The sequence below is a fragment of the Cajanus cajan genome, chromosome 9 (assembly GCF_000230855.2).
Source record: "Cajanus cajan strain Asha chromosome 9, NIPB_CcT2T_4, whole genome shotgun sequence".
Lineage (NCBI taxonomy): Eukaryota > Viridiplantae > Streptophyta > Magnoliopsida > Fabales > Fabaceae > Cajanus > Cajanus cajan.
In genome coordinates, this window is record NC_138525.1 from 18,121,066 (window position 1) to 18,193,154 (window position 72,089).

Here is a 72,089-nt window from a genome sequence, read left to right on the forward strand (position 1 = left end):
CCTACACAAATAGAACAACCAAAAAATCAAATAAAACAGATAGCCAGAGTAACAATGCGAAGTAGAAAAGTGCTAACGAAACCTTGATTCATACCTAAGAAGCAGCAACAATGTGCAAATGAGTAACAAAGAGTTCATTCCTCTGCAAAAGACAAAAAAATGATTCAGTAACAAAGGAGAGGGAGAGGGTTTAGAGAGAAAAAAATGAAAAGTGACGAAGAGTGAATGGGCGCGGTGTGCCTCGCGCTCTCTTATTCAAATTTGCGTCCTCTTTTACGTCGGACCCTACCAAGTCTGACATAAAAAAGTTCGCAAAAATTACAAAAATGCCACCGCGTTTTTTTTACGTCGGATTTTCGTATTTCTGACGTAAAAGGGGTGACGTAATATGCTAATTTTCCACTAGTGCCTGCATAATCGATTATGCTTGGCACATAATCGATTATGTGACACCCTTACTACCCCAACACATATATTGTAATAATAAAAACTTACAAATAAATTTTTCAATTTCGGTAAAAAGGGTTCACATAAAAATCTTCGAAATTATTCTTCAACAACCACAATAATAATATACAAAAATAAAACGCAAGAGTTTACAAATTGTTTTCAAAAATAACGTTTACAATTCCAAATCTATATAAAACCTATGTTCTAAATTCCTCTGCCCCGATGTCACAATATCAGAGCATCCCCACAATTCAACTGTTGGCATTCTAGATGCCACTCGAAGCCGGATCTTCCTCACCTAAAACATCCACAATTTATACGGTTAGAAAAGAAAATATCTATATGCAAAGCACATACAAACACACCACAATTGTAATCTCATCATAACTCGTTGCTTAATAAAATAATTACAAGCGTTCATATATATATTATAATTTATCAATCATTCATCATCTTCACATCTCAATTCACAACTACATCAATCCATCACAATCCACATAAATCTTACAATTAACACTATGTCAAGACCACGCCACAACTGACACAAGTGATACGGGTTAACTGCCTCACTCATCCCACACCATGTCAGGGGCACGCTCTTCCCTGAAGCATCACCTACCCAGGGTTCGTCTCATCCCTGGTCATTAGTGTGAGGAACCACAAGCACATTACAATCCACACAATCTCTTGCAATTAACCCTATGCCAGGGCTGCCATATGTGACATAAGTGATGCGTGTTAATTGCCTCACTCATCCCACACTATGCCAAAGGCAAGCTCGTCCTTGAAGCATCACTACTCAAGGTTCGTCTCATCTCTGGTCATTAGTGCGAGGTACCACAATCACAATCATAATCATATCCACACAACATCTCATTTCATCTCAATTCCATATTACATGCACAACAGATAAGTCTAACAAAATAAGGGTTTACACACCATTCGAGCAATTCACATCTAGATCATCAATTCTTATCAAATAATATACCAATAACATTCATAAATTAATATTATAAATAATGGAATTATCAATTTAATAAAACTTTAACATAAACAATAAAACCCCCAATTCTTTCAAAACCTAACTCACAGGCACTTTTCTACAGTTTCGTTCTCCCTCTCAGATCATCATTCTTATAAATTAAATATATATTTCTAATCCTCAACACATACAGAATCTAATGGTATCATTAATTCCTCAAACAGAAATATTTCAATTTTTCCAAAACCTAGCCTACAGGCACTTTTCTATAATTTCATTCTCTCTCCTAGAGCATCATTTTTACAAACAAAATATATATTTATTGTCCTAAATATATACAGAATCAAATAATGCCAATAATTCTTCAAACAGAAATATTTCTAAAATTGCTCATAATTCTAAGGGGTTCTTCCTCTACCCAATTCCCTCATGTAACTCTATATATAAATAATTCCCTTTTCCCCCGTACCTGGATATGAAGAAGCTGAATCTAGACTAGATCTGGTTGATCTCCCTCGTTGGGTTCCCCCCGGTCTGAAGCAGAAAGTAGAGGAAAGAAGAGAGAGCAGAAGAAAAGAATTCAGAATCAGAATGAGAGGTGTGCTTTTTGGGAGTGGCAAACAGCTCTATTTATAGGCTTTTTACGCCGGAACGGCCCGTTCCAAATCCGGAACGGCCCGTTCCGGACCTTTAAAACATGGCAAAAAATCACATCCAGAACAGCCCGTTCCAAAACCAGAACGGCTCGTTCTGGTGTGCATTAATTACCCACAACGGTCATGCCCCGTTCCAAGCCCGTTCTCAATTAGGGTTAATGGCATATTTAATAGTCCGGAACGGCTCGTTCCATCTTGAGAACGGCCCGTTCTGGGATATTAACTCACACACAACTTGGTAGTTTGGAACGGCCCGTTCCAATTCCGGAACGGCCCGTTCCGAGCTACTAAATCACATGCTTTTTGGTAGTTTGGAACGGCCCGTTCCAATTCCGGAACAGCCCGTTCCAAGCTACTAAATCACCCCTATCACCTTTATAAAATTACCAAAATACCCTTAAAAAAAATAAAATTGAAATAGAAAAATGGGGTGTTACAATTCTCCCCTCCTTTAAGAAATTTCGTCCTCGAAATTACCTGAAGCAAATAAAAATGGATATGACGCTTTCATCTTTTTCTCTAGCTCCCAAGTAGCACTTTCAGGTGTAGCTCCTCCCCAAATAACTTTCACTAAAGGAATTTCCTTACCCCTAAATTGCTTCACCATTCGATCCTCGACTCTCACCGGGGTAGCTTCCACAGTTAGGTTCTCCTTAACCTCAAGATGATCCGACTCAATCACATGCGAAGGATCATGGATGTATTTCCGAAGTTGGGAAATGTGGAAGACATCATGGAGATTTGACAGATTAGGAGGCAAAGCAATTTGGTAGGCCACACTACCGACTCTTTTTAGAATTTGGAAAGGACCAATAAATCGAGGAGTAAGTTTTCTGGATTTCAATGCCCTGCCAACCCCAGTCCACAGAGTGACTTTCAAGAACACATGGTCACCTTCTTGAAATTCCAAGTCCTTCCTTCTCCTGTCAGCATAACTTTTCTGTCTACTCTGAGCTGTCCTCATCCTCTCTTGTATCAATCTAACCTTATCAGTGGTTTGTTGCACAATCTCAGGTCCTAAGATAACATTATCACCAGGTTCGCACCAACACAAAGGGGTCCTACATCTCCTACCATACAAGGCTTCATAAGGTGCCATACCTATACTAGAGTGGTAACTATTATTATAGGTAAACTCTATCAAAGGTAAAAGACTATCCTAACTACCCCTTTGGTCCAACACACAGGCTCTAAGAAAATCCTCTAAAGATTGAATAGTCCTCTCAGTCTGACCATCAGTTTGAGAGTGGTAAGCTAAACTAAGTCTAAGTTGGGTCCCCAAAGCTCGTTGTAGGCTCTCCCAAAACCTAGAGGTGAATCTAGGGTCTCTGTCTGAAACTATGCTAGATGGTATCCCATGCAATCTCACAATCTCATCAATATACAGTCCAGCCAATCTCTCTAGAGAATACCTAATGTTAATAGGTAAGAAATGTGCACTCTTAGTCAACCTATCAACTATAACCCAAATGGAATCATGTCCTCTCCTAGTCCTAGGCAAAGCAACTACAAAATCCATAGAAATGCTATCCCACTTCCACTCGGGTATACTCAAAGGCTGAAGTAGTCCTGAAGGTTTCTGATGTTCTATCTTAGCCTTCTGACACACTAAACAGGCACTCACAAATTCAGTTATATCTTTCTTCATCCTAGGCCACCAAAATATCTTCCTAAGGTCTTGATATATCTTAGTTGCTCCTGGGTGAAAACTAAGCTTGCTCCTATGACCTTCCTCTAAGATCAAACGTCTAAGAGTAGGGTCACTAGGCACGCACACTCGGTCTTTAAATCTTAACACTCCATCTACACCCAAGGTAAATTCTCCTCCAACACCTTGTCCTATAGCATCATGTCTAGCCACTAGAAATGAATCCACTAACTGTGCTTCTCCAATTTCCCTCAACAACTCACTAGTCACCCGAGTCATACCTAGTCTCACACTACTAGGGGTCACTTCACAAGTCAAACTCAAGTCTCTAAATTGAGCCAAAAGATCCATCTCCCTAATCATAAGAGAAGACAAATGCAAAGATTTCCTACTCAATGCATCAGCCACCACATTAGCTTTACCCGGATGATAACTAAGATTAAAATCATAATCCTTAAGGAACTCTAACCATCTCCTTTGCCTCATATTTAATTCCTTTTGGTCAAATAAATACGTAAGACTCTTATGATCACTAAACACCTCAAATTTTGAACCATATAAATAATGTCTCCAAATCTTAAGTGTGAATACCACAGTTGCTAATTCGAGATCATGGGTGGGGTAATTCTTCTCATGTATTTTCAATTGCCTAGATGCATAAGATACGACCTTTCCCTCTTGCATTAACACTCCACCCAAACCCATCTTAGAAGCGTCACAATAAACCACAAAAGTCTTACTAAGGTCAGGCAACACTAAAACAGGTGCACTAGTCAACTTCTCCTTAAGGGCTTGGAAACTACTCTCACATTTACTATCCCATACAAACACAACTCCTTTCCTGGTTAAACTTGTCAAGGGTAATGCTAACTTAGAGAATCCCTCTATGAATCTTCTATAGTATCCAGCCAATCCAAGGAAACTCCTAATCTCACTAACTGACTTAGGTGTCTCCCATTTAAGCACCGCCTCAACTTTAGATGGATCTACTGCTATACCCCCACTTGAAATCACATATCCTAAGAAACTCACCTCTTCTAGCCAAAAGTCACACTTAGACAACTTGGCATAAAGTTGTCTCTCCCTCAGAGTTTGAAGTACTACCTTTAAGTGTTCCTTATGCTCCTCTTTAGTCTCAGAATAAACTAGTATGTCATCTATGAAGACAACTACAAATTTATCCAAATACGGATGAAAAATTCGGTTCATGTAATCCATAAAAATTGCAGGAGCATTTGTCACACCAAAAGGCATTACTAGATACTCATAGGGTCCATAACGAGTCCTAAATGCTGTCTTAGATACATCCTCACTCTTAACTCTAATATGATGGTACCCCGATCTAAGATCAATTTTACTAAATACACAAGCACCCACCAATTGGTCCATAAGATCATCTATCCTAGGCAATGGATATTTATTCTTAATGGTCACCTTGTTCAACTGGCGATAATCTACACACAATCTCATACTACCATCCTTCTTCTTAACTAATAGCACGGGTGCTCCCCAAGGTGATACACTAGGCCTCACAAACCCCTTCTCCAACAAGTCTTCTATTTGTTTCTTAAGCTCCACTAACTCTACGGGTGACATCCTATAAGGTGCAATAGAAATAGGTCCCGTACCTGGTATTAAGTCTATGGAAAATTCTACTTCTCTTCTAGGTGGTAAGCTAGACATATCATCAGAGAAGACATCCGAAAAGTCACACACAACAGGTAGTTCATTCACCAAAACATTACTCTCAGAATTCAAAGAAGCTAACAACATGTACACTTGGACATCTTCTTGTAAAAATACCTAAACTTGGTTGGCAGTCAAATAATCCTTACTCACTTTTTCAACAGGCTCACCAAAAATAATAGATTTATCAGCACAATTCAAAAGGACATGATTGGAAGATAACCAGTCCATACCCAGAATAACATCTAGCTGACTTAGAGGCAAACAAATTAAGTCAACCATGAAATCTCTACCATCAATAATCAAAGGACACTTTAAACAGACATCAGAAGTAGACACTGAACCACTAGTTGGTGTCTCTACTATTAATTCAAAAGATAAGGAAGATATAGGTAATTTTAATTTGGACACACACGCATGTGATATAAAAGAGTGAGTCGCACCAGAGTCATACAAAACAATTAGAGGAGTTCCATTGATGAAACACATACCCTGGATTAAGTCTTTGGATTGAGTAGCTTCAGCACCACTCAAGGCAAACACCCTTCCTGTCGCTCTAGGTTTAATAGCGCTTCCTCCAACCTCTGATGTTCCTTTCTTGTTATTGGGGCATTCATTAGCTTTGTGTCCCTTCTGTTGACAGTTGTAACATGTTATTGCTCTTGGTATCCGACACTCAATTGCCCTATGCCCTGGCTTCCCACAGTTGAAGCAGTTGTTGTGTGGAACAGAACTCACACTCCCTCCTCTAGACATTTGGCTAGCTTGGCTCCTTTGTTGCACAGAATCTTGATTATTCACTTTAGAGCTCGTATTCCCGGCAGACTTGGTGTAAGGTTTACCCTTACTAGATGACCCAAACTTATTATTCCTCATAGGTCCTCCACTCCTATAATGAGTTACCCTAGCACAGTTGTCCTCATCATATACTCGGCACTTGTTTACTAATTCGTGATAGTGAGTGATCCCTTGATAATTGAAAACTTGTTTAATCTCTGGGCGAAGACCACTCACAAACTTCACACATTTGTCCTCCTCATTGTTCACACCATCATACATGGGACAAAATCTGACCAAGTCTTCAAACTTAGTCACATACTCAGCCACAGAATCATCTCCTTGCTTCAATTCAAGGAATTCCACCTGTTTCTTATGTCTCACATCTCGGGGAAAGTATTTCTCCAAGAATAGCCGCTTGAAATTCTCCTAGTTCACTTGGGTACCCGCAGCTATCATTCTTTGTAAAGTACCTTGCCACCAGATGCCAGCCTCTCCAGAAAGCATGAAGGCAACCAAAGTCACCTTCTGTATCAAAGGACATCCCATAGCTTGGAATATCTTTTCAACTTCAAAAATTCATTCAGTAGCTCCATCAGGATTATAACCCCCACGAAAGCTTGGTGGATTATTTCGCTAGAATCTCTCCAGCCAATCTACCTCTGGTTGCTGGTTCATATTACCAAGAGCCTGAGCCATCGCTTGAAGAGCATCAACGATTGCACGATCGTTCCTACCTCCTGCCATTACTTTTCTGGTCACCAGAAAAGTTACCAATTATACTATAAGTAAACAACCAACTTAATCAATCATAGCACTAACATATCAACAAATTCCACATTCAATTCATTCCATAAATTATCAACCAAACAAGCATAGTAGACTCATAACTCACGGCCGATTGGATCGACCTGCTTTGATACCACTAAATGTGACACCCTTACTACCCCAACACATATATTGTAATAATAAAAACTTACAAATAAATTTTTTAATTTCGGTAAAAAGGGTTCACATAAAAATCTTCGAAATTATTCTTCAACAACAACAATAATAATATAAAAAAATGAAACGCAAGAGTTTACAAATTGTTTTCAAAAATAACGTTTACACAATTCCAAATCTATATAAAACCTATGTTCTAAATTCCTCTGCCCCGATGTCACAATATCAGAGCATCCCCACAATTCAACTGTTGGCATTCTAGATGCCACTCGAAGCCGGATCTTCCTCACCTAAAACATCCACAATTTATACGGTGAGAAAAGAAAATATCTATATGCAAAGCACATACAAACACACCACAATTGTAATCTCATCATAACTCGTTGCTTAATAAAATAATTACAAGCGTTCATATATATATATTATAATTTATCAATCATTCATCATCTTCACATCTCAATTCACAACTACATCAATCCATCACAATCCACATAAATCTTACAATTAACACTATGTCAAGACCACGCCACAACTGACACAAGTGATACGGGTTAACTACCTCACTCATCCCACACCATGCCAGGGGCACGCTCGTCCCTGAAGCATCACCTACCCAGGGTTCGTCTCATCCCTGGTCATTAGTGTGAGGAACCACAAGCACATTACAATCCACACAATCTCTTGCAATTAACCCTATGCCAGGGCTGCCATATGTGACATAAGTGATGCGTGTTAATTGCCTCACTCATCCCACACTATGCCAAGGGCACGCTCGTCCTTGAAGCATCACTACTCAAGGTTCGTCTCATCCCTGGTCATTAGTGTGAGGTACCACAATCACAATCATAATCATATCCACACAACATCTCATTTCATCTCAATTCCATATTACATGCACAACAGATAAGTCTAACAAAATAAGGGTTTACACACCATTCGAGCAATTCACATCTAGATCATCAATTCTTATCAAATAATATACCAATAACATTCATAAATTAATATTATAAATAATGGAATTATCAATTTAATAAAACTTTAACATAAACAATAAAACCCCCAATTCTTTCAAAACCTAACTCACAGGCACTTTTCTACAGTTTCGTTCTCCCTCTCAGATCATCATTCTTATAAATTAAATATATATTTCTAATCCTCAACACATACAGAATCTAATGGTATCATTAATTCCTCAAACAGAAATATTTCAATTTTTCCAAAACCTAGCCTACAGACACTTTTCTATAATTTCATTCTCTCTCCTAGAGCATCATTTTTACAAACAAAATATATATTTATTGTCCTAAATATATGCAGAATCAAATAATGCCAATAATTCTTCAAACAGAAATATTTCTAAAATTGCTCATAATTCTAAGGGGTTCTTCCTCTACCCAATTCCCTCATGTAACTCTATATATAAATAATTCCCTTTTCCCCCGTACCTGGATATGAAGAAGCTGAATCTAGACTAGATCTGGTTGATCTCCCTCGTTGGGTTCCCCCCGGTCTGAAGCAGAAAGTAGAGGAAAGAAGAGAGAGCAGAAGAAAAGAATTTAGAATCAGAATGAGAGGTGTGCCTTTTGGGAGTGGCAAACAGCTCTATTTATAGGCTTTTTACGCCGGAACGGCCCGTTCCAAATCCGGAACGGCCCATTCCAAATCCGGAACGGCCCGTTCCGGACCTTTAAAACATGGCAAAAAATCACATCCAGAACGGCCCGTTTCAAAACCAGAACGGCCCGTTCTGGTGTGCATTAATTACCCACAACGGTCACGCCCCGTTCTCAATTAGGGTTAATGGCATATTTAATAGTCCGGAACGGCCCGTTCCATCTTGAGAACAGCCCGTTCTAGGATATTAACTCACACACAACTTGGTAGTTTGGAACGGCCCGTTCCAATTCCGGAACAGCCCGTTCCAAGCTACTAAATCACCCCTATCACCTTTATAAAATTACCAAAATACCCTTAAAAAAAATAAAATTGAAATAGAAAAATGGGGTATTACAGATTATGCCTCACCCATAATCGATTATGGAAGGCCATAATCGATTATGTAGCCAACCATAATCGATTATGCTCCTTCATATATATCAAATGACATCAAACTAACCTTCAATGGAGGAGCTCCTTCCACAATCACTCACCACCAACACCCACCAGCCACCACCCGCCACCACCACCCACGCACCAGCCACCACCAGCCACGCACCAGCCCGTGAAGAACGTGAGCAACACCAACCGAAATTACTCAACCGAAATTCTGTCCAGAATACCACAAAGAGAGCTTCCTCTTATATTATTATTTCAAATTCAACGACAAAGCTCCTTCAATAATCCCAGTCAACAATGGCAGAGATTCTTGCCAGTATGCATGCATGAGACAAGGACGGTCCGTGAAATGGCAGGTATTCCTCTGCTGCATGGCACATGCATGGGAGGGGCATTTTTAGGATTTTCACAAATCCTACGTGTCTTTCACCTCCTTTCTTCCCTTTTGTGCGAGGAGAGCAACAGTGCTTCTCCTCGCTTTTCTTCGCCTTTCCTTCGTTCCAAATTAGGGGAAACAAACGGATACTTTCCACGCCTTTCTTTGCTCGTGAACAGTACTTTCCCGGAAACAAACACTACCTTAATCTAACGGTTGGATTTAAAAAAATTCACATTTAATATAAAGTTATTGAGCGGTGTAATACTTAGTAAAATTAAGTTACAGCGGTGTTATTATAACCTTCCTCTCTCTCTCTCTCTCTCTCTCTCTTTCTCTCCCTATCTCTCTCGAGAGTGGAGGAATCAAATAACTTTCAAAATAACTCTTGGTAAAGTTCTTCTACTCAATAACTCATGGTGTGTGTTGAATTTCATCGATCCAACAGTTAAATTAAATGTTATTAAATTTTACTAATAATTAATATAGAAAAAATTGATTAGCTTTGGAAGAAATTATCTGCTCATTAACAAAATAATTGAAACATTAATTATTTTAAATTATTAAACTAAAATCTTATTAACAATTTACTATATGATCTTAATATTTTTGTATAACTAATATCTGGTTTTAAATTTGATGTGAAAATATTATGATATAATTAGATAATATTTTAAGTTAGTATTTTAATAATGGTTGATAATTAGAAAATAAAGCAAGGATAAATGCATTTTTTAAATTTTATATCTTTGATTTAAGATAAATAAATATATTAAATTATTTAAAAATTTATTTAAAATGTTAAAATTTAATTTATAAGTATGAAATAAATAAATATTTATAATTTTTTAAATTATATTATCATTATAAATTATAAAAATAAATAATTTAAATTATAATTTTAAATAGAAATAAGTAGATTGTTAATTATAAAAGTAAACATATATAAATAAAGATTAATTAAATATATTATTATTATTATTATTATTATTATTCGTAATACAATTATTATATATTATTATATTTTTATAGCAATCTAACGGTTGAATTTACAAAATTCACATTTAATATAAAATTATTGAGCGGTTTGTAACACTTAGTAAAAGTTACAACGGTGTTAATATAACCCTCCTCTCTCTCTAAGAGAAAGAGAGATAGAGAGAGAAAGAGAGAGAGTGGAGGAATCAAATAATTTAAGAAATAACTCTTGGTAAAGTTATTCCGCTCAATAACTCATGGTGCAGGTTAAATTTCATCGATCTAATTGTTAAATTAAAAGTTATTAAATTTTACTAATAATTAATATAGAAAAAATTAATTAGCTTTGGAATAAATTATCTGCTAATTAATAATATAATTGAAACATTAATTATTTTAAATTATTTAACTAAAATTTTATTGACAATTTACTATCTGATCTTAATATTTTTGTATAACTAATATCTGGTTTTAAATTTGATGTGAAAATATTATGATATAATTCTATAAGATTTTAAGTTAGTATTTTATTAATGGTTGATAATTAGAAAATAAAATAAGGATAAATGCATTTTTTGAATTTTATATCTTTGATTTAAGATAAATAAATATATTAAATTTTTTAATAATTTATTTAAAATGTTAAAATTTTAATTTATAAGTATGTAATAAATAGATATTTATATAATTCTATAAATTATATTATCATTTTAAATTATAAAAATAAATAATTTAAATTATAATTTTAAATAGAAATAAGTAGATTGTTAATTATAAAAGTAAGTATATATAAATAAAGATTAATTAAATATATTATTATTATTATTTGTAATATAATTATTATATATTATTATATTTTTATAGTAATCTGACGGTTGAATTTACAAAATTTAAATTTAATATAAAGTTATTATGCGGTGTGTAATACTTAGTAAAAGTTACACCGTTGTTAGTATAATCCTCCTTTCTCCCTCTGAGAGGGAGAGATAGAGAGAGAGTGGAGGAATCAAATAACTTACGAAATAATTCTTGATAAAGTAATTCTGCTCAATAACTCATGGTGTGTGTTGAATTTCATCGATCCAATTGTTAAATTAAAGTTGTTAAATTTTACTAATAATTAATATAGAAAAAATTAATTAGCTTTGGAGTAAATTATTTTATTATTAATAATATAATTAAAATATTAATTATTTTAAATTATTTAACTAAAATCTTATTGACAATTTATTATATGATCTTAATATTTTTGTATAACTAATATCTAATTTTAAATTTGATATGAAAATATTATGATATAATTAAATAAGATTTTAAGTTAGTATTTTATTAATGATTGATAATTAGAAAATAAAACAATGATAAATATATTTTTTGAATTTTATATCATTGATTTAAGATAAATAAATATATTAAATTATTTAATAATTTATTTAAAATGTTAAATTTAATTTATAGGTATGTAATAAATAAATATTTATAATTTTATAAATTATATTATCATTATAAATTATAAAAATAAATAATGTAAATTATAATTTTAAATAGAAATAAGTAGATTGTTAATTATAAAAGTAAATATATATATATATAAATAAATATTAATTAAATATATTATTATTATTATTATTATTCGTAATATAAAATTATTATATATTATTATTACAGTACAAGTATGAGATTGTATAGTTGAGGATGACTTAAATGAATTAATTTATACAAGTTATACTAAGAACATGCATATATATTTTGGTAACTTATTTCATAAGAATTTCACATTTAAGCGGGCTTGACTTGGAGTAATATAGGGATGAGTGACCTTCTGGGAAGTCTCCTAGAAATTGTGCAAGTAAGGATAAAACATGATAAAAAGTGAAATGTCGTGAAATAGAACCTTCTTGAGAGGCCAACATCTAGGGATGGCAACAGGGCGGGTCGGGTACGAGTTTCATGATACCTGTCCCGTCCCCGTGAGTTACACTCATCCCTGTTCTCGTCCCCATACCCGTCGGGTATAGATTTTCATCCCCATCCCCGTCCCCGTCGGGTATCGGGTTACCCGTACCCATCAATTTTTTTATTTTTTATTTTTTGTAAAAAAAATAATATTTTTAAATTATTTTTTATTATATTATAATTATAATTAGGTTATTTCTTTATCTCATATTATAATAAATAATTACACATAAAAAATATTAAATTTTTTAATATAATTAAATTAAAAGTAAGTATTAATTTAAAAATGAGAACGGGACGGGTACGGGTACGGGTACGGGGCGGGTATATACATATCCGTACCCGTACCCGTACCTGATTTAATATATCGAGTTTTACCCGTACCCGTTCCCGTACCCGGTCAAACCGGGTATTCCCCGTCAAAGTTGGGACGAGTTCGAGTATTACTCGTGGGTATGGGTATATTTGTCATCCCTACCACCATCCCTTTCAAATTTTAGCATTAATAAGAGGCACATATCCTTCACAAATTTGTGACGGATTAAATCCGTCACAAATTTGTGAGGGAATTAATCCGTCACAAATTTGTGAGGGAATCACAAATTCCGTCACAAATTTGTGACGGATTAAATCCATCACAAATTTGTGACGAAGTCACAAATTTGTGACGGAAACAAGTCCCTCACTAAGTTCGTCACAATTTGTGACAGAATTTTATTAATTTATGAACATTTAATATTAGAAATTAGTGACGGAACTTGTGATGCCTTAATTCCGTCATTGATTGCGACGGACTGAAATTATCCGTCACTAAATATTTTGTGACGCCAATTTTTGTGACGAAATCAGTTCCGTCACAAATTCTGTCACTAATTTGTTTTGTGACGAATTTTATACTGTTTTGTGACAGATTCATTCCATCTCTAATTTTAATTTTCTAGTAGTGAAAGGCGATCCCTTTTGTAATTTTTTGGTGAATAGTTCAAAAGGGACTGTATTTCTATATTCATTGGATACTTTTGATATCTCAAAAATTGATTATAGTTTTTAAAGTGTTGGATGATGTAGTGACATATGTAGGAGAAGAGAATGTAGTGCAAGTGGTTACTGATAATGCTGCAAATTATAAGGCAACTCGAGAATTGTTGATGCAAACTCGACAAAACTTGTATTGGACCCCATGTGTTGCCAATTAAATTGATTTGATATTTGAGGATTTGGAAAAGCATCTGAAGGTTCATGAGGTTACCATAAAGAAGGGAAAGAGGATCACTACCTACATATATGGAAGAACCATGCTCATTAGCATGCTAAGAATGTTTACAAAAGGCAAAGGCTTGATTAGGCCTAACCGGTATGACTAGATTTTTAATAGCTTATTTGACTTTATCTTGTCTCCATGAAATGAAAGCATCATTGATGAGCATGTTTAGCTCTAAAAATGGAAGACAAGTAAGTTTGAAACTTTACAAAAGGGTAGAAAAATTGAAATTCAGTTTTGGATAGTCAATTTTGGAAGAATGTTACCATATTCCTCAAAGTTGCTACCCTTCTTGTGGTAGTCCTTCAATTGGTGGATTCTGATATTAAACCTGCCATAAGTTTTATATATGAAGAGATAGATTGTGCAAAAGAAAATATTAAGAGCAACTTTAATAATATTAAATAAAGGTAAGATTTCTAAAGTTTGTCTCCTTTAAAATTTAATTATCTTATTTGTATAAGTATGTAATTATTTCATTTATTTGATTTTTTTTCTAATATGTAATATGTCTATATTTGGTATTTGTGTAACTATGAACCTATATGGGAAATTACTGATAAGAGGTGGGATAGTCAACTTCATAGGCCTTTGCATGCAGCTGAATATTATCTTAATCCTCAGTTACATTTATGAACCTAATTTTAGAAATGATGATTCTAAAGTGAAGCTTGGGCTGTTAGATTCTATGAAAATATTGGTTAAGGATCCTACAATAAGGAAAAATAATAATATACAATTTGTTGGGTTTCATTATGCTAGAAGGCTTTTTTCCTTGGATGATGCAAAGGAATGTAGGAAGGTAATGTTTCCTGTAGAATGGTGGGAGATGTTTAGGGATCATTGCTCAGAATTGAAAAGGTTTGTTATTCGCTTTTTGAGCTTGACTTGTAGTTCTTCTAGGAGTGAGTATAATTGGAGCTCATTTGAAATGGTAATTGAAGTCCATGACCTTTTTATGGTTTTTAATTCTCTTTGTTTAGTTTTAGTCTTTTGGACTTAGATTTGATGATCAATTGATCATTATATTTTGTATGTTATTTTCTAAGTTCATACAAAAAGGAGAAACTGCTTTCATCAAACAAAGATGAATGACTTGGTGTATGTGATGTACAACTTGAAGTTAAAAATTAAAGTAATAAGGAAATTTGTTACTCTTCCATTTGATGATATTCAATCAGATGATGAATGGATAACTGAAGAAGGAGACAATGTGTAACGACCCGCCAGGTCTCAGACTGTGTCTATAGCGTCCAAATACAAGTATAAAATAAAATCTCACTACTAAACAATTATATATATATTGAGGATACACAACTAAAAAAAATCTAATACTATATATAACTGAAAGTAGGGAAATAATATCCTATACAACAACTAGGTAGTCAAAAGCTACCAATCAACTAAATACAACGTCAGCCCTCCTCTTGAGTTCCAACCAAAAAGAAGCTCACCCAGTCTAACAGAGCACCTACTACTGATCTTCTCGCATACCAAGGTATGGTCATCACAGTCCCAACCACATAGGGAAAACACGCTAGGGTAAGCTCACAACAATAAACATAAAAAAAAATAGCATCAACATATAATAAACAGCAGTAGATCGAATTATACTTTCAACTTACAACTTAAAGCAACACAATATCTACAACAATAGATATACAATATCATCTACTAGCAACAACATTTTCAACACATCACACTTTATTCAAATTGGCCGCTTGTAAATCGGTATAGCTCGGCCTGGCCCCTATACCGTGGTCGCTTCATACATGTGTGCCTCGACCTTGCCCACACACGGCACCAACCAAGTTCTAGAGGAGAACAACACATCATCCACTCCAAGGGACAACTTTCCAAGGAGGGTTTTCAAACAAATTGGGCTCTCACAACACCACAACTATCTCAATCCGCACAATAGGATGAGCAACTTTAAAAACTTCTCCTCTAGTCCTAGTGATCAACAACTCATCACAACACAATCACATAGATTATTTATCAACTCATTCATACAACATTATATAAAACTTGAATGCAACAAACCATGCAACATCAACTAATGTGTCGTCACGCATATACAACTAGGAAATCTCCAACAATTGAGGTTGAGCAGTCTAGGTGGCATAAACCCTACCGAATCTAATGTTTGACCTATCTTAACCAGGTTAGGTATAGAACATCGTTAGAAACTCTGAAGAGAACCAGGTATAAACAATAATAGGCGATTTCTCAAGTGTGCCACTTAGACTCGGAGGTCCAGTACTACTGTCAGGACAGAAGGGTTTGGGTATGAGCCTACCAAGGCCTTGGCTAGCATCACACTACAAGAAAATTCGTTATTACAGACGACCAGAAACCGTGGGAAATGCCAAAAATCCGTGGGTAATAGTGCATTTCCGACGGATTACCAACGGACAACAATCCGTCGATAAATTGCTCGTCTGAAATATTTACCGACGGATTTTTATCCGTGGGTAACTTTTCGACGGATTTCCCCACGGATTTTTCTGTGGGTAATTACCCAAGATTTTCCCACGGATTTATCCGTGGGTAATTACCCACGGATTTACCCACGGGTATATTCGTGGGAAATTACTGAAAATTATAATTTTTTTTAATTTTAATAAATTTATTAATGTAACAACCCTCATATTTGGTCTCTCAAGGGTTCTATTTCACGATATTTCACTCTTTAACGTGTTTTATCCTTACTTGTGCAATTTCTGGGAAACTTTCCAGAAGGTCACCCATCCATGTACTACTCCTGGTCAAGCACGCTTAACTGTGAAGTTTTGATGAGTAAACTACCGAAATGTATATGTATGTTGTCAGTATAACTTGTACAAATTAATTCATTTAAGTCATCCTCAAATATACAATCTCATATTTGTACTATAATAATAATATATAATAATTTTATATTACAAATAATAATAATTAATAATAATAATATATTTAATTATTATTTATATGTACTTACTTTTATAATTAACATCTACTTATTTCTATTTAAAATTATAATTTAAATTATTTAATTTTAGAATTTATAATGATAATATAATTTATATAATTATAAATATTTTTTTATTACATACTTATAAATTAAATTTTAATATTTTAAATAAACTATTAATTAATTTAATATATTTATTTACCTTAAATCAAACATATAAAATTCAAAAAAGGTATTTATCCTTGCTTTTTTTTCTTCTAATTATCAACTATTAATAAAATACTAACTTAAAATCTTATCTAATTATATATAATATTCTCATATCAAATTTAAACCAGATATTAGTTATACTAAAATATTAAGATCATATAGTAAATTGTCAATAAGATTTTAGTTAAATAATTTACAATAATTAATGTTTCAATTATATTGTTAATTAGCAAATAATTTATTCCAAAACTAATTAATTTTTTATATTAATTATTAGTAAAATTTAATAACTTTTAATTTAACAATTGATTGGATCGATAAAATTCAACGCACACCATGAATTATTGAGCGGAATAACTTTACCAAGAGTTATTTTGTAAGTTATCTTAAATCAAACATATAAAATTCAAAAAAAAGTATTTATCCTTGTTTTATTTTTTAATTATCAACCATTAATAAAATACTAACTTAAAATCTTATCTAATAATATCATAATATTTTCATATCAAATTTAAAATCAGTTCTTACATTTTCGGCAAATATAAATTTGTCTGAAATATTTCATCAATAATATAGCTTTTCCTACAAAAATTTTCTCATCGAAAATATAAATTTTTCAACAGATTTAATTTTTTTTTATAAGAAATCATCTTCAATTAATATAACATTTTGTATATATGATTTAAGAGTAAAAGATTTTCAATTTAACGGTTGAATTTACAAAATTTACATTTAATATAAAGTTATACGTCATCTTGTAACTGATTTTTCTAAAAAATAATAGATAATCATACCTCTAACTGATATTTATTTTATATATTCTAATTTTATTTGAAATAATATGATTATATATTTAAATATTTTAATTTTAATAATTTTTTAAGTATATTTTTGTCTTTTCACTTAAAATATTTGAATTTCTATATTTTAATTTGAATTATTTTTTAAGTATATTTTTGTCTTTTTGTCTTAAATTTTTGAATTTCTATATTGTAATTTTAATAATTTTTTATTTCTATTATTTATTAATTCTTTTCTTTTTTAATGTTTTATAACATTATTAAAATTTTATATTTTTAATCTCTATAATTTTATCCTACTTTTTATTTTATAAATATAATTTAGATTATTCATTTTATAATTAAATTAATTTTTTAAAGTTTTTTATGAGTTTACATTCTAAGGATGTATTGAAACCCCCTCAATCTTTGATTATTAGATAGCAACAACATGAATATTCTGATTATTAGACATTATGTTATAATTCTACTGATCGTACTATATGTTATTTTTAAATTTGAACTCCTAAACTTTATTTGTTATGTATGACATACCCACCCCGCCCCCGCCCCCATACCCGCCCCCATCCCCGCCCCGCCCCGTTGCCATGCCTAATTCCAGTCTAGGATTTACAAGCTTATTTAGTAGTCTAGAACGGCCGTTCTAGGCTACTAAATCACCCTTCTTTTAGTAAATTGGAACGGCCTGTTCCAATTTTGGAACGCCCCGTTCCAGTCTACCAACTACGTTACACAATGTTGGTGAAAAAACTATTGATGATGAGCAACCTCAAGATGATGATGAAGGTGAAGGTGATGGTGGTGTGAATAATGTGTAACTGGGTGGAGGAAGTTCAAGTAATCCACCTTTGGATGATACATTTCATCTTGAAAATGTGATTTTTGATGATGATCTTAGTTATGAAGAAAATGATGTTGATGGAAATGATGATGGAGACCTTGGACTTGAATATGATATTATTAGAGGATTAGATATGATTTGAATATATTAGTCTTTTCTTAGTCATTTATTTGTTGTCATTTTATTTTTAAGAACTTGTGAGTTGTGTACTAAACTTAGCTACTTTATCGTTGCAATTTACTACTTTGCCTTAATATGAAGTTGAATGTTAGTTATTATGTTATTTCTAAGTATTTTAACATATTTTTTTTATATTAAGTAAACTTTTACGAGTTTTCAATTCAAGTTTACAGAGCCTCCACGAGGATTACATAAATTCTCAAGATTGACAACCTTGTTACCAAGTCTTCCTATAGTTATAAAACTAAGAAATCAAAAGAAAATACCATTTATGTTATATTTTAAGTCATTTTTTTTAATCTTTTAGACCGTTTCCTTTACTTTTTTTAAATATATTTTCATGTCATTTTTTGTTACTTTAATATATACAACTCATTTTATTTTAAATTTTAATTTGATTAAATTTGTTTTATTTTAGCTTGACCAAAAAATATTCACTTTATTTTAGCTATAAAATTTAATTGGTATTATAATTGTGACAAAAAATTGTATTTTCTTTACATAATATACTTTTTTATTAAAAAATTTAAAATTCTGTACATGTAGCAATGTGACAAATGTGACACCCTTCTACCCCATAATAGATAAGTAACAACAATAAGAATAATTCAATAAATATAACATCAAGAAGGGTCCACATATTTTAATAAAAACTCATAGGTTCACAAGTCTTGAAATAAATAGAAATAATAATAATAATAATAATAAAGTTTTACTCTTAAAAGAAAATTATCAAGGTCTCTAAAGAAAAATGAAAGGGATCCAGAATTTACAAATATAAGGTGAATATAAAACTCTTAAAAATAAGTCTCCTCAAACGACAAATAACAATTCATAACTAAAGCATCCTAAATTCATGCCCCAATGTCACATCCTATCAGAGCAGAACCCTTTCCCTTTAGAACTCAACACTATGAGTGCCTTCATCTTCACCTAAAAGAAAACCACATAAAAACAGGACGGTGAGAGATAGATAACATCATATATGAACATAGAGCTACCCAATTCCCACCCCACACCGTGCACCAAAATATCAACATTAAGTATAAACAACAAATACATCTCATATAATTACCAAACATCATTTTTTTTTAATCATACAAGCTTTCATACACATGCTCACTATATGCTCATACACATCTCCTCTCCTAAGAGTCTCAACTTGGCACTCCGCACAATGGGCGTACCTCGTCAATTCCCTTAGTTGTTGCCAATGCGGGCATACCGTTCTCACACCCTCCCAGGGCCGGTATGTTGCACGGTTAAACACCCAGCGGCCCGTGCAAAGGCAATCCACCCACCGTTAAACCCTCTATGGCCAGTGAGCTGCGCAGTTAAACACCCAACGGCCCACGCATGGAATGCCTCCCGTCATGGTCCCCCCTGTCTCAACCCCTCTCTGGGCCCAGGGTCCAATGCAATATAGCCACGTCTGGCTTCTCAAGCACCACATGCAACTCATAAGTCTCATGCAACTCATGCATCCCACGTAACTCATAATTAATGCATCTCCATTATATAACATCATCACATGTCAATAACAATCCATGCAATATCATCCTCACATGCTAGGTACCTATCATTAAGTTATCAACATCATAGACCACAAATTTCACATAATTCTTCACACACATCACAATATCTATGACATTCAGTTAATAATTTAACCATAACTCGAGATATACATATCCTTTCTAAGTGATCCCAACTCCATTAGAATCCTAACATCAATATATACAACTTTCATGAAGAACACAAATCCTAATAAAGTCGTTTAGGTTACCATTCAGGGCTCACAAAAATTGATGTTGTGGTTCGCACACAGATTGGAAGGCTCAAATTGCAACTCACATAAATTGATCAAATATTAATATTTTTACACGATTCTTGTGTCTAAATGGTAGCCCCAGATGTCTAGTTTCTAACAAAACAAACGGCACTCGATTTGGATAACTACACAGAAAGATATCACAAAATTACAAACGTATGTCGGGGTCCCGACGCCCAACGCCCAAAACTGGCACTGAGCGCCCAAATCTCTGACCAGACTCCCCTCTGTGAAATTAAACCTGCGTTTTACGAGTTCCAACAAGGTTTTTACCAATTTTCACTACTTCTACACCCCGTTGGTTCAGTTTAACTCCATTTATATTCTTCATACGTTCCAAATCAATCCATACACATCTCAAGCCTCAAAAATTGGTTTCCATTGGTTTTACAAAAAAAAAAATCTAAACTCTTCTTAACACATAAAATTCAAGTCATCAAATTTAAGGATAAAGAATTAACAAGAAAGCCCCAATGGAATTCAAAGACAATTCAAGAAATAAGTTCTTCCAAATGAATTAAGAATTTAGAACATCGATTGCACAGATAATAATTCAGAATTTTAAATAGAGTTCCTAGAGGGACTTAGGGATTGCCCTCACTACCCGAACACCCCTATATTCACATATGAAGAAACCCATCTCCCCCGTACCTGGATGAGCAGAAGATGAATGGTCTTGGTATGATCTAAGATCGTTCCTGAGTACTCTTCCTTAGAGCTCTTTGTTTCTCCTCTTTTTTTTCCCTAACCCTTCAGAACGCAAATGAGGCAGATAGGGTTAACACCACCTGACTCCTTTCTTAAAATTAATCCATTGGACTGGGTCAACCCAACCCATTTTCCTTCTCTTCTAACCCACTTCTAATTTTCCTCAAAATAATTAAATAAAATAAATACATGTATATTATAAAATATTTTTTCTCTATAATAATAATATATTTCTGACCCTAAATATAATAATATAATTTCAATAACAAAATATCATATAAAATCAACCTTCTCTTAAAACATATAAATATTTATTTAAAAATGCTAATAAAAATACTTATTTAATACGTACAAAATAATTGTCCAAAATAATAATTATTTAAAACGTACAAACTAATATTCCTCTATAATTATTAAAATAATTATGACCAAATACCATATAATAATAATAATAATAATAATAATAATAACCTTTTTGAAAATTGGGGTGTTACAACTACCCCAACACATATATAAATATAATCATATAAATAAATTAAAGAATAAAATTTTTAACATTGGTAAAAGGATTCACATAAAACCTTCATATTCATTTATCAATAACCAACATAATAATTGAAAATAAAACTTGAAAGTTTATAAATTGTTTTCAAAATCATATTTACAATTCCAAATTCATATAAAATCTATGTCCTAAAAATCCTCTGCCCTGATGTCACAATATCAGAGCATACCCACAATTCAACTGTTGACATTCTAGATGTCACTCGTAACCAGATCTTCCTCACCTAAAACATCCATAATTTATACGGTGAGAAAAGAAAATATCTACATGCAAAGTACATACAACCACATCATAATGAAATCATAATTCATATATATACAAGCATGTATCATAATTTATCAATCCATCACAATCCACACAATTTTACGATTAACAATATCATTTCCACATCCATAATTCAAGTTAATCTTACAATTAACACTATGCCAAGACCTCGCCGCATCTGACACAAGTAATACGGGTTAATTGCCTCACTCAACCCACACCATACTAGGGTTCGTATCATCCCTGATCATCCAGGAGTACGCTCGTCCCTGAAGCATCACCTACCCAGGGTTCGTATCATCTCTGATCATTCAGGAGTACGCTCGTCCCTAAAGCATGAGTGTGAGGAACCACAATCACATTAAAATCCATACAATCTCTTGCAATTAACCCTATGTCAGGGCTGCCATAATCGACATAAGTGGTGTGTGTTAACTGTCTTACTCATCCCACACCATGCTAGGGTCACGCCCTCCATGTAGCACCACTTACCCAGGGGCCGTGCCATCCCTAGTCATTAGTGTGAGGAAACACATCGCAATCACATTCTTAATCATGTTCATACAACATCTCATCTCATATCACGATTTCATATCACATACACAATTCCATATCACATACTCAACAGATAAGTCTAACAAAATAAGGGTTTACACATCCCTCAAGCAATTCACATCTAGATCATCAATTCTTATTAAATAATATAATAATAACATTCATAAATTAATATAATAAACAATAGAATTATCAATTTAATATAATTTTAACATAAATAGTAAAATCCCCAATTGTCCCAAAACCTAGCTCACAGGCACTTTTCTACAATTTCGTTCTCTTTCCCAGAACATCATTCTTACAAATTATTAGCATATTTATAATCCTCAACACATACAGAATCTAATGAGATCCTCAATTCCTCAAACAGAAATCATCCAATTTTCACAACCTAACTTACAGGCACTTTTCTATAATTTCGTTCTCTCTCCCAGAGCATCATTTTTACAAATTAAACATATATTCGTAGTCCTAAATATATATAGAATCACATAAGACAATTAATTCTCCAAACAGAAATAATTATAAAATTATTCATAACCCTAAGGGCTCTTCCTCTACCCAATTCCCTCATGTAACTCTACATATAAATAATCCCCTTTTCTCCCGTACCTGGATAAATAGGAACTAGGGCATAACCTCCTCCTTTCTTTCCTTAAACAAGGACCGAGACTAAAACTGGGCAGAACCTCATCCTCTGAGTTCCTCTTGGTCTTTAGAGAGAAGAAGAGGAAAGAAGAGCATAAGAGAGAAGGAAGAGAAGGTGTGTGAAAATGAGAGAAATGAGGGTCTATTTATAGGAATTCTGACTCACCTACCGCAACGGCCTGTACTGAAAGCGGAACGGCCCGTTCCAACTAAAATATTTTAAGCATTTTTCTTATTCCGGAACGGCCCGTTTCACTTTGGGAACGGCCCGTTCTAGAACAACCCAAATAGGCAAATTTTCTACTTTGGAACGGGTCGTTCTGCTACTTAAAAATGGGTTCATTTTCATCATTTGGAATGGCCCGTTCCAATTTTGGAACGGCCCGTTCCGGGCTACTGATCCACCCTAATTGAGCCCTTGGTCCAGTGAAAATTGGGCTATTACAACAAAAGAAGTAATAAAAAGACTAATAATTATTTTTTCTGAAAATAAAAAATATTAGCGACTGATTTGTGCAACAATAAAATTCACTCTCTACGATATATCTAGTAGTCTGCATTTTAAATATATATTTTTTAAAATAAATATTTATATTTAAGAACTGAAACATAAGTTGCTAATTTGGTACCCATTAATGACAGCGGCTAATATGGCAGCGATAGACCGATTTTACATACTGACCAAAGCATCCGTAGCAACTCGGCCATGGAGACCATTTCGGCCGCTAAAAGAGTAGTGACAAGGTTTTTTGCGGCTGACGTCCATTAATCGGTGTTTTGGTCGCCAAACCATTTAGCGACGGATTTTCTTAATTTAGCGACCGAATGTTCACTAAATTGTTTTTTAATTAATATTTTTCTGATTGGCTTTTCTTAATTTTTTTACTGTCTTGCTTTTAATTCTATGATTTTATTTAATTCCATATAAAATCACTATTCTAATATTGCATGATAATTTTGTGTTAATAGATTTGTATTTGGAAAAAGATTGATCTAGGTTAATCCTTATATTTTAAATTTACTTATTTTTTTAATATAGTAATTCAATGGTGCTATTATAGTGATAGGAGCAAAGGTAGTAGCAATAATAATAATAATAATAATAATAAAATTATAATAATGGTGGATGATAATAGTGTTTATCATTATATTATTAAAAATGATGGTAATAGAAATTATAATAATAGCAGTAGTAAAGATAAGGATTTTGCAATGTAGCAAAAATAACAAATATGACAATAATTGTGGGTAAATAAAGAAGTTGTGTTGTGAGAGGGGTTAAAGGGAGAAAAAAAATCTATATTACTACCTTTAATCCTAATTATAAACAATAAATTAAATTTTTCTTTAGTTATAAAAATAAGTAACCATCAACAATTTTTAAAGTTATTTAAAGACAAATTTCTTTTATACTCTTATAATTTATTGTTAATTATATTTTATATATTCACTTATATATATTAGATTATAAGTATTATCAATTTATCATTTAATATAACAATCACTTAAAAGCAATGGGTTCTTTAGAATAAATTTTGTTATGAAAATTAATTAAAAATAACTCATGTAAATATTCTTTTTATCTTAGTAATTTCACTACAAAAAATTATGTAGTTAGGTTTTTTTCTGGCGGTTTCAAAAAACCGCCACAAAATATTATATTTCTGGCAGTTATTTTAACCGCCGCAAAAGAACAATATTTTCAACGGTTTGAAACTGCCACAATATTTAAATCCTATTCCACATGCAACTAACTTAATTACAATATTTATTATTATTATTATTATTTTTTAAATAAATACAATCTAAACGGACGCTTCTCTTTACTCTCAAACTTAATTACAATATTTATTATTATTATTATTTGGCGTTGAAGCAGCAAAGTCGCCTCTCTCTCTTCTACCACCAACCCCTTCTTCCTCTTTCTCTAATCGGAAGCTGAATCACTTGAATCTCCAAACAACTTCCTCTTCTAACCATCATGGTGTTCTCTATCACTACTTCGACTCATGGCAATGTGATTAGGGTTAGGGTAACTCTTTGCGGCTGTTGATTGATCCTGTTGGTGTGTTCGTGTCGGAAGCTTTTGCTCAATTGATAATTTAGGGTTTCGGTTATCGACATGTCTGATCCTTTGAGGGCTCGCGTTACCATTACTCTTGGGCGTAGCGGTCAGGTAGTTTGCAATTTCGTCTAATTCGAAATCTGTATCGTTCTTGTTTCGCCTAGATTGTTGTTAATGCTCTCTATACAAGGAGCTTCTTTGTGTGTGTTTTCGCTACTTCGATTCTGTTCACTATTTTTTGGATTTGACTTGTTTCTACTTGCTTCGTCAAATGGTTTTCTCGAAAGATATCAATGAAAATGATGTTTACCCTTTTTTGAAGTTTTTTGTTTGTTTTCCGATAAGTATGTTGATACAGAATGCTTTTGTTTGTTGTTGACATCTAGTTCTACATTCGGCATGACTTTGTGCTTGTACTAAGTTTTTTTGTTGAATTTTTTTATTTGGAATAAAGGAATGCAGTTCAATTTTCAATTTCCCATCTTCTATTTAACACTTAAGTTTAGGTTGTGAAGAGGGATATATCTACTGTAGATTCTTCTTTCTCTTCTCTTCCGTTGACTGGTACTAAGCGGTCTGTGAGAGACAAAATTGGAAACAATGTGGATAGTTCTGGGTGGCATGGAAATGGACATGGCAGCAATAAACGGTATATCTGTGGTTCCTTTCTGTAATATCGTTTTGGATATACCACAAGTTTAATGGAAATTTAACTTATTGGCATGAGTGTTCCTATAGTCAGAAAGATAAATGAATACATAAATTGAAAATTCTTTCAGCATTCAATTTTATAGCAACAGCAATAACAGACAAATTATAATTTTCTTTGGGAGATTTAATACAATTACAAATTCATGATATTCCATTTTTGGATATGTTTTTGGGGGCTTGATATTTATAAATTCTGGGTGCTTATTGGTTAATCAGATCCTATATTTCAATACGTATGTGTGAACCATGGAAACTGCTTATTGTGATAGGTTAGAAGCTCTCTTTTTGATGGTAATCCCAGTTTCTTATTAAAGACAAGTGCTTGAGTACCTGGTTTAGCTAGATTTGTAGATTTGGTGATGTTAGTTTGCTTGGTATACTATGATAAATGTATAATTTGCACTGTCAATAATCAGAAAAACTAGAGTTTTTCCTGTGTTTGACTTAGAGTATAGTTCTGCTATTGGGCTATGGTGGAGACCTGCTATTGGGAACTTAACAATGCTTGGGTAGTAGCCAAAATTGTGGCTGAAATGTAGAGGATATGGGTTCTATGCCAACTAGAAATAGAAAGTCCATATTGTTCCTGTCATTTCTTTGATAAGCCATTTTTTTAGTTTACATCTATGATTCCACATCATATTTCAGAACCATTTTATGATGAGAAATTCTTAATTGCCATCAACAACTTTCTTGTGTCACACTTCTAGCCAGCTGCACATTTTCTAGCATTTTCCAGCTAAGGTCAGCCCTTCAGTGAACAGCCCCTGTTCTGACCTTCCTTTGTTGGCCTCTATGTGCACTGTGAAGGCCAGTTTCCTCGCTCTACTGTCTTTCTGTCTTCCACCCCCTTGTTCACGTACATTGTGACCTTGTGTGATAATTAGCATTGTTAGCTTAGGATTTTTTTTACAGAAGTATGAAATTTAAAATGATGATGACTCTTATTTTTCACAAACTTGTTAGTTATGCCTTAGACTAACAACACACACATACACATATAGTTTCTATTATATAACAATATAAGTACTTATTTAATTAAATAGTACTTTATATTCTTTATACTTGTTATTATATTAAATTCTGATTATCACTACTAAAAAGATGATATTCTACATCGCTATATCTACATCGGTTGTAATAAAACCGATGTAAATTTAAAACGCGGTGGCAATCTCGTAAATAAATAGAAAATATAGACATATTTACATCGGTTGGATAAAAAACCGATGTAAATATTAACAATTCTACATCGGGTTTGCTTTTGACCGATGTAGAACTCAAACCCTAATACACCCTCTCGCGCAAACATCCAGAATACCCTTTCAACATAGGGTTCCCAGCCCGCCGCGAGCAACCACGGATCTTCCTCTCCGCAACGCCCCCTTTCGAAGCCCCCTTCGCCCTCCTCCCTCCCTTCCGAGGGCCTCCACTTGGGACTTCCTCATCTTCTTCGACAACACTAACGACAAGTTCTACCCCCACACCCATTTCGCCGCCACTCCCAGCCGCCACTCCAAGGAGGTCAGAGAGGAGGAGGGGATCCCCGATTTGGAAGACGAGGACTACAACAACGAAGTGGCATCAACACCATGTCCGTCAATCTCATCCATTCTTCTATTCTTCCCTTTTCTCTTCCCTAACCTAACACCTCTCTTTCCTCTTATTCTAGGGAAGTGAAATCCTCTTCTCGCAAAATCTCACCTCCACAATAGGTATTCTCGATTTCATGTTTATCAAATCAATTGCACCTCAAATTATATTATGTCCACTTGCCAATCACCTAACACGAGGGATGATAGTGTATAACGAAATGCAGGTCATGAATTTATGGAATTTGCAGCAGGACCGTCTATGCAGATGCAAATCACTGTATACTGAGTTATAATAGAATCTGTTCAATTGAAATAATTATATTAACAAGATTGCATATTCTATTTTGCTCTGCTTTTTTGTTCTTTTTCATGCCTGAATTTTTAATTTATGTCTTTCATTTGCATCTTCCCCTTCAAAGTTATTTATAATTTGTGTTATGAATATGATATGCAGATGGCTAGAGAGATGGATGACATCTTAAGGCAGTAGATTGCACAGCCAGCTAATAGTTGCACTTATGATTCTAAGGGTGGTGTCTCATTTCTTGATAACGTTATCTTTCCTCTCTATGATATTGTTTCTGCAGTAAGTTCCACATGTGTTTTATGAATATTTTATTAAACTTTATTTCATAGAAAGGTGAAATAAGCTCATATATCAAAAGTAGATGATGATCACAATCTTAGGTTGTGGGTTGTGGGTTGTGTTCATGAGACAAACATATTCTGTCTTATTGGATGGTGTCTCATGAGAAAATCTTACTTTTTTAAAGAAAAATAACAACTCCAAGAAATGAATATACAAATTTGAAATAAATGACGAGTCTTGGAGTGTGATTGGATTGTGTGTTCCCTGTTTTCCTGTTAATATGAGAAAACGGGCTTGAAATCGTATTTGATTGGGTAATGAGTTTCTGGACAACATTACACAGGAAACAAAAGTTAAAAATGGCAGCAATTTTTTATCTATACTTATTATAAAGGGGATATATTTTGGTAACCACCCCTTTGATTTATGAACTTAATGAAATGTTCTTTGGTTTATGAACTTAATGAAGTAACCATCCCCCACTGCCTGCCAGAAAATGTTCTTTAAGAAGGAATAAATATACATAAAATCATTGTGTTATGTAGTGAAATCTTTCAGTTTGTCTGACAAAATAAGTTGATTCTTTTCAACTCATTGATTTGCAAAAAACATTACCATGGCAGTGCTGTTCTGCAATGAAATATGTGAATATGCATGGCCATTTATTTTGGTCATTTGATTAGAAATCGTGAAAATATCCCGTTATTTTTACATTTATTTTGGCCATTTATTTTGGTCATTTGATTAGAAATCGTGAAAACATTACCTTTATTTTCAACTCATTTAATGATTATTTTATACTATGGTGGATCAATTTGATGTCCTGTATATCTTTTGGACTGGTTTGAGCCTTTACTCTCTTTCTCTCTCTTGGGTTTCTGTTCAGTGATTTTTATGAATTTACCTCTGCAGTTCATGTTGTTTAAAAGCTTAAATGCATTTATTTGTGACTTGAGTTTATCTTTATTCTTTTGGTTTAAAAATATGGATTCATCATGTATTTTCATGGACTATTAGGAAGCAGCAAACAATGATAATGGGAAAGCACCTCATTCCTCCTGGAGAAATTATGACGATTTTAATGAGTATTTCTGGTAAGGTTTCTTTGATGACCCGTTTTTTGATTATTTCAGTTGATTGTTTTTATTTTTTATTTTTTATTTTTTTAAATTTTGTTGACTGACTCTCGCACCTTAAGGTCACTCCATTGCTTTGAGCTTGGTTGGCCATGGGGCAAAACTTCTTCATTTTTCCAAAAGCCACTACCCAGATCAAAATTATAGTAATAATAATATATTTAACAGAATAGTTATAAACAAAAAAAATTTAACAGAATAATTACTGTTGGATAGAAATCCCAAAATTTATGGGATATTATTATGTTGCAGAATTTTAGGTATTAGGATCTATGATTTATTCTTTATTATTGTTACTGATTTATAGGGATTCCTATTTAATTAAAGGAATTGTCTATTATTTGTTTCCTTTTTTTTATTTCCCTGTTTTGCCTATTTATGAACTTTATGAAATGGAAACTTACCTCAAAATTAAAAGTTAATCGATAACTAGAGATTTATTTAGAAGTTTCCTAATTAAGGAAATAAGGAAATAAAAAACTGTACAAATTAGCTATAATTAAGGAAATAAAAAGTGTAATAATCAGCTTTAATTAAAAATTCCTCAAAATACATTTATATAGACTACTAGTCTCCTAATTAAGGAAATAAGGAAATAAAAAACTGTACAAATCAAATCATCCAAATCTGTCCTAATTACGGAACAAATTTCCTAATTATTATAGAACAAATGTGCACCCTATTTTTAAGATTTTTGAAGAGTATGAATCTGGACCAATTTTTGAAAACATCCTGTTTTGAGATGAAATGGGAACTAATTTTGACACATCAATGGTGTTTATAAAAATTTGAGAAAAATCACATGATTTCCTTGATGAGATGAGATTGCCCTCGTTTAGTTTTAGCTCAATATGTTGACTTTCCTATTTTTAAGATTTCTCTCATTCAATACAGTTATTTGGGAATAAAATGGAATTCAAAGTTATAGCTTTATTAGAGTAGTTATTGTATCTGATAACCTCTAATTGAGAGAATTGGAACTCAACAATTAGATTTTGAAATTATACTATGAATGAAATATGTTTATACAGGTAACTCAGAAAGAATCTAAAAAAATAATTGATTTTTTTTTTAAAATGGAATCTACATCGGTTAAAGGTAGAACCGATGTAGATTTGCATTTAAATCTACATCGATTTTGTTTACAACCGATGTAGATTTGAACGCAAATCTGCATCGGTTTTCTCACAACCGATGTAGATTTAAAAGCAAATCTACATCGCTCTATTCTACATCGGTTATAAAACCGATGTAGATTACCTTCCAGAACCGATGTAAAACAGTGCTTTTGTAGTAGTGTATATATATGTTGTATGAATATGATATTATATATTTGTCACTATTAAATAATATATAATTATGTATTAAATTAATATGTTTCTACATTTTAAAAATCTTTTTAAAAACAATTCGCCAGCACCCAGCACTCCCACTCTCACGCGCTGCAAATTCGTTCCTTTAATAACAAAGAAACTATGCTTTGTGAAATTAGTTCAATTTCAAGCATGATCACCATGACTCCAAAGAATATGGGGATTGCTATAGGAATTATCCTTCCTTTAACCTTTCAAAAAAGAATTGAAGTAAAAAGAGTAAATGATATTCTAATGAAATCTACCCATCCCATAAAAAGAATATCACAAACTTGGAAACATCCTTACCTCAAAAAATCTTAAAACTATGTCAGAACATATTTGCTGGAACGTTCCCGTGTCTGTCAAGTTTCTGATGCTAAGAGAAATTACCAGTGTTTTTATATGCTTTGTGCTGCACCAAAAGAGGTACATCATTCTTCTTTTTCAGATAATATATTTAGGCCTAAAAATAATCCAAGAAAGTAACGATTTTTTCCTCTTTCAAGAATCGTGGTATAATTACAAAAGTTCATGAACATTCTTACATGCATATTAGCTTCTAAAGTTGGGGTTTGAATTTAGCTTATTGGTTGATCTTCTTGAACTTATCCTGAGATAATGAGCCTTCGATGTGAATTTATTTTTATTTGAGCTTCTTCCATGTACAGGATGTTGGTAAGTACAAATTGGGAAATCCAAGAAAATTTCATTACCTTAATCAATCAAATTGTATTGAGTTGGATGGGGTGGATGATTCTAAAGAGTACATTGCTACTAAGAGAGCTATGGAGGTTGTTGGGATCAGCTCTGATGAGCAGGTGCCCCTCAGTAACATCCCTGTTGGAGAGTGTTTTCTTTTTCTCTTTATTATTTTCATTAGAAAATTTTGCCATCCCTCTTCTCAGGATGCTATATTTCGAATAGTAGCAGCAATGCTTCATTTAGGAAACATTGAGTTTGTGAGTACCCATTTTCCAAAGTCTTTCTCTTTCTCTCGCAAAGACTTGACGCAGTAGTTTGAACTGGAAAAATGACCTATATTGTTTGTACTAGAATATAATTAAAGGGAATGTTTCTTCTTTTTTATTTATTTTTTATTTTTCACTTCAAACACAGGTATATGGAGAAAGAAATTCTGTTTTTCCAGAAGACCCGGGTCAGGTATGCTTTATCGAATCCGTGAAATTCTGTTTCCAGAGCCCTTGTCCTGTTTTGTTAGAATTTATAGATTTTCCAATTAAATTTTCAGTTAATATCTTTTCACTAGTAATTATAAAAATATCACATTTTTTTGTTTCCTGTTTTCAAGATTTTGTGAAGGAAATGGTGAAACTGAAATCAACATAAGGAAAAGAGGAAACTAAATGAAAACGAGGTGACAACTTTAAATTATAAGTGAAAACATTTCACCTGAAAATGAAAATAGAAAATAAGCCAAAACACCTCTTATATATTAAGCCTGAAATAACATTGGTCACCTATGATTCTAATGCAACTCTTGGTTTATCATGATTTTGCAGTCCAAAACGACAAGATTCAAGGAACATTCCTTAAAAAGGATGACCCAAAGATAAACGCATTGATGCAACAAGCAGAGTTACTAACTTCACTAGCTCTTAAAGTTGATGCAGAGAACGTGGACCAAAGTCTTGAAAATGCATGGAAGGTGAGGCTTGATAGTAAACTTGCTTTTGTTTTGATTTTTTGAACAGCTTACAGGCTTCTTTATAAATGAGCTCCAATTGATGTCATCAAGCAAAGACCAATTTATAGATTAAATGTCATGAAGTTCAACATTAACAGAATTTAATCATTTTTTAACATGTCAAGCCTATCTACACAAAAGTCATGAAAGTTATTTTTCAGCCGGATAGTATACATTTATTATTGGAGAGATTACCTTGATTCTGCTAATGCTTGTATGGATTTGTATACTAGCTGATTTTTCAGAGCCTAGTTCTTCAGCACCCTGGTTGTTGCTAATCACAAAGAATTAGGCATTATATAATAGTATAATTATAGGTAGAATTTACAAAAATAAATGGTCTTAGAATTCAATAAGTAAAATTATTATTTAAGAGTTACTTGAATTAAATAACAATATAATATAATCATTAATTTTAAATAATTAATATAATTAGTGATAATTTTAAGCAATTATTTGATAAATACATAAAATATATATATTATTTCTCAGTTTATAATATGAATGTGCTTTTAAAATAATTTTAAAGCTATTTTTTAAAATAATAAAAATGCATTGATATAATGTAGAATGAAGTGCATATAATGTAGAATGAAGTGCATTAGTTGATGGTTTAAAACTATCAGAAAATGTGAGATTTGACGGTTTAAAACTGTTAGAAAGTGTAAATAAGAAGAAAAAAAGTAATTTTCTGAGAAATGATGAATTCACAAAAATTTAGATGAATTTTATGGCGCTTTTAAACCACTAGAAACTGTAACCAATTTTGTGGCGGTTTAGACCGCCACAAAGAGATTGAATTTTCTTGCGCTCAAAACCAGTGTTTACAACATATACGCCGCAAACGGTTTTTGGCGACCGTAGATCCAACGGTTATTAACGACGCCGGTAATGTAATTGATGATGGTTTTTAACCGCCAAAAACTGCCAAAATAACCGCCACAAATCACACATTTTTTTTGTAATGTTTGTCTTATATATTACTTATAAATAAGTCTAGAGCTAATAGATATTCCTAACTCAATTCCACCTATATAACCAAACAAAGCTTTTTTTCTTTAATGTGTGACCCACGGATATTTTTTTACATAAAATTATTATATTTAAGTAGGATAGTACCATTATAAATGATATAATACGTTAAAATAAAACATGACAGTTTCTCAGATCACATCTCTTTTTATCTTCAACACAAATGAACTTTTATTAATTTATCCATAAATAAATTCTCTTTTTATATCGTTTTCTCATTATTGATTTCTCTAGTGACCTGTCCTGTCACTTTCTCTCGTAATTAACTCCATTTAATATTATGTTGATTATGAATTTGAAATATGAATAATTGACTAGATATTTTCCTCCTTTATTGAGTCTCGAGATATGACATTACACAGACTAATTATTTAGCAATTATCAATATTGCAAGGTTTATTTTTAATTATTTTTTTAAATGATATTTTAGTTCTTTTAATTTTTGTAGAACACTTGATAGTTTTTTTTTTATCTGTAACCATTATTATAAGACTAAATTGGTTTATTGTCCTCTTGTATAATGTGACACACTCTACCCGTTATATATATTTCTGAAAAGAAATACTTCATTAAATAATTCAAAACTGAGGTAAAATATATATTATATTTTAAATTCAAGATTTAAAAGACTAAACCAAACTATTATAAAGAATTGTAGAAACATTTTCAAAGGAAATAAACTAGAATTCCTATTGCAAAAGAACAGAAAAGTAATCATACATAAACCCCAATGTCACATGTAATCAAAGTATTCCCATCCACCACCGAAGCTCCTCCAAAGTGAAAATCACCTACATATACATCACACACACACAAAAAAGGAAATAGGGGGTGAGAGCATAACTCATTTTGACTATGGGTATGGGAGAAAGGATGGGTAGCCATACACACAAACAAAAAACATATATGGAATATACATAAGTTCATCGATAATTACAACAATTTAATCAATAATTCTCAATTCATATTTCATCACATCACCACATAAATCAGATTTATATTTCAAATGCAAACAATATGTCATGTTTATGCAAGGACAAGACTCTCCTATCTATATTCATATGACGCCAATAAAACACATTATCATTGTTTGAAGGCTGAGTAGTCTAGGAGTACATGTCAGGTCAAGTTATCATAGTACTCTACACTAAAAGGATATATTATTAGAGTTTCATCAAAATAGTTGGATCACACAAAATCCATCATATGCACATAATGGGCAAGATTAGGACTTCCCAAACCAAATTATCTCTGAGGACTAATCTACAAGCTTTTACACAAAGGGTTCCTCGTTAGCAGTGTATTTCACATCATACCCATCACAAAACACTTATACACATGATGAATGGCATTTAAGATTCTGCATATTTATATAACATTCTCTCATTAGTTCATAGTTCTCAACACGTCTCATAATACACTAATTATCACATTCTCTATCACATAACACAAATCATTATCATTTATGACAATTTGTACTCAAGAATATCCATTAGTTATCCCTAATCACACACACAAGTTAAGCATACAGAATTCGAACTTATAAACAGGGTTGTGCCAAGTGAGGCACACCTCATGCTTGACGCGTTTGAGGCCACGAGCCTCTAGAAGGATCACGTCTAACATGATTCTTCTCACACTCGGTGAGATACTAGAGGAGGATTCGCATAATTTGTGGTTCTTCTCATATACAATTTCCACAACTCATACAAATTTAATCAAGTAAAAGGGCATCTAAGGTCTAATTAAACATGTAATTATCATTATTCAATTAATTCTTCAATTAAGGGTTTAGATACATCTTTAAGGTTTTCCTAAAAACCTACAGACACTCATGGATCCATAATCAAACCAATATCATAGATTAAGCACTTATCAAATACATATATTATTCAAAGCACAACATTCACACATGACAAATTCATATAAGGATAGGGTTTAATCCCTCACCTACACACATACATACATCGTAAGGATTGGAGATCAATTTTGCTCCCCAATAATTATCCCACACCTCAGAGCGAAGTTCTCACTCCCCCTTACCTTGAGGGACGCTAAAATTAGGATTCTTATCTTCGAACACCTCTACGACTGCCTCAGGTTTGCCTCCTTCTTTGGATCATACTATGCACGATCTGATAAAAAGTGAGACAAACTTAATACTCCTAACATGTTTAAATAATAACCCTAATTCTCACATGTACGTGTAACCCGTCAACAAAAACTTAATTTAATTATTCTCTCTATTTTTAAAAGATAATAACTCAATTATGAAAACAGAAATATTTTATATATCTCTTATATATATATATATATATATATATATATATATATATATATAACAACTCTCGTTTTTCAAATTATTCTCATTTAATTAATTAAAATTTTTATTAATTTATTTAAAGAAAGTGAGATGTTACATAAAGTCAACCAGTAAACATTAAAATAATTGAATTATGAGAAATACCTTCTGTTAGCGAGTCATTAGTGCGTATAATGGTTGATTTTGCAACTTTTTTAATTAACAAATGCCGAAAACATCTACAACTGGAATCAACATTATAATTGCAATTGCAAAAGCATGCGAATGACTTTGATTACATATCGTATCTCATGTCATAGTATAGGGGGGGAAAAGCGAACAGTTGACGAAAATTCATAATTCTTCTACAGAATTGTAAGAGGGTTCACAGCCGACAGCTTAGAGAATTGATCCAAGTTGAAGTTCAGTGTTATCGACAAATTATGGTAAATTAATAGTGATGTTTCTTTTGGAAAAGTCAAAGATGGTATAGCTCGACAAATATTTTTATATTAGACACGGTTAGTTTATTATTCTATTTTATATATGAATGGTATATTTATATATTATCATGCATTGCAGATGATAAGATGAAAACGAAATATATTATGGTAGCCATGACAAGAAGGGAGCAATTAATGAAGGAAGATTATGACAAGAAACCCAAATAATTATCATACTACCTACTATTCATTGTCCTTTGTAAAATTATAAAATCGGTTTATAATTTTTATAAAGTCATAGGATATATGTATTAAATTAAATTAAGAAAAAAGTGTAACAAAAAAAAATACAATGTAACAAACTAAAAAAATAATATTTATATTTTTAACTAATTTTTTTTTTATTTTTCATGAATTATTAGAAAATAATTAAATTAAAAATAGAAATATATTTTGATTTATCAAATTTCAATATTTTAATTTTTATGCATTATTAATTAGTACAACTTTTTTTACACTATGAATCAAATAAAAATATATGTATGACTTTTGAAGAGATCGTATAAAAACCAACAAATCATCATTATAAATACATTTACAGATCTAATTAATGTTGAGATAACACCTGCGAAATTCACTTTATTTTTCAAGGTTTAAAGTAAATATGTTTAATTATTTGATTACTTTTAAAGTGCACTTTGTTAAGATTTAATAATAAATGATGTATTTATTTATTTAATTTAAGAGTGACAGAATAATAGGATAACGAAGAGTTTTAAAATTAAAAAAGATATAAAAAAAATTAAGTAATTAATGAAGAAAAACAATAAAAAGATAAAATTAAGAGCTAGTCAAAAGCTAAGCTATAAATTATTCTAATTCATTTATGAAAATAAACTATAAACTCCAAAAATATGTTCTTGTACCAAACAAGTTTATTTGGACGAATTCCATCTTAAGTAGTCCACCATACACAACAATTTATGGCATTTGGATCAATCTAATGATCATCTTATTTTGGTGCAACCTCCACATGATACCATTATAGTAAATTTCTCTTTCAAGAATCTCTCACCGCAAACAACTATGAACCGCTGGTAAGGCGATTTCTAACAAGTGTCATTTTTCTCTTACTATATATTTTGGTTACCTACGCTTCAAATCTGAATCAACTCTCCCAACTCACCATGCTTTCTCTCCAAAACAACATACTTTCTGGCAACCAAGTAGTCTTCTCTCATCAACGTTTCCATGCTCAAATTTGTGTGTTCCTTGATTGAATCCCGAATGTTGTATTCCTAAAATCCAAAAACTTCACCTTCGTCCTTGAAGGTTGCTTTCAGGGTCTCAAAGGTTTACAACCCTCATATTCAAAATGCGTGGCTCAATAATCAAAAAAGACAAATCTAGGTTTTTGGGTTTTGCCAAGGTGCTTTCTTACACATTTATCTCAAGTGTAGCTTAAAAAGAACCAATTCACAAGCCCCACTCCCAATTTTCCAAATTGTACCACTTTATTGTTTGATCTAGAGAACCAATTAACCCCATTTTGGGGTGAAATCAGGATAAAAAACCAAAAAGGATGGAAGGGAAAAAAAGACGAAACACCACTACTAGAAATCGCTCCAATGTCGGTACAGGATGGTTGGAGGCAACACACAATGGTGAGGGTGAGGGTTTGTTGGGAAGGGAATTGGTAGCGATGGGTAGCTAAGGAGAAAAAATAGTATTATATGATATGGAGGGTGCACAATAATCACTAGAGGATTAGATTAATCTAAAGACTCTTAACTATGGTCCATGATGAACCACTTAAGAAGGTGGTCCATCCTAGAAATCATAGTTTATTGGATTAAATTATTTTATAATGTAACACTCCAAATTTCTAAATAAATAATATATTATTTAAAAATTAATTAAATATTTTTTATTAAATAAAAAAAGGATTTTTGAAAAATATAGTTATATAATATGTGTGTGAGTGTGTGTTATTTTAGGATTATGTTTATTATAATTAATAAAGGAAAAAGGAAATGTTTGACCCTTGGGTTAGCTCTTTCACTAGGAATTACGATTTAGTTAGAGGTTTTCGAAAGGGGATTTGTGCTTCAATTTTTATTTACTGTTAGATCAAAAGATAATCTTAGATTCCTTAAGTTATAAGTTTTAATGATAAAAAAGATAGATGTTTTTCTAGAGAAAAATTTTTCAAATCATTCATTAAGACAAATGAGTGTAAAATGAATACACTAAACAATTATTTATCTTGAAATAAAATGTCTAAGAGATGAAACACTTCATTTGTAAGATATTTATTTTGAATTCATAATATTTATGATGTTTGATAATTAAATCAATCTTTTTGTGTGTGATTCCTTAACAGATCGAAGTAAAATAGATTTCTTGGTACCCATAATAACAAAAGAGAAGGAAGACATTTTTTTGTCAGAAAAAGACAAGCATATCCCTTAAATCATGAAATCTATATATATATATATATATATATATATATATATATATATATATATATATATATATATATATATATATATAAAGTTGTTTGGCATTGAAACACACATGACTCCGCTCATTTGGTACTTAAAAGATGATAAGTAGCTTCCTTGATAAGTGACAATTTGGTAAAACATATTTAATGCAAGAAATTAATCCACTGACAAACACTTTTCTTTACAAGGAATGAAAATTGAAAGATAGATGAACCAAGCCTACGAGATGCGCTCAAGAATTTACATTAATTATTTTTGTGTATAAACCTTGTTCATAATATTGTTATATTACGTCTTGAAAGTAAGACGAAGAAAACAGTTATCCTACCCAACTTTAACTTTATGTTATTGCTTTGAGGCTAAAGAGGTTTGATCATAAAAGAATATTTGGCTACTTTGAGCCAGGAGAAGCTTATCTGTAAAAGAATACTTGGTTGTTTGAAGCTTGGAGAGACTTTGTGTGAAAGAATACTTAGGTATATAGTCACTTGAAGAGACAAATCAAAGAATACTTAGGTTAAGCCAGAAGTGACTTGTAAAAGAATACTTGTATCTTGGTAAAAGATAGTGGAACTTAATCGGGTTTGATCAAGAACTGGATGTAGTCTCGATGATTAAGACGAACTTGTAACACCCCATGTTTTCTAAAATTATTAATAGAATATTTGATTAATTAAAGGGTTTTATAAAATATTTTAGAGGCTTTTAATATTATAAGTATTTTAATTAAATAATAAATGTTTATGAAAATTATTTTGTATAATATTTATAAGAGAAATATACATTTTTATAATATTTTGTTATAATAAGTATTTGGTGAAAAATATGTGTATTTATTATACTTGTTTATTTTTCTATATTTTTTTTAATTATCATGGTGTTGGGAGAAATATATTTATTTTATATATTATATTTTTTATTATTAATTATTGTACCTTTTTATAATTATTTGGGTTTGGAGAAATATGTTTATTTAATATTATTTATTTAAAAGTTTTAATAATTGTGGGAAAGGAAAAAAGAACTATGATTATATTTTTATCGAAGGGTTAAGTGTCGGTTAAGTTTTTTAAAAAAGGTGTTACAATAGTTATTTTATTTTTACACTTCTCATTTTTCATATTGCAAATGCATTCAATAGAATGGGAAGGAGAACCAGAGCTTGTAGGATAACACCTCAGAGATCCACGTCTTTCATCAAGTATTCATCGAGGTAAGAAAGGAGCGGTTAATCTCGTTCTAGGTGTGGAATGTATGTTGCATAGTAGGAATGACCCCACAATCCCTTATCTACTACTTGTATTGTATGAAGGGAGATTTTCTCAATTGATTGTATTATGTGTTTTTGGTATTCTATATGATTCCTTACTATTCTATTTGATATTGTGTAGTTGTATATGTCTCCAATTTCATGATTGAACATGTAATTGTGAAGTTTGGATTGCCTGTGAGTTCTTATTGGAGACCTAAATGGTTAATGTGAGAGTAGTTAATAGGGGTATGTAATTAGAATATGAAATTGCTGAAGTTTTAATCATGATGTTTATATTGGATTGGAGTTTTAGAGTTTTGGGTTCGTAATGTGCAATTTTCACACAACCTAGAAGTTTTTCATGAACTAATATCACGTCAGGAATCAAATGGACTACATCGAGTGCCATTTGACATTTTTTTTTGCAAGTTTTCATGTCGAGAGTGACCTTAGTCACGCTGGGCACAGTTACTCCCAAGAAGATGTTGTCCTTTTCGCATCGGTTGTGACATTGTTAGAATCAGGTTTTGTGATTTTCAAATGAATTCTATCCATAGATGTTAGCTTTCAAATTATGTTGGAATCACCTAAAAAGGAGGTTTAGAACTCATGTTATGATCAAATTAGTGAACAAAGGTCAAAATTTCATATTTAAGCTGAAACACCCGGTTTTTTTTTTTTTTAAAAAAATAGTAGATGACATAATTAGCTCTTGAGGTCAACATAGAAGTTGGAGATAATTATATTTCTAAGAAAATTAATATCAACTTGATAGCATATACATAGCTCTAGATAAGGTTTTTAGATCACTCGGTGTCTTAAAAGATTATGTTTTGGAAAAGTAGTTTATGAATAATGATGATGAATAATTTTACCCTTTCAGTGTTTAATCTTATAAATGGTTTGATGTACCTATATTAATGTCTAGGGAACAAAAATCATGGAGAAATTAATTGATAATAAGTTATAATGTAAGTTGATTGTTAATAACTTGAGATGTTTTGACAATAGCGATGTCTAAAGATTTAACGTGTGATATTAATAAGGCTGCTAGGCTAGTTAAGCTATCAATTTAAATTCTTAGTGATGTTGATCTTTTATTAACTATGATTGAGGTGTTAATACATGATTTGACGATCTCATAATGATCTATCTTGAGGTGTATCGGATGATGTTGTGTAATTGTTGTGTTTAAATCACAAACATGTGTACTCATTATACTAATTAATATTGATAACTAGTTGTGGTATGTGAATATGTTACTGATATGATTATGAGCTATGTATGAGTTTTAGTGATATGTTCCTTTATGCCATTGATTTCTAATATTTTATTGATATAGTTGAATTGTTAATTGTTATATTGAGAATAGTTGATGATTATATGATATGCGATTAGTTGGCAATGAAATGATGTGATAATGTGATATGATAAGATGTGAATTAATGAGATCGTGTGATTTGATGATCTCATAATGATCTATCTTGAGGTGTATAAGATGATGTTATGTAATTGTTGTGTTTAAATCACAAACATGTGTACTCGTTGTACTAATTAATATTGATAACTAGTTGTGTTATGAGAATATGTTACTGGTATGATTTTGAGCTATGTATGAGTTTTAGTGATATGATCCTTTATGCCATTGGTTGCTAATATTTTATTGATATAGTTGAATTGTTAATTGTTATATTGAGAATAATTGATGATTATATGATATGAGATTAGTTGACAATGAAATGATGTGATAATGTGATATGATAAGACATGTGATATGTGAATTAATGAGATCATGTGAAATGTTATGCTTAAAGTCTATTTGACATGCATTATATGCATAAAATTATTTTTAAAGGTATGGTATAGAATACACTAATAGGGATGGTCCCCTTGTCTAAAAGCTTGGGGATCAATCCTTGGGGATAACTTTGTTTTGAAGTCCCAGTCTTGCCCATTGTGTGCATGTGGGGTGTATCTTGCATGGCTTAGCTATCCTGACTAAACCCTAGTAGTATGTTCTCCTAGTAAGAGTGTGTTAAAGGCATGATTTGGCATGTATTCCTATATTATTCTACATGTATTGCTAGTGTAACACCCCAGTTTTTATTTCACTTTTTATTTATTTATTTTAATTGAGGGTATTTTGGTAATTTTATAAAGGTGATAGGGGTGATTTAGTAGCTTGGAACGGGCTGTTCCGAAATTGGAACGGGCCGTTCCAAACTACCAAAAGGTATATGATTTAGTAGCTCGGAACGGGCCGTTCTGGAATTGGAACAGGCCGTTCCAAACTACCAAGTTGTGTGTGAGTTAATAGCCCAGAACGGGCCGTTCTCAAGATGGAACGGGTCGTTCCGGACTATTAAATATGCCATTAACCCTAATTGGGAACGGGCTTGGAACGGGCGTTCTTAAAATTATGGCTGTTGGGGGTAATTAATGCACACCAGAACGGGCCGTTCTGGTTTTGGAACGGGCCGTTCTGAATGTGATTTGTAGCCACGTTTTAAGGGCCTGGAACGGGCCGTTCCGGTGTAAAAAGCCTATAAATAGAGCTGTTTGTCACTCCCAAAAAGACACACCTCTCATTTCTGATTTCTTTTCTTCTGCTCTCTCTTCTTTTCTCTACTTTCTGCTTCAGACCGAGGGGAACCCAACGAGGGAGACCAACCAGCTCTAGTGTAGATTCAGCTTCTACATATCTAGATTCAGCTTCTTTATATCCAGGTACGGGGGAAAAGGGAATTATTTATATGAAGAGTTACATGAGGGAATTGGGTAGAAAAAGACCCCTTAGAATTATGAGTAATTTTAGAAATATTTCTGTTTAAAGAATTATTGACATTATTTGATTCTGTATATATTTAGGACAACAAATATATGATTTGTTTGTAAAATGATGCTCTAGAAGAGAGAACGAGATTATAGAAAAGTGCTTTTAGGTTAGGTTTTGGAAAATTGAATTATTTCTGTTTGAGGAATTAATTATACCATTAGATTCGGTATGTGTTGAGGATTATAAATATGCTAATAATTTGTAAGAATGATGATCTGGGAGAGAGAACGAAATTGTAGAAAAGTGCCTGTGAGCTAGGTTTTGGAAAAATTGAATTATTTCTGTTTGAGGAATTAATTATACCATTAGATTCGGTATGTGTTGAGGATTATAAATATGCTAATAATTTGTAAGAATGATGATCTGGGAGAGAGAACGAAATTGTAGAAAAGTGCCTGTGAAATAGGTTTTAATTAAGGGTTTTACTGTTTATGCTGAAATTATATTAAATTGCTAATTCTATTGATTATTATATTAATTTATGAATATCATTGTTATATTATTTGATAAAAATTGATGATTTAAAATGTGAATTGATTGATATGTATGAAACCCATTATTTTGGATCTATTTGATGTGTGTATGGAATTGAGTTATGAGATGAGATGTTGTATGAATGTGAATATGATTATGATTGTGGTTCCTCACATCAATGACTAGGGATGGCACGGCCCCTGGGTAAGTGATGCTACAGGGAGCGCGTGACCCTAGCATGGTGTGAGATGAGTAAGACAGTTAACACGTATCACTTATGTCGAATATGGCAACCCTGGCATAGGGTTAATTGCAAGAGATTGTGTGGATTGTCATGTGATTGTGGTTCCTCACATCAATGACTAGGGATGGCACGGCCCCTGGGTAAGTGATGCTACAGGGAGGGCGTGACCCTGGCATGGTGTGGGATGAGTGAGGCAATTAGCCCGTATCACTTATGTCAGTTGTGGCGTGGCCTTGGCATAGTGTTAATTGTAAGATTGTGTGAATTATGAATGTGAAAATGATAATGTTAATTGCAAGATTTGAGATAAATGGGTGTGATTGCGAATTTTGAAGTGAAAATGATGCACGATTGATAGAGTTATGATATATATAGAAATGCTTGTAAATATTTCATTGTAATGAGATTACATTGTTGTGTCTGTGCTTTACATATGGATGTTTTCTTTTCTCACCGTACAAATTGTGGATGTTTTAGGTGAGGGAGATCCTGCTTCGAGTGACATCTAGTATGCCAACAGTTGAATTGTGGGGATGCTCTGATATTGTGACATCGGGGCAGAGGATTTTTAGAACATATGTTTTTATTTGGATTTGGAATTGTAAATGTTATTTTTGAAAATAATTTATAAACTCTTGCGTTTCATTTTTATTATTGTGGTTATTGAAGGATAATTTTGAAGATTCTCATGTGAACCCTTTTACCGAAATTGAAAAATTTATTTGTAAGTTTTTATTATTACAATATATGTGTTGGGGTAGTAAGGGTGTCACAGCTAGCGACAATGCACAAGTGTGATGTGTGATTTTTTACTAGTTTTACATGCATGTTAATATGTAGTCCATGTCCATTACATATACATCTTAATGTTATGTGTTATTTAATAATTATGTCATGAATAAGTGAAGTGTCTTATTGTTACCAATCTACTTATGCTATGTATATATGTATATCTTATTTCTATTTGGTTGCCTGACTACATCTTACACTGTGAGTGAGAGTGAGATATTTTTCACTTCCCTTGTTTGTGTTTGTCTCTGTTGTATGTTGTTAAAGGTGATCTTTAGCATAATGTTGAGGATGTTGGTGATGAAGCTTAATCCTCATAAATGTGTTATGCTTTGATAGGATATGACTTCGAGATTTAGTTATGAAGTTTCTTTGTGTTGTTCTGTTATGAGATAGTTGTTCGATTTCATTGTATTTTCAGTTGGATTTCAATTATTTTTTTATAGGTTAAAATGTGGTACTCTCTATGTTGAACATGACATATTTTCATGTATAATAGACTTCTTGATTTTTTTATTCATTTCAAGTATTACAGTATGTAGGGTAAAGGGTGTCACAAATTTTTGGATAACGTGATTTTCCTCCAATCTCGTTGTTTATTATTATTTATTGCATTTATATGACCACCTTAAGAGCACCTGATTTCTTGTAGTCTATGAATTGATTGAGTATTTGTCTTCTATTGTCTCTTTTTTTTTTTTAATTAACTTATGTTCTAAGATGTATGTTTGAGTAATTTGGATGTGAATTTGAGTCCTTATAGAGAACTGTTAGGTTGTTGTAAAAATTCCAATTTAAAGTAATATGAAAATTGGATTATATGATTATAGGTTGAGTTATTAATGTGTAATTTAAGCAACTAATGATGCAAAAAAACATAGTATTAGGCTTCGTTTGTGTTTTGACCTTTTAGAATATGTTAAAAGAGAAATTTGGTAACCTATGTGATTTTTGCAACTTTTGCAAGAAGACATGAAACTATTGTCCATTGGGGGTGGGGGATCGTGGTGCCAAGCTCCATGATCCTTGAGAGCAAGGGATGCTCTTTATCTCAATAGTGTTGGGTGCCAATAAGATTGTGTTGGGCACAAGAGCTCCACAAAGCATGTCTCTATTACTTAGTTGTTGGGTATGGTGTTGACCACGTTGGGCATTATAGCTCCAAGAGCTCTTTGTGGCTATAATGTCAAGCAAAGGTGTTGTCACTTTGGGTGAGAGATCTCTAGAGAGCACAAGTTGCTCTTTGTAGGGATGGCATTGGGCGCGAGGTGGGCCTCACCAAGCATGACACCTTGGATCAATGAACCTTGAGTAGTTTAGAATATGAGTTATTGTTAGTGGTTTGAGGTGGTTTCTTGATAGTTATGTTTAAGAGAAATGATATGTGATACTAATTGTGACACCTTTCTACTCCAAATACTTATATAAAGAATTTAATAATTAATAAAATTTAAACCAACAAACTTATTATGTAATAATAAAGGAGAACGTAACAAAATAATGTCAAAAATTAAAATAAGGCACAAATCACCTAATAGAACAAAACGTCAACATGAAACATGATTAAATAAAACTTGAATAATTCCAATCAAATACTAAAATTATAAATTTTTGCCCCAATGTCAAATTAATCAGAGCAAAAATCCAAACAAGTGGAATTTTAAGCCTCTCTTTCATTAAACATATTGTCTTCTATACTTGATTTATTCTTGCAAATGGCGATCAGTCCAAACACACATAACACAAACAAAGGTAGATAGAATAAATCTCATTCATACACAACATATATGAAGCTTAAATATAAATACACACATCTACATCATAAATTAAATCTCAAGTGTATATAAATCTTCATCCACATCTTCATAATAACCATTACCATACATTCGTTCATCATTAATAACTAACAAGTCATATAAGTCATCTCAAGGGTAAAATAAAGCACATTTAATGCATGCTCCTAACTCTAGATGCATGTGATACCAATCTCCTCATCATCATCACTATAGATAACCTAGGAGCCATGGAACGGGACCACCCACCTATAGTGATCCCTACCAAGGGATGTCTATCAGGATCCTGTTCAAGTGTTACATCTAGTCATGGTTGTTTTCTATTCTTGTTACAGGTTACCCACCATAACATCTTCCAGGGAATAGGTACATGACCTATAATATCCCACCTGCATAGATTCACACTATTATATGAAAAAATTATGTATGCATGGACTCAATAATCACATCACTACATTACAATATCTAATAACTCACTTCCTCTTTTATTAGTGTGTAGTATTAGACTTATTTATCACATAATCAAGCAGTTGAGAGGCAAACAGATTTTCCTAGTAAAGGTCATTTGGAATAATGACACTAGAGATGCTACGTGAGAATTGCAAGAGAAAATTAGGAAAAATTATCTTTATTTATTTTTAGCAATAAAAATTTTAGACAAAATTTCTGTAAGTAGGGAAGAATTGTAACATTCTAAATTTTTTATATAATATTATAATATTCTCAATTTTATTATTATTATCTTATTCTTAAAATAATAGTCTAAATTTCTAGTTACCATATTTTAAAAAAAAATAGTGATTAAGTATAATGTTTTTATATAATTATAGTACATTAAATATTTTATTACAATATTTTTAGTAAACTAAAACGGAAATATATAATATGTAATTACATTATAAAATTTTTAAAAACTATTTATAATATTTTTCAAAATAATATTTTAATTATTATTATGAAATAAATATTTAAAATTGTTAAATTTTAAATGTTTAATAATAATAAAAAAAAAACCATTTTTATAGACGAAAGGGATAAGAATTTTGAAAGTTAGATTCTAACTAAATGGATAAAAAAAGGAAAAAGAAATTAAATTTGACCATAAATAAGATAAGTGGAGGGAGGGGACCTTCAGGAGAAGAAATATTTACGAAAGGGAGAGAATGTGAGAAGAGAAGGAACAAAGTAAAAAAGAAGGAAGAGAAGGAACTTCAGGAAAAAAAAAAGGGTGGGACAAATCCCTTTTACCTTATTTAAGTTCTCTTTAATCGATTTCACTCTTTTGTTAAGATAAGAGGAAGAGAACTTTTATCCCTTTTAAATTTTCTATATTATTATATTTATTTATTTTATGTTAAATATCTATATGTATATTAATTTAATGAAGTTCTTCTAATTTTTTTTGTTTGTTTAATTTATGATACTTTTAAATCTAAATAGTTAATAAGGTGTTAATTATTTATGTAGTTTCATTATTTTATGATATTTATCAATGTCATATAACTAATTTAATATTCTTAAACACATCTCATTGTTGTAAATTATGTTATACTAAATTTTATATAATTAAAAATACTCTAAATCATTTAGTTTAAACATTTTTATTATTTTTAACTATAATCTAGTTTTGTTAATTTTCCTAAGTTCAACTTATTATTACATTATCATTCTTTATAAAGATAAATATTAATCTGTGGCCATAAGAATGAAAATTTGAATTACTTTGTAATTGGAGGTTTGACCTTGGAGACTTAAATGGTAAAGAACTTAAGGTGAAATATCCTTTTATTATTTGATATTATGATAAAACTCATTTATCTTGACTAGTTACTATAATAATATTTCAAATTACACTACAACAAGAAAAATCCAATATATATAATTAATATTCATTACAAATAATTTTGCACATTCTTTTTATTTATTGGTATTTATTGGATAATTATTCTCACTCCTTATTTTTATTTGTTTTAAAATTAAATTATTTTTAATGTAAAATAGATGGATATACCAGTAGTTCCATATCCCTTTACAGTTGATATTTCTACTGTTTTCCTGGAGGAAGTTGTAATATGAATGCAGTATCTAACTCTGTCACTTTCCAAGGAATAGGAATTTCTTCCTTTATATTTTTTTCCCGAACAAGAGAATCCTACAATTATTGATGGACATATTATAATTACTTTCTTTTTACCACCTGCCAATCATGTCGATCCTATTGCAACCTTATTTCCACCTCCAATGTAATTATTCTAGTAGAAGCGTGAAGGAAAAAAAATAGTTTGTAAATAAGTACATTAATGTATATATTGTGATGTATATAATTTCATGGAATTTTCTTTTGTACTTATGATAAATATTATTAATTTTATAATTAAATTAATAATCTATAAAAAAGATATTATTTTATTATTAAATTTAGAACTATGAAATAGACGTTACACATTTATAAGGTTTCTTATAGTTAAAATTTTTCAGTCACAGTCACGCACCCTTAATTTCTTCGTTTGTTTTGGCTAAAAGTTTAGGGTGTAAACCTTAAGTTATTGAATTTGATGTTTAGCAAAACAAGTGGTCGTTTTAAAAGATCTCAAGTAAGAAATTGCAAAATTTCTCAATTATAAGTGTGAAAGAACTTAGTGGTAATGAAAATAGGTGAGAAGAAATAAGTCATTCAAACATCATCTCAGTTGTTTTTAAATTAAATTAAAAATGAAACCTTACTTTGCCAATTGTCTAAATATGCTTAGTTTGTAAATGTTGCATATTAACCCGAGAGACAATGCATGCCAACATAACAATTAATTATTGATTGATCATGAGGCTAATAAAGTTAGTAATTGATTATAATGAAAGGATTTATTTGCATAATTGAGTTTAAAATTTAGGGACACAAATATCAAAAACAAAATCTTTCAAAGACTTGTTGACTATCTTTACTATCTTTCAGGGACTAAATCAAGTATTTACTCCAATTATTTTCAATAGTGTTTGTCTAACCCAATTTTTATTTAGAGTAAATGAGACAATTTCGTATAATTGATATTTTTTTTAAACATATTATCTCTAATTGGCTGAAATTTATACAATTAAAAACACAAAATTTAGTGGATCTCATGCCGTATTTAATGATATTCTATTAATTTAATAATTTTTAATAAACTATAACCAATAAGAATAATTGTGTTTAGAAAAGAGTGTTACTAACACTCTTCTTATTATTTCTTAAAATTTGATGAAATTGAAAAAAGAATGAGATAGAAGTATGAAAATTTAAGTTGGATTTTCTTTAACATCGTTATAATCTTTCCTGTATATCTATTAAAACTAAATAAAAATAAAATTTTTTAAGACTATTATTATGTATAAAAAGCTCTAATACACCGTCATATATATGTCCAATTTCAAATTTAAAATCATATTGCCTTCATTCTTATTTATAAAATTTAAATATGATTTATTAAAATAATGAAAAATAGTTAATATATATAGTTAATAATAATAAACTTGTCTTATATTTATAATCTTTTTTCAAAATTATCTTTATATTATTTTTTTCTCTCCTAATTAATACAGTAATACTCTTCTTTCTCTCTTGTAACTTTTAAAAATCTTGTTTTGATCCCTTAAATTATTAATAATATATCTGAAAGTGACAAATTGAGACAAATATGCAGTATTAACTTGGTTTAATAATATGATTTCTCTTACTAATAGAGATACTAGTAGGTAAATTTTATACAACAATATTTGATAGATTTCGTAATTAATTTTCAATATAAAGAATAAAATAAATTTTAAAAAAAAATTTCCAGAGACTAAAAAGATTGGTTTTATAGTTGAGGGACTAAAAACAAATTTACCTTAAATTTAAAGAATTAAAAATATATTTAAACTTGTTTTCACATATATATAATTAACGCAATATTTCAAAACACAATGATTAATATATTTAATTAGAGTACATGTTTTTTTTTAAAAAATTATGATTAATATATTTTATCACATTAAGAGAACATATTTTTAGTTAAAGATATTTTAACCTAAAAATAGTTAATATATAAAATAATAAGAATTAATATTATAAAAAATAAGTAAATAGTTAGTCTAAGTTTAAACTTAAAAATAAAAACGAAAATTCTATATAAATGGGAAGAATCCATATTTGTAGCTGATGGATGTGATGGTTATAAATGAGAACAAAAGTATTTCTTTTTTGAGAAAAATAAAAAGCAAGAAGGATCTTGGATGGTGAATGGCTCCGTCATGAGAACAGTGGCTCTTTACCATTTGACCATTTATCCATCACAATCACTTCCAACTTTTTATGAGCACTGGCCAACCCCCACGCTTCCTTTATTCTCTTCCTCCTTCCTCTCAACCTTCACTTCCTCATCACACTCTCCCAATGAAGATCCAGTGCGACGTCTGCAACAAAAACGAAGCTTCCCTCTTCTGCACCGCCGACGAAGCCGCCCTCTGCGACGCCTGCGACCACCGCGTCCACCATGCCAACAAACTCGCCTCCAAACACCAACGCTTCTCCCTTCTCCGCCCCTCCCCCAGCCAACACCCTGTGTGCGATATTTGCCAGGTAAGATGGTATCAGAGTTTATCCTAACAATAATTATTCGTGATGAAAGATGTTTTCTTTTTTATATATATATTTTTATCTTCGATAATGATGTTGCAGGAGAAAAGAGCTTTCACGTTCTGCCAGCAAGACAGGGCGATTCTCTGCAAAGACTGTGACGTGTCCATTCACTCTGCCAACGAACACACCCTTAAGCACGATAGGTTTCTTCTCACTGCTGTTAAGCTTTCTGCTTCTGCTATGCTTAGCTCATCGGAAGCTTCATCTGATTCAAACTCAACCCCTTCTTCTCTTCCTCTTTCTTCTGACGTTTCACGTCAAACAACACTACCTCCATCTTCCACCGTCAACAAGGTCGCTGCTATTGTAGGAACTGCTTCCACAGACGCTATCAGTAGCAGCATATCGGACTACTTGATAGAAACTCTCCCTGGCTGGCAAGTTGAGGACTTTCTAGATTCGTATTCTGTTCCCTTTGGTTTCTCTAAGGTTTGCATCTTCTTTCTTTCTCTCAATTATCAAAAGTTATTCATGTTTTATTTTCACAAATTTTGATACAATTTCCCAAGTATTAGCAGCTAATATTCTCTAATCATAATTGAAATTTTATCTCTTTAATTTATAATTTCGTTCTCTCATCACATTTCTGTCTTTAATCTATATTGATCTTTGATGTAAACTTTAAATCATGGAGATAAAACTTATTTGTGATTGAAGGAGAACTACTAAAGAAACAACTTTGAATCTGTGTCTATGTTTTGTTTTTTGTTTCTTTTAATGTTGTTTGTGGTTGGATCTGAGATTTGTGACACTGCAGAGTGATGAAGTGATGACACGGTTTGATGGTGACGTGGAGGGGCATGTGGGTTCGTTATCGACTGAGAGCATGGGGATCTGGGTTCCTCAAGCGCCGCCACCTCTTATGTGTTCCTCGCAGATGGATCGAGTGATTATTGGTCACGCTGAGACCAACAACGTCAAAGGTAGCAGATCGAGGTTGAAGGATGATAATTTCACTGTTCCACAGATTAGTCCTCAATCCAATTCCAAGAGAGCCAGATTTCTATGGTAGAAACGAAACAAACGAAACAACTCTGTCTCTTTTCTTACCACCCTTCAATCTTATTCTGCCCTTGTTTTTCAATTCGGTTCCGTTTGACTTTTTTTTCCCAATTCCCTACAGGGCTGTGTTTGTAAGTTTTGATCTATTTGTGCACCTTTCTTCAAGTGATTGTAAATATCAACCTTTCCAAATGCATCGTGTTTTTTACCCGTTTTCAGAGGAAAACCAAAAAGATATACACACAGTTAACCAATCAGAAAAATAAATTTATTGACTTTTTAAGATATTTATAAATAAAAAAAAAAACTAATTGAAACACTATAAGATCTGCCTAGTTTATAAGCGATCAAAACAGTAGCATCGGTTGAGTTGAAATAATATGCATTAGGTTTAAATTCTAACTTTATATCAAACTTAAAATCCAGTTTATGGATTTTTTTTTTTTAATAAGAATATTTTTTTTCTTTATCAGGTTGATTTCTATAAAAAAAAAATAGTATTTTCAATTAATATGTCATATTCAGTCAGAAATCAAGTCTTAATCTTTAATTTTTAATTAAAGTGATAAACAATTTGTGTTAACCACTTTTTTTTTTTTTTTTGGTATAGATAGTACTTATTTAGAGTCTACATGGAGAGATTTCATGCGAGGGTTTTGTTTGAAATGAGTGGCAATTCAATCAACAGGGTATTTGTTTTGATCTCGTGGTGTTGTACCTTTTGTTCATGGGGGGCATAGTGTGGTTGTTGGATGAAGGACATAGAAATTAATGAGAGAAAAGGGTGTGATGGAGGAGATGATTGTACAGATGAATATGATGATGATGATGGGATTGGGCAAAAGATAAGGACAGAGAGAGGAGAGGAGGGCCATGTTTGGTGAAAAGGGTTTGAATGGATCGCATATGCTTTCTCTAAACGTCGGAAAATCATTTCTAGGAGCAACCGTACCCTTCATCATAATCATTTTGCCATCGAAAGAGGAAATTGGTTGCTATGGCTTCTACTCCAACTACTTCTCATTTTCTATTTTCGTTTTTGTTTATCCTGGTGAGGAAGGAATGAATCGGGAGGGTTTTATTTTTGTCGTTATCTGATCGAAAAATTGATCAAGTTATTTATTTTAATTCAAACTCCACCCGATTAAAGCTTTAAATATATGGAATGAAATAAGGTTAACCAATATTTTAGCTCAATATATAAATATCGGGATATGTATAGTGTATAGTTAAATTATGAAATAAAAGATATATAAAATTTTAATTAAAGTGTTTTTATAATATATATTTTAAAATAAACAATATTTTTATAATTATTTGTAAATATAATATAATATTATATAGAGTATTATTTTAAAACATTATTATTAATATGTTGTTATTTTAACAATTTATTTATTTATAATGATTTGAAGTATAACTCAAATTCATCTTAAAAAGTATATCAAGTCTAATTTTAAGATTTGAATCGGTCCAAAATAATAAGAGATTTGGTTGGATCCATGGATAGGTTAGGTTTTGCTCACACTTAGTTTATGCTACCGAATACACGTTAAAAAAAATAAAAAAAATAAAAAAAGACTTAAGTCAATCCGTCCATAAATTTAACTCGATTCTTTTATTGATTTGGATGAATTTGAGTCTTAAAATTAGAATCAGTATATTTTTTAAGATGTGTTTGAGTTATGCTTCGAGTTGTCTTGACCCAACTTTTCATTTTTTTTTATAATGCATAAATTTTTAGAATAATTGTATCTTAATAATATTTTTTTTAAAAAAAAGATATAACTTTATGTAACATTCTGTTATATTATATTAAATAATTTATTTTTAAGTATATATTAAATATATGTCTTGATTGAAGCTTTATTTTTCTCTTTTCTTCATAATTTAATTATACATATATTAATATTGATATGCTGAGTTAAAAATCAAGTTAACCCAATTTCGTATCATATATTTATCTTGATAAAGTTAGTTTGGACTTAAAAAAATGACTTGATCAATTTTTCAAATCAAGTAAGAAAAAGGGAAAAATTCGTCTCTTGTTCCAAAGTGAATTACCTCCAATAATAATCATTTATAATATATTAATAAAAAAACAAATAAACATGATTTTAATAAATTAATTTACTTTATTACATTTTTATTTTATATTATATCTTATTTGCTTTTATATATATATATAATCCCTGCATGTGGACACAGTCTGACTTGTAGGTGCCCTGCTTGTACGCATCCGGACAATCAATGCTGTGAATGGCGTTCCATAACTAGATTGTTCAAGACTTCAAGGCACTTAATGCAAATTTATTTATTTATTTATTTTTATATAATAAGAAAATAGATAATGTTAATTTACTCTCACCTATTTTTTAGTTAAAGTATATTAGCAATATACCAAAATTTTAGGATAAACAAATTACTCATTTTTTTTATTTAGTTAATTTATATAAAGAATATTATAGTAATTTTATTTTATTTTATTTTAAAAGAAAATAAAATATTTTTTCTCTTATTAACTTTATTCTCCAACTCATTTCTTTTTTTTTATTAATTAAATATCTTCTCTAACTCATTTATCTCTCTTATTAAATTCTTTCTCTAACTCATTTATATTTCTCTTATTAAATTCGTTCTTTAACTCATTTCTCTCTCATCTCTTATGATATCTCCCCTGAACAAATAAAAAATTAATTAATAACAAAAAATGAAATGGGTTAGAGAAGGAATTTAATAGGAAAGAAAAATAACTTATTTTCTTTTAAAATTATATTAAATTACTATAATATCATTTATACAAATTAACCAAATTAAAAGAAATGAGTGATTTTCTTATCTTAAAATTTTGATGTAAATTATTAATATACTCCAACTGTGAGAGTATATTAACCTTCTCCTAAGAAAATATATACTGCAATTTATTATCTATTACGACGTCAGGTCAAAACTAATATAAGAATCGAATTTTAGTTCTTAGTTACAGAATACGTATGTGGAATCCAACGACTTTCGGTTCACGGTAGATTTATCAACTTTTATCGAGACATAATGAAAATATGATTCACAGAAGTAGTTCATGGAGTAGTCACTCCATAACTTAATTCTCTATGATTATGATCTACCATGGTACCAAGCATTAAAATCTGAGAGTCCGTTCTGAACTTGATATTATAACAATTTAAATGTGGCAGTAAAGTATTATGTTTCTTTCTGTACAAATTCCTTACGATGTGTTTACAGTGAAGGCTCGTTTAGCAGTTTAGATATAGACCCACGCATATGCATGGGTAAATGAATAATTAAGTTGATAACATAAAATGAATAATCTATTTAAATGTTTTACATAAAATGATAACATAATTAAGTTGATGTTTATCTTTATTAATTGATCAAAGTAAATAATAAAAATACTTTTCTAAATTTTATTGAGGAAAAAATATATTAATGATGCCAAAAGGATATAGAAGTAAAAGAAAAAAAACTAATAAAAAATAGAGATTCATGAAATAATGGGTTATGTAATGTAACGAGAAAGTAAAAATAAATACATAGAAAATACTATATAAAAATATAATTTTTGTCACTTTTAATTTCTGATAAAAATAAAAATAAATAAATAAAATATACAGACAATAAACATGAAACTGGAAATTAAATGTGAAACATATAAGATATGGGTAAAAAATGTGATTAAAAAATATGTTAAAAAAAAATATTTTGTGGATTCACGTGTCAATTCAAATGCTAATTTTAGAATTATACATAAAATGTAAATTTATTACGATAAGTTTTTGATCTTCACATTTACACAATATTTATAAAAACAATCAAATATTTAATCTCTACCGTTATGGTTCTTATAGAGATTTTATTTATAGTTTTCCGTAAAGTCTTATTGAAGTACATTTTTTATTATATATTTAAAGTTTTAACACGTGATATGAATTAAAGTATATATTTAAGTCTTACACAACATTATTTACTTTAATATCAATATTTTAGAAACTCGTCTGTTAACATCTCACTCATTATAACATAAATATATACCAAAAATTAAATTTTTAAATACATTATTATTAAGAGAATAAATAAAAAGAAATTAATCAAGATATTTAAAATGAATCATGATCAACACCGCAAGAGCAGAGTTTCGTTATTTAGGACATAGAGAGACCATCCTCTCGCAAATTTTTTTATAATATATATTAAAAGTTATTTATATTTTAGTTAATGCTAATAAAGTTCACATAATATTTTTAAATATTTTAAATTTTATTCCTTGGTTTTTAATTAGTTTAAATCTTTGAAAATGATATTTTTTTACAAATAAAATAATTTATTTATCAATTATTAACAATTTAACATCATCAAACCAGTATAGCAAATTTTGATTATTGAAATGTAATAACTCAACAGATCACTACACTTGCTGCTACTGAACGACTACAGTGTAGTAGAAGGATAACGACACACTAGAACAAAGTTTGTTATATCGTCGGTGGCTAATATCCTATACACATCAGTTATATACAAAATACAATACTAACAGTAAAATAAACATGAGTATTGATCGACATTTATACATCGAGTAGCTAGCCATCAACTGAATCTAGCCACCTCCAACATGGCTATCCTCTAAACTATACAAGTCATCCTACTAATCTTGAATTTTTTGGTCCCCATTTCAATATTTAATAATAGAAGTATCCCTTTTCCCCATTTATTCATCAAGATGTCCTTGTTTTGGTGTTCATTGAGAAGTCGGATTTTGGGGTGCCAACTTATCAATGTAATTTTTTTTTTATAAAAATAGATTTTGAATAAAATATATATATTTTTAAATAAAATATATTATTATATTAAATAAATTATTTAAATATATAAATATTTTTAAAATACTTTAAAAATTAAACATTTACTTTTCTATTTAGATAATTTTTTTAGAGATATTATAAAAGTTAATTTTTGTGTAATTTAATTTTATTAATATGTATGATATTTTTTGTGATCAAATAATGATTTATACTCATTTTTTATGTTAGTGAATATAAGAGTATCACTTTCAAATCTTGAATTGGTTCTAAAAAAATCTTCAACATGATTCTTAAAAATTGTAAAAAAATAATAATAATTTACTAGTTCTTTAAACATTATTTTAGGAGTCATTAATTTTCATTGACTCTTATTTTTATCTCTAAATTATATAGGAATAAATTGCATTAAAAAAGTGCAATATCAAAAGTAATTAAAAAAAATATCAATGTTGAAGATGACAATTAATTCCACAAGGTGGGGGTTTTTTGTTTCATGGAGGATTGCAACGAGGAAGAGTTTATCTTGGATATTGTGTATGGTTGTTTTCATCATCAACAATTTCTTGATCTCACGACACAACTTCATGGTAATCATTGACACAAGCAAAAGAAATATTTATCTCTTGCTAAAGATAAGATTCATGTTGGTTAAAAAATGGAACGTTGTTGGGATACATACTTCGCAAATATGTTATAGTTGACTGTGACGAACCAATATTTTCACCAAATAAATTATTAACAAATTCTTTAGTTGTTAATGCAAAAGTGTGTTGATAATTGTCATGGTAGTGATCTGGATGTTGTTGTGATGGTGGAGTTACAACAAATGAATTACATTGTGTCTCCCAACCATCATTTTGCATATCATCAGTAATAATGAGGTTGTGATTTGGAGTTGTATTTTGTTGTGTATACTCTCATTGTGTTGGCATTTCTATTGGCACTTGTGACATTTGGCCAACATCAATATTCTCTACAACTCGTGGATCTTGTAATTGTTGGGGCACGCACAAATAAAGAATTATATTTTGTCTATACCATGCCATATATTCATCTGTATGCAATAAGTGATCATTGACATGTTGTCCTACTACAACGTTTTGTCGGCATTCCATCCATTATTGGATCTAGTGAGCATGCTCTTTTCCCCAATTATTATAAGCATTTCCCTCACATGGATGTCTAAAGTTATTGATCCAAATTTATAAGCATTTGTGGTATATCTTGGCATAAACCAAATTGGAGTTTTACACTATCCACTTGTTGCCATTCAATCATTGCGAAACAAATTAAAGTTTCACATTGTTGAATTTTTAAATACATTTTTTGGCAGCATGTGCTCATGACCTTTATAAGGCATCCAAAGTAATTGTAAAATTAAGAATGAATATTAATATCTTAATATGTGACAAATAAAAAAATTAAAACAAATGTATATACCTCTGTAATTTTCATGTGATCATTTCATGACCTATACCCAACTAGGTAACCTTTTGGTGTCCTTGAATGGCTTAACCTCGCACCACTCCATTTGGTACGACATATATGACGTGAGTAAATAAGCAACATTAACAAAAGTGTTTAAAATTTATATACCTAATTGCAAGAGGATATAATCCTTGTGGATAATTGACTTGTGGTGTCATGAAAGACATGTGATACCATGTCCAAGACTGCAACAACAATGCACACCCACCCATAACTCGTGCACCTACGAGATTTCCTACACACATCTCTCTCTATAATGTTGCCAAACATGCTAACCCCTAACTATAACATTTAATATTGTCAAAATCTATTAATAAGTTTAGATACATAAGCTGAATTCTATTGGTTGATTTGTCTGGCAATATAACACCCATAATTAGGTACATTATGTAGGTTCTACAATGGGCTTGTAACTGAAATTGGGTTGGTTCTTTTGGGAGTTCTTGTTTTAGAAATCCTCACAACCACACTAGTTTGATTGTGGACCTTTTTCTCACTCTTGATGGAGGAATCACACCTAGAAGTCTTTCACACAACTCATCCCAATCTAAATAACTAGATCCAGCTACCGCTCTTTCATTTATCCTAAGTCCTAGTTGTAGTGCCACATCCTTCAATGTCGTAATGCATTCACCACATGGTAGATGGAATGTGTGTGTCTCGAGTCTCCATCTCTCTACCAAAGTTTCAATCAATGAATGTTCAATCTTACATTATCTTATAAGTGAGATTTGAGTGAATCTGACTTGTTCCAACATTGGTATAATTAGAGGATTTGGAAGGGGGATTGTATGGTAGTATGCTTGTAGGACTTCATCTGTTGAACTCTACATATAAAAAGAAAAGTCATTAGTACGTACAAATTAAACATGATTGAATGTAACATGAGTTACCATTGAGGCTATGCGACCAACCCTATGAACATATTGTTTCCTCAACAATTGTGGAGTAGCCATTGATGTTAGCATGAAGTTAGGGAATTTTATTGTATGTATTGTGTAAAGGGAAGGATGTGAACTGGATAACAATTGTTTGTTTTTGTGTCTAAGGGGAAAATTTATATTTATTTATAGAAATATTGTGTGATCTTGATCATTCAAATTGTCAGTGCAATCTTATTCATTCCTTTTTGTTGCCATAAAGGAAAAATGGTCGTAGGATTCTTAACACTTGAATAGTAATGAAGTCTGCATTTTTGTTATTTATGTCGTTAAATCATCAATGCAATCTTAGTCGTTCCTTTTCCTACCACTAAGGAAAAAAGCTTGTAAGATTCCTAATGTTTGAACAATAATGAATTTTGCACGTTTGTGATCTAAGCCATTTAAATTGTTGGTGCAATCTTAGCCACTCATTTTTTTGTCACTAAGAATAAAAGCCTGTAGGATTCCTAATGCTTAAATAATAAGTCTACATGTTTGTGATCTAAGTTGTTTAAATTATTGGTGCAATCTTAGCCATTGCTTTTCCTACCACTAAGGACAAAAGCCTATAGGATTCCCGATGCTTAAACAGTAATGAAGTATACACGTTTGTGATCTAAGCCGTTTAAATCGTTGGTACAATCTTAGTCGTTCTTTTTCCTACCACTAATGATAAAAGCCTGTAGGTTTCTTGACACTTGAACAATAATGAAGTATGCACATTTGTGTTCTAAAATCATCGATGCAATCTTAGTCATTCCTTTTCCTGCCACTAAGAACAAAAACCTGTAGGATTCTTGATGCTTGAATAGTAATGAAGCCTGCATGTTTGTGATCTAAGCCATTTAAATTGTTGGTGCAATCTTAGTTGTTCACTTTCCTACCACTAAGGACAAAATCCTATAGAATCCTTGGCGCTTGAATAGTAATGAAGTCTGCACATTTGTGATCTAAGCCATTTAAATTATTAGAGCAATTTTAGTCGTTCTTTTTCCTACCACTAAGGACAAAAGCCTATAAGATTCCTTATTTGCTAGGAGGGGGAACGAAGCAAATGCAATGTTGTCACTTAGTAACGAATATGGACAAATTGTAAAAAAAAACATGGATGATGGGTTAACAAAACTCACTTCTCACAAAGTTAAAACGCTTGATCAACAAAATCAATCATTCATCGTGTTTGAAACAATAAACCAACGAGAAGGTGGACGACCACAAAAAGATTCAAAGTATTCTTCCAAACACAAAAGTGTGATTGTGGTAAATTTCAAGCGACACACATGCCTTGTTCACATGTCATAGCTACATATGCACATGTTCACTTGAATAACATGTCATTCCTTTCTCTAGCTTACAAATTACAAAATATTTTTAATGTGTATAGCACTTTGTTCGAATTATTGCCCAAAGAAAATGAGTGGCCAAAATATAACAGTGATGAATGGTGCCATGATCCGAAAATGCAAAGAAATTCCAAAGGTTGTCCAAAATATACTCGCATACACACTAAGATGGATCTCAGAGAAAAGAATCAACCCAAAAGATGTAGTTATTGTAGAACTATTGGATACTCAAAAAAAATGTCCACAACTTCAACAATTATGATCTATGTTTTTTTTTATATATTTTATGTTTGAATAATAAAAATTCAAAAAACAATTATGTGTTTTTTTTGTTATTTATAATATTTAAATTTACTTTATCATTTAGGTTGAGCAGTTTAAGTGACTTGACCTTTACAAATCACAATAGTTGGTATAATACTAGAAAAAATAGCTAACATTGACGCCAAAAACAACAACTAGCACAAGGCTAATGTGGAAGAACATATGCACAAAGTTTTGGTGATGCCAAAGCATTGTAGAAAATAAAAGGTCAAGTTAAAGCAAATTGATCAAGAAACAAGATCTCAAGAATTAACTAGATAAGTCATGTCAACTTAGCTTAATATGTAAAAGGAACTTTTAAAAATTGCAAATTTTACTTGGCCATTAAAATAAGGATTTCAAGAAATACTTAAATTTAGTCTTTTTGAATATAAGAATAAGTTTTTTTGAAAAATAAAGTAAAAAGTAAAGTGTTCAAAAAGACTATACAAAAATAATTTTGACTGGTAAGAAAAAGCTTATAAATTCATAAGTTTTCAAAAAGCAAAACTAGTAATATCTGTCTAGTAATCGATTACCAGAAGAAGAAAACTCTTGGTTCAAAATTCAAATGCTAAAAACATGTTCTGGTAATCGATTACCAGACCTTATAATCGATTACCATAAGAGGAAACTTCAAAATTTTAATTTAAAAGATACAACGTTTCAAATTATTTTTGAACTTAAAACTGTTGTAATCGATTACCAGAGTATCTTTTCTGAAAATTACAAAGAGTTACAACTCTTCATAAAAAGACACAACCTAAGAAATAATTGTCTTTAAATACCTATAATTTTTCAGAAGAAGGTTACGAACTCTATTGTGAAAAACATATTTAGAAAACTTCTTGGCCAAGTTCATTTGCATTATTATCTAAAGAGTTCATTAAGATCATCAAAGTGTAATATCTACTCTTCAAAGAGAGTTACTATGTTATACCCACTTGATCATTTGATCTGTGAAGGAGAAAGAGTTGTTCTCCTTGTTGGTTTTTGAATCTCAACACAAGGAAAGAGAATTTTAAGGTGTTGGAGGATTCAAGTCTTGTAAGAACTACAAGAATAGTGGAAATCTCAAGTTGGAGACTTGAGGACTGGACGTAAGCAAGATTGGCCGAACTAGTATAAAACAAGTTTGCAATTCTTATTTCCCTATACTTTTAATTATTTGTTATTTAAATTGTGTTTGAGTAGTTCTGCATCATTAATCTTTACATACAATTTGTTTAAGAAATTGAATTTATGAGAAAGCATTTCTAAAAACTCATAAAGGAAGAAAAATTGGATAACTTAATCATCTCCCCCTCTTAAGTTATACGAGACTTTTTGACTAACAAGTGGTATCAAGAACAAGTTTCTTGTATAAGGCTTAAAAGCTTCAACAAGTGGGGTTTGGAACTAGCGATAGCATGATAGGGTCGTAGGATTAAACATCATTGTGGTTATCATAATTTTTATATATAAAAAAATAATTACATTTTGAAACAAATTATATATTTTTGTATATTTTATAAAGAATGAAATATATCACATTTATGTTAGAAAATAAATTACACACACATTACATGTATAGTTATATTAATATAATATTGATTGACATGAGTGATAGTTGTTTGTATTTCTTAAATGAATTTTTCAAGATTCAAATCTTGACCTTAAGTATAGAACATGGATTATGTTGCAAAAAGTATACTAACATTATTTGCTATCATAATTTTCAGAGGAGATTTTTGGTTTGGTAAATATAGAAAAGATTAAAAGATGGTCACAGTGAGAATCGAACCTAGATTTTCATACTTTTAGCTACCTTTTCCCCAACCTCTAATCTAATCCTAGTTATTTTTCAAATAACAATAGATACTTCATACTGATATATTATGTTATAAAAACATGGAACTTAATTACACTACAAGAAAAATACGAAATAGCGACCGAAATTAGCGACCGAAATTTATAGCGACCGAATTAGTGACCGATTAAAATAGCGACCGATTTAGCGATCGAAATTTATCGGTCGCTAGGTTGCGACTGAATTAGCGACGGATTATAGTGGTAGCGATAAAATCGGTCATTGTTTAATTGTGTTTCATGAAAACATGGTTTGCGACGGAATTAGCGACCAATTTTGAATAAATTATCAAAAAAATTGCGACCGAATTTAATTCGGTCGCTAATCCTAAACTTTTGAATCTTTTAGCGACCGAATTAAAATCGGTCGATAAATTTTTTTTTTTTATTATTGAAATGTCAATTGATGTGGCAGTTTTTATTAAAATGTCAAAGCTAAGTCTTGATCCATGGACGTGGGGATTATGGGCCAAGCATGCTACCGCTGTGCCACTTTGATTCCTTAATAGAATACTAAAAGTAATATATATATAATACAGTAGCTTTTCTAATCTTTGAGAAATCATAAGCATAATATTAGATATCTTTTGATTATAAAATATAATAAATAAAATCTAAAATCTGTAATAATTTCTTTGATACAAATATTTAATATCAGAATATTTATTATAATTTTAGTTATGATTTTTAGAATCTTTTGATTTAATACTGGATTTCTTTTGATTATAATATTTTAATGTATTTTATTTGAAATATTAGTTAAAATATTTTATTACCTTTTCATTTTAATTTATTGTAAAATAATAAGAATATTTAATTTAGCATCATTAAAAAAAATAACTATTATAAGATTTAATTTATTTAATTTCATTATTTATTATAATACTTTTAGTCACTGTATTGATAAAAAAAATATTTTTAATTAAAATATATTTTAAAATTTTAGTTAATTTATTATCATTCACTCACTTTATTAAAAAGTGATAAAATATAATTTATTTTCAATTAATTTAATAAAATAAAAACTTAAAATATATATTTAAAATCTATAACAATTTCTTAAATATAAATATTTAATTAATTTTAGTATATACTAAATTTAATATTAGAAAATTTATTATGATTTTAGTTATATTTTTTATTATCTTGTAATTTAATATTGGATTTCTTTTGATTATAAAATATAGTAAATAAAATCTAAAATCTGTATCAGTTTCTTTGATAAAAATATTTAATTAATTTTAATATATAATAAATTTAATATCAAATTATTTATTATGATTTGAGTTATAATTATTATAATCTTTTGAATTAATATTAGATATCTTTTGATTATAAAACATAATAAATAAAATCTAAAATCTGTAGCAATTTCTTTGATACAAATATTTAATATCAGAATATTTATTATAATTTTAGTTATGATTTTTATACTCTTTTGATTTAATACTGGATTTCTTTTTATTATAATATTTTAATGTATTTAATACTTTTGATTTCTTTTGATTTGAATTATAATTTTTATAATCTTTTGATTTATTATGATTTAATTTTTATAATCTAACAACCCAACGCTTAAAATAATGTTTATTTTTAAGATAAACATTATTTAATTATTTATAAACTTTATTTATTAACATAAATAAACTTTATTTTTTGTATATTTTTATAATGATATTAATTAAGAACTAAAATGAATAACATTTTACATATTTTAACTGAAAATAATGTTCAGTTAATCTAAATTATATATTAATTATACAATAGGTTTTATAAATAATTATACAATAGTTTAGCCAATTTTAGTAGTCAATGGAGATTGTATTCACTTTGCATACTTGAATTTCAAGTACATAGGGACTAAACTCATTATTTTGACTTTACTATTAAGCTTCAACCTATGATAAGTTGTAGGTAGTTTGCATCAATGGAAATTCCCGAGAATCGAAGGTGGATGTATAATAGATTGGATGCTACTAAACGTTTGAAGGTTGAGTTTGTAAATGGAGTAGCTGAGTTCCTAGAGTTTGTTACTAGTCAGGAGAAATTTCATAGCCAAGGCAATGTCACAAGATGTCCTTGTGTCAAATGCAAATGTAAAACTTTCAGGACTGTGAAAGAAGTTTTGTGGCATGTTAATGACAAAGGATTCATGCCTAATTATTATTGGTGGGCAAATCACGGTGAGTTGGAACCAGAAATTCCTCAAGTGGTGGTTGAAGGTTCATACTATGGGAGTGGTGAGCAAAGGGAAGAGTTGAATCCTTATGAGCAACTGGTCATGGATCATGCTGGACCTTCAATCGGCCAACACATAGAACATAGGCCAGACTACATGGAGGAAAATCCAAATCCTGAAGCTCAACAATTCTTTGATATGCTTGCAGCTGCACAAGCACCATTATGGGAAGGATGTGAGAATCATTCGAAATTATCAACTTATTTGGTAGTTTTAAGCTTAAAATCTGATTATAATATGTCAGAAGGGTGTTTTAATCGAATGGTCGAACTTATGGGTCAGACGATGCCAAAAGACAATGAAATGGTCAATAATTTTTATCAAGCTAAAAAATCGGTGCGAAAATTGGGTTTGGGTTGTTTGAAAATTGATTGTTGCCCAAAAGGTTGCATGTTGTATTACAAAGAAAATTCAAATAGAACAAATTGCAAGATTTATGGGGAAGATCGATACAAGACAACCAATAAGAGGGGTGTTGAAAAGAAGATCCCTTATAAAAAAATGTGGTACTTTCCACTCATTCCAAGACTAAAAAGATTATATTCCTCAATGGCCACTACATCTCATATGAGATGGCATAGTGAGAATGAAAGGGACTCAACTATCATGTGTCATCCATCTGATGGAGAAGCATGGAAACATTTTGATAGGGTGCATTCAGAGTTTAGTCAAGATCCTAGGAATGTTAGATTAGGCTTATGTGCAGATGGGTTTAATCCTTTTGGTCAATATGGAAAAACTTACTCTTGTTGGCCAATTATCTTAACTCCATACAATCTTCCACCTAGGATGTGCATGAAGAGAGAATTTATGTTCTTGACCATATTAATTCCAGGTCCATCAAATCCAAAATACAAGATTGATGTGTACTTGCAGCCACTTATAGATGAGGTGTGCACCTTATGGAATGATGGCACACTAACTTATGATGTGTCATTGAGGCAGAATTTCATGATGAAGGCTGCTTTGATATGGACAATTAATGACTTTCCAACTTATGGAATTTTGTCTGGTTGGTCGACTGTTGGGAGACTTGGTTGTCCTATTTTCATGGATAAATCAAAGGCATTCTCCCTTAAGAACAGTCGCAAGGTCTCTTATTTTGATTGCCATCGTCAATTTCTTCCACATAATCATCCATATAGGAAGAATAAAAATTCATTTAAGAAGAAGGTTATCGAGACCTCAAACCCTCCTCCACGTTTGTCTAGCCCTAATATATGGAAGCAAGTTGCTCATTTATCGCTTGCCCAAGATAGGGGAGATGAAAACCCTCCACATTATGGAGACAAACATAATTGGACAAAGCAAAGTATATTTTGGACCTTACCATATTGGAAAACACACCTTCTACGCCATAACATTGATGTCATGCACACAGAGAGAAATGTGTTTATGAATGTGTTTAACACTGTGATGGACATTAATGGGAGGACAAAGGATACTAACAATGCTCGATTGGATTTAGCATAAATATGCAATCGAAGGGAACTTGAGTTGAAAGATGTTGTTCGTGGTAAACTTATCAAGCCTAAGGCAACATATGCATTGACTAAATCCCAAAGAGTAGCTATTTGTCAATGGGTCAAAGAACTAAAGTTACCCGATGGATATGCTTCTAACTTGGGTAGATGTGTTGTTATTAAGGAGGGAAAGTTACATGGAATGAAGAGTCATGATTGTCATGTTTTCATGCAACGATTGCTTCCAATTGCATTCGACTCGTTACCGAAACCTATTTGGAAGGTTCTTGTTGAACTTAGCCATTTTTTTTAGGGAATTGACTTCTACTACACTAAATGTTGAGCAATTAAGAGTTATGGAAAATGACATACCTCTGTTGTTGTGTAAGTTGGAACAAATATTCCCACCAAGCTTCTTTGATTCAATGGAGCATCTTCCTATTCATCTTCCTTATGAGGCTAGGATTGGTGGTCCAGTCCAATATCGTTGGATGTATCCTTTTGAGAGGTATAAAATTGATAATCAATTATATATTTTCCTATTATTTGTTCAAATTTTTAAGTAATGCATCCATATACCTTTCTAGGTTTTTACATTCCCTAAAAAAAAGTAAAAAATAAGGCAAGGGTAGAGGCTTCGATCTGTGAAGCTTACTTAGTTGAGGAAACATCAACCTTTGCTTCCTACTACTATCCTTCTGAAATTGATACAAGAAGGACCAGAATGCCTCGTAACGTTGATGTAGATGAAGGTTCTTTGTCTACTCCTTGTTTATCAATTTTTAACTACCCAGGTAAAGCGAGTGGAAAATCTACAAAATATTTCTTGGACCAACTAGACCTCAAAGCTGCTCATTTGTATGTTCTTCAAAATTGTGAAGAGGTTGAGCCATATTTAGAGTAAGACAGTGTTCAGTCCTTACATAACATCCACATAAATGTTAATGTTTTCATATTGTGTAGTTTGATTGATTTGTTTTTTTTTACCATTCTAGTATTTATGTCAAATATTTAAGGCAACTCAACCCCACTACTTCAGATGCTCAAGTTGGTCAGGAAATTTCATCAAATTTTCCTACATGGTTCAAAGAATATGTAGGTTAACATCTAGTAAGTTATTAAAATTTTATTTTCCCTTAATATATAACATTAATTGTTACATTTTTTAGGTTCAAAATTTGGAAAATAATGTTCAAGATCCACTATTGTGTAATTTAGCATAGGGGCCCAAGCTAAAGGTTGAATCATGGCCTATTTACACTATAAATGGATATAAATTCCACACTCTTCTTTGGGGTCAAGGCATGAATTCATCTAATTGTGGTGTTTGGGTACGAGGAACTAGTGGTCAATTAGAATCTGACTTTTATGGAAAATTGACTGATATTATTCAATTGGAGTATACTGGCTTACCAATAATGAAACTAATTCTTTTCAAGTGTGATTGGTTTGATAATACTCCTAATATCGGAACAAGAGTAAATGATAAGTATGGGGTTGTTGAGGTAAGGCAATCAAAGAGGTATAATAAGGCTTATGACCCATTCATATTTGCACAACAAGCTGAGCAAGTTTACTTCACACCATATCCTGAGGGACATAATGATTGGCTGGCCATAATCAAGACAGGCTCATAGTAGAATAAATGATAATATATTAATTCAAACTGAGCAAGAGGTTCCATACTAGGATGATGAGCTTGTAGGGCTTCAAGTCATGTTACATATTGACTCAGATGTCATTGATGATTCTCTAGTTGATAATGATGTTGGTGGAGAAGAAGTAGATATGCCATCATTTGATCAACCAGACTTGGTGGATGAATTTATTGAAGATATATACATATCAAGTGAGGATGATAATGATGATGAGAATGAGAGTGATTTCTATGATACAGATGAACCTTAGGTAATTTATACATTAAATAATTATTTGTATAATTCTTTTGATGTGTAGAATAACTTAAATATAATTTTATGCGTAGAACATCTATTTTGTTGTTATATGATTTATAAATTTATTCTTAATAATTTGAATTATTTGTTTATTACAAGTCTATTGGATGAAAAAATAAAATTTGCTCTTAAATGTGATATATGTAACAATTTCTACATTCAGATGGCAGATACAGGTAGAGGTAGAGGTAGAGGTGGTGGTCGTAAAGCACCTTGTGGTTGAGGTCATGGTGGTGTTGGCCTTCACATTTCAAGCTCCGAGTCATTGTTACCCACACAAAGAGACCCACTCCCTATAGTTCATGAAGAACCAATTCCCACCTTGGTAGGCGAATCAATTCCTAATACTCATTCTAGACAGGACACACCTTTAACAGGAGAATGTTCATTGACTCCACAATACCCACCTCCTCCCCATCTTGAGTCTGGGGATTCATCTGACCAAAGGTTTTGGCTATCCTTGAAAGGCAAAGAGTAAGCACATTTTAATTTAAAGAGCATTTTTCTAATATAACATTGTTTAAATGTGATTTTGACAATATCTTTTTTAAAAGATTTGTTCTTGCAAAAGGCCCTGCTGATGTCATTTCAGGGATCTTTAAGCAAAAATTTGAGGGAGCATGGCCCACTTGGAAGGCTGTGGATGAATCAGTTCGGGACATGTGGTTCGGAGAGTTTCAGGTAATTAAATTTTGTTTAATTTAAAATGTGTTGCATGTAGTTTTTAGTATGTTTCCTAATTCATTTTTAATGCAGAAAGAGTATAAGTGGGATCCACAACATGATCGAGCCATACGAAAGACTTTTGAGCATAAAGGATCAACTCTTCTGAAAAATTCTATGCATAAGGATAGACTAGGTGTCGATAAGGGAAATTGGATCCCTGAAAATTCTCGAGCTATTTTGGATCAATATTGGGCTTCTGAAAAATTCCAAAACAAAAGTAATACTGCTAAAGGGAATCGGGCTGTAGAGAATGGACCAACAGCCTACACTGGTGGCTCCATATCTGCAGGAGCCCACTTTGAAAAATTGGTAAGTTTATTTCATTTTTTATTTATATGTAGTTCAATTTAATATAATTGATTGGTTGAATTGCAATATTAACTTGTATTTAAATTTATATAGGCGAAGGAGCTAAATCGTCCCCCTACTGCTTGGGAATTAGCTAGTGGAAAAGACAAAAAAACTTAAGACTGGAGAATGGGTCAATGATAAAGCCCGCAACATTGCTGTAAGTTAGTCTATTAATTTAATATAGAAATAAATATATTGAGCAGATTTATGGTTGCATTAAATTCCCAATAACAATGTATCTGCTAGTAAGACCATCTTTTTGAATTGTAACGTTAGTAAATAGTAAATACATACGCATTTAATATGAGGCGTTACGCAATTGACCCTTTTTCCAAAATTTAAATTGGTAGTAAATCTTCAAAAATGGATTTAGATAAAAATGTTCAGAAAAATAAATAAACGTCCACAAGTTAGTTGAAGGAGGTGACACACTCATATTAGACATAATATACATATTTTATAAACACTGCTTAGGTTGTGGTGGATACTCTTAACTTTGCATTTTGCATGCACCATTTCATTATTTTACAACCAGAATTTAATTTTTAGTTTATGCTCTTAAAGGGTTTTTGGGTTCTAATTTGCTGATCACTACTATGGTAAAGTTCCTCTCCCTGTTATGTTTTATTCTGTAATTTTGTTGATTTTCCTTTTTTTTCTGATCAATTTTGTCTTGTGATGCTGCTGTTGCTGTGTGTGACTGTTGTTGCATTTTGTTAATCGTCACTAATCTTGTTCACTTATCTTACTTCTATGGTAGATTTTTTTTTTGTTTTTGTGTATTCCCCAGTTGAGGATTACTAAAGACATAATTTTTGTCGATTTTTATTGGTCGAAACATATTAGAAATTACAATTTTTGTGAGTATTGTATCTATAATTTGTGATTCTGATTAGTGGTAAAATTAACTAAAATTTATGATTTTGAATCAATGATTAAAAGAGTGTTAGAGTGAGTGTTCTCTTCCTAATTAATTTTATAACTCTAAGAAGGGTTTAAATATATTAGTTGTGGATTTTGTTGTCTTGAAATTATTTGCAGTAACATAAGAATTATTTGTTGAATAAAAATCAAAGAATATGTTGTCTTGAAATTTTTGTTGAAATAATATTTTTTATTTTTTTAGGAGAAATATAAGGAGTGTCTAATTGAAGTCAAGCAACAAGCTGCACATGATGACAGAGGGCTCTGCTTCTACTTGTATTAGTGATAATGAAGTTTATTTGCAGGTGGTTAAAAAGAATACGAAGGGGAACTTGTATGGGCTTGCTGGATTGACCAATGATTTCATTCACTCAACACTTCCACAATCTTCTATGTCACAGCCATCACCAGTCACTACAGGGGTGATAGAAGAAATGCAAAATAGGATAGCTAAATTAAATGTTGAGCTTGCTGCAAAGGAAGCAAAGGAAAAAGAATTGGAAGAGCATATACGACAACATGATGAGCAGATGCAGTATATACTACACCATCTCAACATTGACCCTTTAAGGCCAACCCCTCCTGCACCAAGTACTACCCCAGATGATTTTGAGCATGGTGTTGATGATGCTCTTGATGAGATAGCAGAAGACCCTTAATTAAGCTTCTTTATTTTACTTGTTTCAGGATATTTTGTTGTATTTCACTATTACTTTGTTGAAGTTTAAACGTTTTATGTTATTATCATGTTTTTAGCATACCATATTGACATAGTTATATTTTATTTACTTTTCACTATAATAATATAAATTTACATCGATCAAATTATTTCTTTTAGTATGTTCTAGTTTATTATTATAAATTGTGTAATAAATATATTGTTAATTTCATATTCATTAACAGGTATAAATTTATAATTTAAAAAGAATTTAAAAATACTGGTTACAATTAGCGACTGAAATAGCGACCGAAATGATTAGTAGCTATTTTAAGTTTTTAGCGACCGAAATAGCGACCGACATAATTCGTAGATATTTCAAGTTTTTAGCGACCGAAATAGTGACCGAAATTATTCGTAGCTATTTCAAGTTATTAGCGACCGAAATAGTGACCGAAAATAATTCGTAGCTATTTCAAGTTTTTAGCGACCGAATTTATTCGTAGCTATTTCAGGTTTTTTGTGACTGATTTAGAGACTGAATTTTAAAATGTTTTTATTAAATAAAAAAAATTAGCGACGGAAATTGCAACCACAAAATTCGGTCGCAAAATTGGTCTCGAGGAGTTAGGAGACCAAAATGTTAGCGACGGATTGTTCGGTCGCTAACTTGCGACGGAAAAAATTTCGGTCGCTATTTATAATAGCGACTAGGGTTTTAGCGACGAATTTTTTTGGTCACTATTTCGGTCGCTGAATGTAACAGCGACTGAATTTACCTAAATAGTGACCGATTTTGGTGGTCGCTAAAACTTGATTCTTTTGTAGTGTTATAATCTAAATGTTTCATGCAATTATAAAATATATAAAAAAAAATTGGTTCTTCAAATTATTACAGTATGATAGTTTAATATTAAGCTTCACAATATAAATTTGTTAGTTCAACCCTCAATTTTTAAATTAATGTAATTTTATTTTTATTTAAAAAAATGCAATAAAATAATATAATATTAATATAAGTTTAATGCTATTATTATATTTTTAATGTAAGAGGGATGTAACGGTTAATTCAATGAAAATTTAAATCATATGTATCTATACACGTACGTGATATTGATAATCATCAAATATTAATTTTAAATTTTTTTTATCCAATTTAGATAATTATCTAACATAATTTATGTTTTAAAATCTTTTTTTTTAAATAATATTTTAATTTTGTCCAATATTGTAGAGTTTTTTTAG

The 72,089-nt window shown here is 31.1% G+C and overlaps 2 protein-coding genes and 2 long non-coding RNA genes across 4 annotated transcripts; 3 read left to right on the forward strand and 1 right to left on the reverse strand.

The window, feature by feature from the left end:
* Nucleotides 1-27,698: 27,698 nt before the first annotated feature.
* Nucleotides 27,699-29,848, forward strand: LOC145951790 (uncharacterized). The gene is made up of 3 exons (XR_014429721.1): nt 27,699-28,279; nt 29,300-29,376; nt 29,481-29,848. It is a non-coding gene; the product is annotated as an uncharacterized LOC145951790 (long non-coding RNA).
* Nucleotides 29,849-34,084: 4,236 nt separating this feature from the next.
* LOC145951805 (uncharacterized) lies at nt 34,085-35,709 on the reverse strand. Its single transcript, XR_014429739.1, has 2 exons — nt 35,461-35,709; nt 34,085-34,301 (listed from the first exon to the last, which is right to left on the reverse strand). It is a non-coding gene; the product is annotated as an uncharacterized LOC145951805 (long non-coding RNA).
* A 14,660-nt stretch (nt 35,710-50,369) lies between these two features.
* On the forward strand, nt 50,370-51,998 carry LOC109815481 (B-box zinc finger protein 21). The gene is made up of 3 exons (XM_020380218.3): nt 50,370-50,744; nt 50,844-51,233; nt 51,562-51,998. The coding sequence occupies exons 1-3, from the start codon at nt 50,478-50,480 to the stop codon at nt 51,814-51,816; spliced, it is 912 nt and encodes a 303-aa protein (XP_020235807.1). The 5' UTR covers nt 50,370-50,477; the 3' UTR covers nt 51,817-51,998.
* A 12,457-nt stretch (nt 51,999-64,455) lies between these two features.
* On the forward strand, nt 64,456-66,240 carry LOC145951988 (uncharacterized). The gene has a single exon (XM_083064200.1). It carries the CDS (start codon nt 64,456-64,458, stop codon nt 66,238-66,240), a length of 1,785 nt encoding a protein of 594 aa, XP_082920326.1.
* The last annotated feature ends 5,849 nt before the right edge of the window (nt 66,241-72,089 follow it).

Bases quoted from the DNA above. Each gene is read 5' to 3' on its own strand.
- LOC109815481 (XM_020380218.3), top strand. From the start codon at position 50,478: ATGAGCACTGGCCAACCCCCACGCTTCCTTTATTCTCTTCCTCCTTCC. The intron at 50,745-50,843 runs GTAAGATGGTAT...ATGATGTTGCAG, and splicing joins CTGTGTGCGATATTTGCCAG to GAGAAAAGAGCTTTCACGTT. The intron at 51,234-51,561 runs GTTTGCATCTTC...GTGACACTGCAG, and splicing joins TTCCCTTTGGTTTCTCTAAG to AGTGATGAAGTGATGACACG.
- LOC145951988 (XM_083064200.1), top strand. From the start codon at position 64,456: ATGGAAATTCCCGAGAATCGAAGGTGGATGTATAATAGATTGGATGCT.